The sequence below is a fragment of the Catharus ustulatus genome, chromosome 15 (genome assembly GCF_009819885.2).
Source record: "Catharus ustulatus isolate bCatUst1 chromosome 15, bCatUst1.pri.v2, whole genome shotgun sequence".
In the NCBI taxonomy this organism is placed as follows: domain Eukaryota; kingdom Metazoa; phylum Chordata; class Aves; order Passeriformes; family Turdidae; genus Catharus; species Catharus ustulatus.
Window position 1 is genome coordinate 7,822,517 of NC_046235.1, and position 60,948 is coordinate 7,883,464.

At 38.2% G+C, this 60,948-nt stretch overlaps 1 protein-coding gene across 1 annotated transcript; it reads left to right on the top strand.

Moving 5' to 3' along the window:
* Positions 1-11,936: 11,936 nt before the first annotated feature.
* ATP10B (ATPase phospholipid transporting 10B (putative)) lies at positions 11,937-59,201 on the top strand. The gene is made up of 21 exons (XM_033073511.1): positions 11,937-12,439; positions 23,383-23,587; positions 27,723-27,808; positions 32,183-32,289; positions 35,759-35,890; positions 38,266-38,393; positions 39,525-39,777; positions 40,699-40,934; positions 44,199-44,378; positions 44,923-45,508; positions 46,053-46,159; positions 46,791-46,917; positions 48,391-48,575; positions 51,777-52,089; positions 53,227-53,303; positions 53,848-53,973; positions 55,035-55,235; positions 55,814-55,894; positions 56,002-56,106; positions 56,536-56,723; positions 58,703-59,201. Exons 1-21 carry the CDS (start codon positions 11,937-11,939, stop codon positions 59,199-59,201), a joined length of 4,425 nt encoding a protein of 1,474 aa, XP_032929402.1.
* Positions 59,202-60,948: the final 1,747 nt, after the last annotated feature.

The following is a 60,948-nucleotide window of genomic DNA, read 5'->3' on the forward strand; positions in this document are numbered from 1 at the left end:
TCTGTGCTTCCTTTTTCCCAGGATATGGGTGGAGATGGCTTCTTACAGTGTTATGCTGGTGGCCAGGATTGTGTCTACCCTGGAGGTTGCTTTGCTCAAGCTGAGTTACTGTAGTTAGGCTTAATTGATATTAAGGAGGCCTTACTGCAGTCTGTTACTCCACTACTCCCAGAATGTACTGAGTCCAAAATTCTTTAATACTTTTTAAATCCTTAAAGATGGACTTTTTTCAGCCATGGAGAGATGGCAAGAATTGTAGAACCCTGATTGTGCTGGTTGCTGCTGTTTTCTCTGTTTATTAGTGTCTTAAGTGTTTTTATATATAAGGCAGGTTCCCCAGATGCAGAATACTGTCAAGACATTTTCACTTCGACATTACCTGTAAATCAAGAAGGTCTCAAATAACACAAGTCCCTCTAAGGCTTTATTCCATTATTCCAAAATTTTTATTTTATTTCCTAATTGAAAGCAGCAGCAACTTTTCTTTTTGTTGCCCCATATGGATGATGCAGTATCCATTCAAAAGAGCAGCAGTGAGCTGGAGATTTATGTCATGTCAGCTGAATGAGTAAGAGGCATTGTAGCATATCCATCTTTTCATTTCCTTATCTGGGTTTCTTTTTCTGATAACCAGGTTATGAAAAGAATGGAGATGAAGTATTCTAGAGCTCAGGAAAGAGTTAGGTCTGGAATATTTTTACTTTTTCTCTATGAATTACCCTTTTTCTATAAGCAAAGAAAGAATTGTATTTTTGCATGTATTTAAGACCTTACATGGAGGCTTTTTCCAAAGATCAGTGGTATAGGCTGTATATGCAGTTTTGTTTATGCCAATGTATGTTCATGTGGCATAGAATTTTTTTAAATATTGTTTAAAGTGAACTACAAGAGATTCTGTATTATGTCTCTCATGTTTCTTGGAAAAGAGAACATACAGAAAACATCTGTATTTAGGACAGTCCCTTAATGTGAATCCTCAAAACAATATCCATGCCAAGATGTGTAGTTCTGACTATTTCTTAAAATGGCCTCACTTCTCAGTCTCACTTTTGTACTGGCCTGAGCCTGCAATCTTCTGTCTGCAACTATGTTTACTTATTTGAAAATATTTATGTACATAAAATATTTTTAGGAATTCACTGCTAAAGTCTGGCAGTAAGAAAAACCAGAGGAATAGTCATGAAAACCACAGCCCTGGCTGCTGTTTCCATCTGATGTCTCCAAGTAACACCATGCCATTTTGGACTTTGTAAGGGCTCTATGCAAGTATCATTTTCCAATGTCTCCTCAGCTGAAAACACAAGCTGGGAAAATGTAATTCCTGCTTTGAAAGGTGGCAGAAGCTGCTTCTGCCTACACTTGTGAAAAGTACAGTGGGCCCAAATGTAATGATAGCCCACTATAGTTCTTGGGCTTGCTGGCAGCAGCGACATTCATTGTAGCGAGCGAGACAATTTTAGTCCAATTCTCTATTTAAATTAGTACATAATGTGGGAAACCAGAGCAAGCTCCTTATTCACAGAATGAAGTTAATATAGCATCTATAGCATTACTGTTTGCAAGCTGGAAACTTCCTTCTTGAGTAATATTTGATAATCATCCTTGTCTGCATGACCTGTATGTTAGCATATGCTGAAAGCACATCTATTTTGAAACCAGTCTTAATAACACAGCTGCAGCCCTGCAGAAGGGAGAGCTGCCTGAACATGCCTCTGCACTGCTCAGCTAAAACAAAGTTCTGCATCAAGCACTGAAATCTGCTCTGGGCTCAGGAAAGAGCCTTATAATTAACCTATTACTGCAAGATTTTTTTATTTATTCCCCAAGGAAAGAGCATCTAGGTAAGACATGAAAAACGTGTCAATCTAATACAGTAATAGAACAGTGAAGCTCTGTGGCCTAATGACATATTGGATTTATGAAAAGCTCTTTTCTATTTATCCCCCACAAACACAAACTTGGACTCAAAACCATTATATAATGGTTAATCCATAATACATTTCTCCTGTCAGTTGAACGACAACAGTCTGCACTGATTTTTGAATTTAATAGTTTCTTGAGTTCTTTTTTCATTCTAGCAACATTTTTAAAGCTGCAAGTATTTTAGCTCTACTATAAAATTCTGCAGGATAATTTTAGGCTGTGGTCTGTATCCTGCTAATCAATGCAACTTCATTTTTCATTCTCCTCAATCTCATTTCCTTTCTCCATTAGTCTTAACTACATGATACTTTCTCTGACCTGTTACTGAGGAAGAATTTCTATATAGTGTCACCAAAAAGTGAAAGAGCTTTCTAGCAGATAATTGCAAAGCAGATTAAGAAGCTTGTGGCCAAAATTTCTATAATACTCAGTTCACTTGGTAATATTTGTCTCCCTGGTCAAACCTCCCCCAGAAAGGCTCTTTTGAATGGATGCTGCATCATCCATATGGGGCAACAAAAAGAAATGTTGCTGCTGCTTTCAATTAGGAAATAAAACAAAAATTTTGGAATAATGGAATAAAGCCTTAGAGGGACTTGTGTTATTTGAGACCTTCTTGATTTACAGGTAATGTCGAAGTGAAAATATCAGGTCAAATCATGGAATCATTTACTTAGTTATAATTCTTGATAATGCACACTCCTGAAAGCAAGTACTACCACTGCACTTTCTCACTGATTTTCAAAAATAAGCTCTACCGTATCTGAAATTTTGCCTTGAAGTTCTAAAACACTAGCTTTTGACAACAAGGTGCAGATTTTGTCTTTCTTTGATAGCTCTGAAAATGCTTGTTTTGTATCTCTACCTTCTGAATTTGTTTTTACATATGCTTAAGAGCAGGGTTGCTTTTTTATTTAATATGGATCCCTTTAAAAAACAGCACATGAGACATGATTGTGTAAAACTTTTTTTTTGCATATGCAGGAGAGACAGGACTCCTTTCTCCAACCTTTTAAGTCTGGGATGCAGAGATCTGGAGCTGAGCCTGCTGTTTGGCAGGAATGAGGTGACATCAAAAGAGACAAAATTGTTTTCTTATTGCTGACTTTCTGGTGAGCTTTTTCCTACAGTTAACAATACCTTTTTTCTATACAAGTGACTTAAAAAAAGAGAGAGCATTTCAAAAAATACTTGTAAATTATATGTCCCAACCTCTCCTTCCTTGCTAATAGTATCAGCATAACTCTCTAATGCAGTCTGTTTCTATCATATAAGAGGGAAGTTTTCTCTAGTATTGGATGAGATGCAACAGCCACAGGGAGAATGCTAATTATATAGGCTAGCTATGAAAAATTGAGAAGGACTCTTTCCAGTATCGATACAAGGATGAAAAAGGAAACACCATCAGTGCTCTATTGTAGCAGCCCTTTTCCTATAAAGGGAAGTATTTCCCTAATACTTTTGCTGGCTTACAATTATAGTACTCACAACTGGAAGAAAAAGCATTTGAGGATAAAAATGCCAAATTGTGTCTACTGCATTCTAGGGTGTATAGTGCCATCTTCCTTCTAGTTTCTTTCTTGTTAAGTTCTTAAAAAGAAAGTTCGCAAGTTGCACAAAAATGCTTACAACTTCCCTTTATAATATGACATATATAAAATAATTTAAAAATAAACATAGGCCTGCCTGAGAAGGCTTGTGATGGGTAAGTATAAGGTAGTTCATCTGTGATATGCAGATCCATCTGTACATGTTATAATCCACATTTGGAAAGCACTTGCCACCGTGATTCCCTTTGTCTCTGCCAAGCCAGTGTGCCTTTCAGCTCTTCTAACAAAAGGAATAAATAATTATCCTGTTTATCTCTTTTTTTCAAACATGTTCATGTGCCCTGGATACTTATGTGATGGATACAGGCAAGGGCTGTCTGCGAAAGTTTATCACAGAAATCTAGCACAATCTTATCAATGATGGACGTTTCATGCATTGATTAAATACAGGAAGAAGAAAATAAAAGCGACTTTCAAAACATGAATGGTGGCCTTGGTTTTTGTAAGGTGGAGTTAACAGCTGTTTATTGCAATGAATAAATTTCTGTTGTGTTTATTCCATATGTCAAATCCCCCTTAGGAGACAAGCTTTTCAATAGCTTTCCACAAACAGGAATTTTTCAGAATACCATTACAAAACCATTAGGCAAAAAGTGTCTCTTCCAAGAAAAGCATGATGCACTCTTTTTAGTTAATAGAAGATGGATATTTTAATCCATATGTAAATAGCAAAGAAAAATTGTTTGCTTACATTGTTCCTCTGAACAGCCAGATGACACAAGTTACCAAATGACACCCCAGACTCTACAGAAAGAGTATGCCAGTGATCCTTTTGTTGCAAATAAATTCTCTTTTTTCAATAGCTGCCTGATGACATTGTGAATGATACCATTTAAATTTACAGCATATTGTTCACTTCATCTTTCTATAAAATATCAGAGATCTTGAAAACTTTCTGGGACACACTTTTTTCCATGGCTTTTTGGGAGAGGTGCAAAGATTTCCACACTTTCTTTACTGCTTCGGATTTCAGATGTTTTGATGCAGCTTGTGAAATAACGTGAATAATGCATCTACCCTCCTGCGCTAAAACCATCTAACACATTTATCATCTCACATTTTAGTTTAACTGAGTGTCTAGCTGACATATTTCTGTATGAGTAAGTCACCTTTGCTATAAATAGATAGCAGTTAATCACTTCTATGTTGGTTATCTGGTTCATTCCAAATGCAGAAGATCAGTAATTGAGATACTTAGATATGTTTTAGCTTTTTGCCCATCTCTCGAGACTGTAGTACCTCCACTGGAAGAAGCACAGAGAAGAGTGACAAAAAACTGGACTGCGGGGAGGAGTGCTTTTTCTAAAAGGAAGAATAAAAGAGGTAATGATCTATCATAATTTTATATAATGAATATATATCTGTGGGGTGAGAAATTTTGAGGGACATTTACACAAGGCGGGAGGAGACTTGTCCTAGGCTAGATTGCACTGTTTTCTCCTAGAAAATCACGTGGGAGTTACAGATGGGAAAACTATGTCTGCCCTGTTGGAAACTGCCCACAGTGTGGTAATAGAATAGAAAGAAAGAAGGTAAATAGTTTCTTGAAATTGAAACGTTTTATGTTTTCAATTTGGGAATGATGGTAATAGTATTAATTGACTGAAACTTTACAAAAGACTGGACAATGAGACACTAAAAGCTTATGGTGCATGATTATATAGCAATAGAGCGGAAATTATCATGGATGTTCCCCTGCATGGTTTACCTGAAGTGGCTGCCTCCTACTTATAAACTTTTGTGAGTTTAAGAACATAGATGACTTCTTTTTGTCCTCTCCTCTCCACTCAGACATTTGTTGTCCATATATTTCTCATCCTGTTGCACAGGGGCAGGGTGACTGAGCATAAATGCAATGTTCTGCAGCCCTGTCTGCTGTTTCTGATCTTGTCCCGTAGAAATCCCAGTCAGAAATCAAATGGCAGCTTACTGATTCCTTTTGAAGGCAGTATTTCAGAAGAGGCTGACGAAGGGGAGCTCAGGAAAGGCTGCAATAGTTCTGAATGTGCCAGCACCAAAAAAAGCACTTGTTGTAATCACTATGCTGAAGTGGAATAGTACGGCCACTGCGGACAGCCGTAACAGGACTGGGCCAGCCAGGAAGTCTGTGACATAATATATAGAGAGACAGGAATGATGGGATTGCCAAAAAACAAAGCACTTTTAATTTAAAAAGAAACTGCGTGGTACTAGGGCAACCTCTAAAGCCCTCAAAACCCAGAAAGCACCGAGGTATATAGATGGGGTGGAGGGCATAGGATCCAATCAATAACGAGGAGAAGGAACAAAACCATGTATGTAGCTGTCAGCCTGCCAATCATATAACAAAACTAAGAACAACACCATATTTGTAACAGACTAGTTTACAGATTAGTTCCCATGAAACAACTCTTTTCTCTATTCTCTCACCACCCTGTCTACCTCAATTTCCAGAGAACAGATTCCAAATCTAATGGTGTTGGAAAAGTCTCCATCACCTTAATAATTTTCTTTCAGGATATGAATTGTGGTGCTGAAGCTTCACTAACCAGATGAAAGCAAGCCGGCTACTTTTGTAAAAGTATATTGAAAAAATCCACGCTTCATGCATTCTTTCAATGATGTGAAAATATGAATCAAATAAGTGTGCAAAATATTCTAGGATTGCAGAAAATTGATTTTATGAAGCTCTTTCAGAAACAGTTGGGACAGACACAATAAATATATTGCCAAAGAAGTACAATACTTTTTGTAGATTTCCTGCTATACAGAAGATGACCTAACATATCAAACTTCCAGCAAGTTTGAATACTCTTGTTAGAAGTTGTCTGAATTATAGACAATTGTCATTTTACAGAAGGATGGATCTTTGAGTTCTTTGTTCTTTCCTGTTAGGTCATCTACTAACACTGATGGCATTTAGTGTCCTTTATGTCTTTAGTGATCGGAAATAAGAAGTTTGGTTTGCATCTGCTACTTTTTCACTCTCAGCACTGAAGTTCACAGATCAAGAAAGCCATTATCTTGCTGCTTCGATTATGCATGCAGTTATGTAATTCCCCCCACAGAGCCCTTGCTTAGTTCTGTGTGGTTTTTGAGGACATCTCTACATTTCCTGCAACACATTCACTTGCTTGATGGCAGCAACTGGCCTTTCTCTTCATTGATATGGCACTGGTTTGACTGCCTTTCAATGACAAACAGGAGGAGGGCTGATTTCCAAACTGAATAAAACTAAGTTTCTAAAAGTTATTTAAAATACTAAAATTATTTCATTAATTCATTTATACAGTAAGAAACTTGTTAAAAAGGAGTGCAGAGAGACCCTCTCTTGAATGTCAAGCAGGTTTGTCTAATTGTGATTTGTGAAGCTTTAGAAAGAGTTTCCCAGTGTAAGTTGTGGAAGACACGGTTCTATTAGTGTAAAACTGCCTTAATTAATCTTGTCTGCTTTTATTTTTAGCAATATGCCTGAAAATATTGCTTTTTTCATTTATAAAGGAATTTCAACCCATCTTGATGTATCTCAGACATAGAATGAGATGCTCTGATGGGTAGCATGTAACTCTGTCACTTGCAACTTACGTGAAGATATAGATATAGATATAGCTAGATAGATATAGATATATATAGATGATAGATATAGATATATAGATATAGATATAGATATAGATATAGATATAGATATAGATATAGATATAGATATAGATATAGATATAGATATAGATATAGATATAGATAGATATAGATATAGATATAGATATAGATATAGATATAGATAGAGATAGAGATAGAGATAGAGATAGAGATAGAGATAGAGATAGATATAGATAGATAGAGATAGATATAGATGATATAGATCGATATAGATATAGATATAGATATAGATATAGATGATATAGATATAGATATAGATATAGATATAGATATAGATATAGATATAGATGTATGTATAATGTGGTTAAAGTACAATATGCAGTACAATATGTGTCTAGGTCACTTGTCTATCCACTGTTGAGATACTGATTTAAGATGAAATCAGCTGGGGAGCTAATTGCTGAGAAAAAGAACAAAATGGCAAAATTTTCCAGGTGTCCAGCCTTCAACCTAGAAAATATGAGCTGCATAATTTCACTTCAGTGTTTTCACTGAGTGATCACTGGGGTTTTTTTTGTAACCACCAACAATGGAATTTTTGCCTTTTCATTATAAAATCCTTCATCACCACTGTTTAAAGATTATATGGTAATGACATGGCTCTAAGTTAGTATATGTTGAATATAACTTTGATTTCAGTCAAATATTCATTTGCACACTGGCAGAGTAGTTTTCTTTTCTTCCAGGACACAAACATGCACATATTTTTTAATATAATTAAGGGGATTTTTTTCTAAATAAAATTGCGTACTCTATATTTCCCCCAGTCTAAATTAGGTGTTTTGTTCAGTGGAACCTTGAGGCTGCACAAGGACAGTGCCTTTTATTTTTGGTTTGCTTTTGCACATTTAGTGCCTTGTCATTGTACGGCAGCTTCCAGTTCTCAAACTCACACTGTTTGTGGGAGATTTTGCTGTGTTCAGATTGAACATAACAGCACCTACTCTTACACGGCTGAACCAGAGCATCTGGCACGCTGGATCACACCTGCAATTGTGAATGTGTGAACAAATCAGGAGACAATTTTACAATGATAATAGGATTAGTGTTGGGAGGTTTAATTACTTTATCCCTCCAACCCATAAAACATCCATTCATTTACTGCTCGCTGGCATTTTCCTTTCAAATAAGATTTCTTTGAAGACTGGAAAATTTACCTATGTGTAAATGTGATTAAGCTGATGCTGCAGTTCTTTATTATCTGAGCAATTAAGATTCAACACCTGAACCACTGTAAGTAGGAATGAACAGGAAAAGTATTGTAAGAAAGTCAGACATTTTAAGAAAAATGCCTGAATAGATTCGGTGGCACTTCATAATTTGAAAAATAGGATACAAGAGTCATGATGGAAAACCTGATGTTCAGTACTGTTAAACTTGCTTTATCTCTGTCAATTTGCTGTTATAAGACACGGAAACTAGATTTTAGAATTTTATTGTCCCCAGAGATAGAAATAGATTTTCTTGTATTGAAGATTTTGTTGTGTCTTTTATTCTGTGCATTCTCTGCAGAAGTTCTGAGATTGAAGAACATGCAATGCACTGAGCAGGAGAATTGTTTTTGTGTTAAACCTCTGCTTGCAAAACATGAAGACAGTTTTCCACCATAATGGAATTGGATTTCAGCACTTGTCATGCATTTGTCTTTCAGCCTGACATCCCTGCTGTGAATGGCTTTGTCTATGAACTCAGCTTTGTACTGTTGGCAGCGACTGGGAGCTCATAGTCCCTCCCAGGCTCTATCAAAATCAACACCACTGCTGTTTTATGTCAGAGACAAACCAAAACTCAGTCTAAACAATAGGAGGATTGTGTTGCCTGACAATGGGAGACAGTGGAAAGACTGGAAACAGTCTTCTACATTTTATTCTAGAAACAGGATAAAGACCACAAAATATACATTCCATTTTTTTGCCCAAAAATATTTTGGGACAGATTCACAGGTAAAAAATTCATTCAATGATCAGTGAGATTCAAGAACTCTCTCTGAAACTGTGATATTTGAGTGTGATGAAGTTGCTACCATACTAAAATTTAGGTGATGATAATTTGTAACAAAATGGCAGTCAGTTGACACTGAAATGGTGGATTAAAGCAAGCACAGGGAGTGCTTAACCATTGCTGTGACCAGTTTTTTTCATTGAATGCTGCAACAGTTCTCTTTCTAAAAAAAGATCAAGTTTTTATTTAAAAATCCTTCTGGTTTTGTGTTGCACAAACCTCTGGTTTTTAGAACACAAAAATTAATTCATGTGATGTGTTGAGACACCTATGAAATTCTGTGGATTTCAGCAGCTCAATTTTGATACATTTTTAATGTCACAAAGTGACTGTCTACCAAGGAAGAAATAACATATATGTATGTACAAGTGCAAGGTCAGGTTTCTTTCTGAGTGCTGGTTTAAAATTATGCAACCCCCAGCATAAAGAATCAAGTCAAAAAGAAGCTCAGAGAACCATCATAATAATAAAGAGAAATGCAAGTTGTATATCCATCTCTAGCTTTGAAATTTTGATTCTGTATACTAGATTGCCCCATTCCTAATTCAATCTGCCATTTGCAGAATCCCTCATGGATTCCTGATGGGAACATTTCTGTAATTCATTGGTTAGTTTTTTTAAGATTTGTTTGGCTTTTGTTTAATGTTGTGCTTATTTTCAAGACTGAAGAGCTGAGGAGCCATTAAAGACCTTGGAGAGCCCAGAGACAAATAGTGTTTCTTACATGCGACAAAACTGTAGCTAGCTATAACATTATGAAAACGTATGTCACAGGCTCTTCTAAAGAAAAAACTAGCATCTTGGTTAAGCAGCTGATTAATTCATTATGGAGAAAGGAAAAGGAGGGTAGGGGAGTGAAATTATTAATGTTTCTTTAACACAGAATGAGGGTTGTTCATTAAGGAAAGGATATATTATAATTTCTGGCTACTTTTAATTTATTTTATGCCTTTTCAGGCTGAGTAATCTTTGTTTTTTCTTTCTGGTGGTTCTGAACTGGTTCCCACAAGTGGAAGTCTTCCACAGGGCGGTTGTGGTGCTGCCTCTGGCTATGGTGATGCTTGCCACCATGATTAAGGATGCTGTTGAAGACTTCAGAAAATACCAGTATGATAAGAAAATAAGCTTCATAGAGAGGTATACGACTAAATAAACTTCACTGAGACCAGGATATACGACAAGTAAGTAAACTAAATCTATTATTTGTTTCCTTGCTTCTGTTGTGGTAGAAACTGCTCATCTGATTTTACAATAACTGCTTCACTGACCTTTCAGAATACTGTAAGTTTGGAAAAAGCATTACAAAATAATTTTTCTACCTTCAAAAATACCTTATTCATCTCACTTAAATCATCTTAATATCATTGAGGCTTTGTTTCACACCACAACAGTGTGTGCTGATATATACAGGTTTTCATTCCAAGTTTTCAGAGCAGCTTGCCAACACACAACATCCTCTCTTGATAGCAGAAGGATCTGGAGAACAAATGGAACTTACTCAAGTCTGGAACAGAAAACTGGGGCTGTACAGAAAACTGGAACAACGCCTTTCAGAGGTTTCACATGAAAACCAGTAATACAGAAATTAATGATCAACTACATTCAAGGTGAATCATAATCAAGAGATGAAAAAACTTCTAGGACTTCCAGTAACCAGAGAGATCAATATAACCTGGCTTGGCTTTGGAGCTGGTGCAACACCAGCAGGAAGCTGTTTGCTCAATTCTGACTCAGAAGGAAGAAATATTTTCACTGCAATTCTTATTGCAACATTTCGATTTCATCAGAGTTTCTTGCCCAAGTACTAACTTGAGTCTGGTTAACTTGTCACTACATCATGAGGCAAATAGGAGTTTTCATTTTAAATAATTAATTTAAATCTTTTTGTGCTTTCCTTTTTTCACCTGCCCTTAAGCCCAGGCCACACAGAAAAGAACTGCTATGGTTTGCATACATGTCATTAGCTCTTCTGGAAATTACCCCTCATCTGTGCTGACATACTTATGTGTCAGAGAAAGAAGGATCAAAAGGGAAAGGGTATCTGGGTGGGAGAGGAAGGTTTGGGGTCTATCGGGGAGAAGGATCAGGATGAGGGACAATCCAGGTACATTGCACTTCACTTGCTTATGTCTATGTATGATCCTTCTGACTACAAAATCATAGGTTTACTTAGCTTGAGAAAATGGGGGTTGGCTGGTTGTTTAATAGTAATCCATGTTATGGTCATGAAAACAAACAACAGATAGAGCATATAAAAGACAAATACTGTCTGTACTGAGGCTTGTAGTAATCTTTTGTTGACATCTGGGACGCAGAGCTCTGCCCATTACCTTTGAGCTTCCTGGCAACTCCCAAGGTTATAAAGTGATTCTGAAACTCCTGGAGTGACCTGGGAAAATTGTGTGTATATTCACAGCTTTACCACTGCTCTGTGTTAAAGCAGACACACTTCATGAGAGCAGAGAGTTACTGACAGGGAGATGGTCTAAACAGGGCCTCCAGGCATCTGCTGACAGGAAGAACAAAACATTCAGGATGCTTTTGGCATACGTGAGGTGCAGCTGCCCCAGCAGGCTGTAGGACCTGGTGCAGCTGAGTCAGGATGATCGCTGTCCCTGCGTAGGTGGAACTTGGAGTGGAAGAGGCAGCTCTGGGCTTTGGACATCTCAACTCTTCTCTCCACCATTTAGGAGTTCATTTGGACTATGTAACTCTTCTAACTTTGTTGGTTTTCAACTTGAAACTACTTTTTGAAAGAAAAGCAAGATGTCAAGGAAAATTGTTCCAGGCTGCTTCTCTACAAAGGTATGGAAAAAACATTTTTTCAAGGAAACCTGCTGCCCATGTGGTGCTCCAGAGACAGAAATCCAAAATGAGGAGCTGGAGAAGAGAGGAATAGTAAGGAAAAGAAAGAAGAAAACTGAAAATAAACGAGTGATCATCTCCAATTTGCCCTTTGGAAGCAAGAGGTGGAAGGAAAATCCAAACAGACACTATGACTCCAATGAAATTAAGACCACAAAATACACCATCTTAACTTTCCTCCCTAAAAATATCTATGAGCAGTTTCACCGCTTTGCCAATATTTATTTTGTGTTCATTGCACTGCTGAATTTTGTGCCAGTGGTGAATGCATTCCAGCCAGAGGTGTCTCTGATCCCAATTTGTGTTATAATGGCCATTACAGCCATTAAAGATGCTTGGGAGGACTTTCGGCGATATAAATTAGACAAAGAAATCAATCATATGGGATGCTACATTTACAGCAGGTAAGATTTGTATTGCTTTTATTACCAAAAACACTGGTTCAAGAGCTTTCATCAATGATGAGGCTTCTTGTTTAAAAAAAATTAATAAATAACTGCTGAAAAATCACATTCACTAGGTGAAAAAGGGAAAATTCATGGCCACTGTATATCACCAGGAATTTGTTCTCATACAGGGAAAGGTTTTCTTAAAAAAAAATTTTTAAGCATTTTTGTACTGGGAAATTAAGTTTGAGTTTCATTACATTGGTGTGTCTATCAGCCACTTAGACATGCAATGCACAGAAAATAGGTGCTTAAAGAGCTATAAGCAGCTGAATTTCTAAGATATTTTCAACAGGGTTTAATTCTATCAAAATAAGGTAGCACAGAACAAGATCTGTCATGGGACTTGTTTGCATTCTTAGATGCCAAGAAATTACTTGAAAACTTGGGCCTTTGAATTACATTTTATTTTACTCTTTATTGTTGACTGGCTTTTAGGTATCTTTTCTTTCTTGGGCAGTATGTAAAATGAACTTGTAAAACACAGTCTAGAAATGAAAGATAGTAATATATGCCTCTGTTTAGTCATCTCTAAATGAATCAACTGCATGTGTCTGCGCTCACTTCATAGTGTTTCACTTCTTGATTTTAGGACATTCAGAAGATTGAAAATTATGTTTTATTGTATCAAAACTGTTCTCTCAGCAAAGTAGCAAATTACTTCTCCCTGATAAAATATCACATTTGGGAGTCAGAAATGCAAAACTTTCCATCTCCGTGAATGTGTCTGTCATCCCTCTAATCAACACTGCTTTATAAAACATGTGGTTCATGAGTAAGATCTTACAGAACTCTGGCTTTTATTACATGGGGCTGTCATTTCTGTTTGTTTCTCCTGCATGTGTTTGTCAGTTTTTTATTTTTATGTTCTGCTGGTTAAACAGGAAAGCAATAGGCTTGCTCGTTTAGGGGCTAAACTTAGGCCCACATATAGATAATGATTTTAAAAAGCAGACATTAAAAAAACTGCTCTCCTCTCCTTGTCAGCTTTTAAATAAAAGCTGGCATTTTACAATTTTTTTAATATTGTGGATTTAAGATCTCTTCCGTGGTGAAGAAAGTCAATAATTGTAGTTCTTTGGGTAGGGTGGCAAACTGCCTTTTCTGCCTATTTTTGAAATTTCATTCTGGTTGAATGTTCTAGCTTTTCCAGTGTTGCTTAGCCTATAAGGCAATGGATTATTTGTTAATACTTGTTAAAGCCAGTATGGGACAGAATATGTGGGGCAATAGGTGCAAATTAATAAATCTGCAGAGGGATCTTACTTATTTCCTTTTACACACAAAAACCATGTCAGTTTAGATCTGAAAGCCTTTTACCATGGGAACATGAGAAGTAGGGAATACAATAGAAGTTGTTTTGTATAAGGGAAAAACATCCACCGTGGAATTACAACATATATTCAGATCCAGATTCAAGATTGTTATGAAGAAACATGAGACAGACCTGCATTAAAATTGATAATTCCATCCCATTAAAAAGATTTTGATCTATGAACCAGTCTTGTCTACGATCTTGTCTTTCACCAGTTTTATGGCCCAAAAGGGTGGTGTAAGAGAAAGGAAAATGAGAAGGGCTTCAGACTACAACATTCATTCTGTGTGGAAAAATAGTGGATAATAACAATTGCCATCAGATCATTCACTACAGCTTATTATATTATGAATAATTTCAATCAGGCTTCTCTAGTGCTTTGGGAAGCTGATATTTCTTGTTCTTCTTGCTAGCTGTAAAGTCATGGAATAGCATGATGTCTTCAAATTTTCTTCCATATATATTTTCTTCCATGAATAATGAAAACAGGTAATTGTCTTAACATAAGCGAAAGCCTTTTTGGGGTAGTGCAAATTTTGTTAGTCTTGTGGCAGCAATAAGTTGTTTCTAATAGAACAACTGATCTTCCATCCTAGATGAAATATTATGTTTTAAGAGGTAATCTTGAAGTGTATGTTGTCTTTATGTCTCTGGTGCCTGTTCCAAAAGAAATACAAAGGCAAACCAAACTTTCCTAGATACTGAATGTTCTCCAAAACTTTCTTGAAGACCAGGGGAAATGCAGTAACTTGCCTTCTTTCAACATGGAGCAGGGGAAATTGAAATTAAATAGGCTGGCCTGTAAACATATTTATTCTAATTTCCTTTTCACAGAGATCAGCTGAAATGGGAAATCTAGTCTGCTGGTCAAATTAAAAAAAAAAGGCACTTTCAGTAGTGTATTTAAAGAATGTTTAATTGAAAAAATGAGAAACAATTAATATGCATTAAAGTGTCCTGGGGAGATGCAATAACCTAGATGTTTGATCGAGGAGTTTGTACTTTTGGAACTGAAACTTTGGAATCATACTCTGTAGACAAAATGCTGTGCTGTTGGAACAAATCATGCAACACCAAAAGGAGAAAACAAAAACTTGAATTGCAGATGGCACAGACCGATGTTTAAATGCCTGCTTTCTCGTGGTGTTCTTTAAAATATACTTTGTCTACTTTAAAATTCTTCAAGTAAGGCAGACTTCCATTACTACAAAATGCCAAAGCATTTTCTATGATATGACTTTACTATCCCTCTTTAACTGCATTTAAATTTCTCAAGTCACCTGATTTCATGGGACCATAATTAGTTAGACTCCATTCATAACAGTTAATTATAATCTTCAGATATGTCGGATTTTTATCATATTCATTTTGTTGCATCCAGATGTGGGTGAGGGTCTCTGATGATGCAGAGTGCCCAGGCAAGTGCAAAGACAAGCAGCTTTATTGCAAAAACCAGGCCTTTTAAAGCAGTTAAGCCTTTATAAATTACATAGTTTTAAAGTGTAGCAAACATAATTCAGCAAACCACCATACACCACAATGTGAGCACGCAGTAGTTATATAACTTGTTTTCTACCTCTAACTCAGCTGAGTCACTTTCCCGCGGTCGTTTTCTACTTAGCCAAAGTAGCAGGCCTGAGATATGATTTTGAAAGGCCCTTATTTTATAAGGCTTTACCTATATGCAACACCCAGAGATCTTTTAGTCAAGGCTGGCACAGATTGTTCTTTTCACCTTTGATTTTCATCATGATTATTTTTCTCTTAAACTCTCTTCAATTTGTCATTAATTTACTAACAGGGGCCAGCACTGAATCTGGTACACAAACCTGAAAGTGAATGTCAATGTAATAGTTGTCAAAAACTATTATTCAAATTTCTTGAAGTTTGATGATGTTCAAGGAACTAATTGATATGTAGTTATTATATAGCTTGGCTGTGCTATACCCCAAGGGTTATAGCAAATTCTGTAAATACTCCATCGTATCCAGACAGGGTTTTGCATCAATTTCACGATCTTGGAAGATTAAACCTACTTTTTCCTCAGTGTTTTAGCGGACACTAAGATACAAATGCAAGGGCTATGCATAGTTCAGTATGGCACAGCAACAGCCACAAAAACATTAACATTATTTAAGCTATTCATATTTCTTAATTTTAAGAACCTGAATTCAGATATCTGAGACAGAGACTCAGAGAAGCCTTGTTTATATGCCTTGAATCATCCTGTGGACCTTTTGGAGAAGTAGGTAAGCCAACAGGCATCCTAAATGAGGTGGCCTGATTACTCTTTCCATAGAAAGTTCCTCTGTAATGCTTTCAGGCCTTGTGGTTTTCAGATAGTTCCTACAAGTATCCATCTCCTCCTCCTCTGTAAGTCCACTGATGTCTGTGGTACGAAAAATTTAGGCTGGCCTTCACTCTGACTCTTGATTCTTTGTCTGCTTACTGTAAGGTTTTAGAATATTTAAAGATTTTTGCATCATCACTAATTCTGGGTTAGCCCTACTGCAGAGGTATAGAAAGAAGGAAAAAAAAGTTCTCATGACTGTTAAAGGAAATCAGAACTGCCAACAGCTGAAAAACTTAAAGTGGCTAAATCTGGACCCACTGTTTTGAAAGAGAATTAAAATTTTTCAGTTGATTGTGACATTGTAATTCTGTTCTGCAATTTTCTTTCCAACAGCAATGGAGATTTGCTTGCCTACAGGTGACCGTACATACAGGGTACTTTAAGTTTTCTGTGGGAAGCTGGGCAGCAAAGGCAAAGACTGCCTTTCTCTTTGAACCTCCTTTATATGCTCTGTTCAGCTGGACTTCTGAATGGAGGAGAGATCCTACTTCCCGTGGATGTTCCCCATGTCTGGGATAGTGCCTGGGACTGGCCAGGGATGCAGTGACCAGCAGAGGTATGGGGCATCTGGAAGAAAGCAGAGAAAAGGGTAGGGGACATGCGTGAAAACAGGAATTGACCTACTGTCAAATCTCAAAGTTTAAAGAAAAACAGTTTTTCTCTGGGCTCAGAAATATCATATTCAAGTCATTCAGCCCAAGGTGAACCTGAAAATTTGTAAAGTAGAAAGCAGGATGAATCCCAAAGAAAGAGGAAAAATCCCATTCTGCCAAGGGCACAGACAGCAGAAAGATTTCTTTCTAACACTTTAAAGTGTTGGTCAGCAGCACTGAGTTTTCACATGTTAAAGAGCCTTTTCTTCCTGATTTATTATTTTTGTTTTCTGACAGAGCATAACTTCATAGACTAGGAGCCTGCTGAAGGCTTTAGTGGGTTCATTTTATACACAAAAAAAAGGTCTAAAGCCCGTGTCCCACTTGAAACCTCACCACAGGCAAAATTGCAATCAGTTTTCTTGGGCACAGCAATATCAAGGCTTCTACACCTCAGTGGTACCTCTCCTGAACAGTGCAGGAATCTCTTCAGTTGGAGGCTGAAGACCTAAATAAGTTCATTCCTGTGACAGCCACAAAGCATGTACTTGAATTGGTTGTAAGTTACTGTCCCTCTGCCTAACATCATGAATGTGTTGTTCTCTGGCAATGGGCATCCCCTGCTCTTTGATCCCTGTAATTTTTGTCTGTACTTCATGAACTATGGAAATTTTGTACCTAGTTTAGCTGTGGATACCTGAATTAGCAGTGAGTTTGACTGAAGGCACAAACAGTGCCTTCTGCTTGAGGCATTCTTCAACCTCCCAGCGGCCTGAGAAAATGTCCTTAACCAATAGAACACTCGGGTGTGTTAGGTCACCATGACACTGCTTGAAACCAGTTGTACTAATATCATGAAGAAATTAAAACACGTTGTGTGGGATATGATGATTGCACTGTGAAGAGTTATGAGACATGCTGAACTGATTAAAGGCAAACCAACTCTCAGCTGGTCCAGGCAGCACCACTTGAAAGTGGAACAGCAATGAGGTAGTAATCGTTGTCAGTCAGGGTGTATTGCTACAGTGAGGATCCTTGGTCTCTGAGAAAGAAAATCCATAAAATACCACTGGTTGGTGTATTGCTTTAACAGAGCTTTCTTCAAGATCTATTACCTGCCAAGGCATTTAAAGCTGCTTCACAGAAAAAGTGCAATGGCTTAGCAGAAAGCAGCAGGAGCTACTGACCAAATAAAGAGACCTGCAGAATTATGGCCTCATGGCATTAAGATGCATTCTAAATGTCTGAACTTTTAAAATACCGTTAAAACCTTGAGAGTGGCAGGTTTCTACCATGTGACCTCAAGAGCTACATGATCATATAAGGATATGACTATCAAAAAAGCTGATGTAGGCTGTGCTTTCCAAAAATTTCACAAGTTAATTAGAGTCCCTAGAAACAAATTATAATGATTAGGAGACATTAACTGAGTGACCTTGAAATTATCTGTTCATTCCAGCTGGTGCCAGGAAGAATTGTAACAATAGTCTTTTGTTCAAGGCAGTAAAAAAAAAAACAAAAAACCAAAACCAAAAACATTTCCCTAAATACAAGAATCTACAATTTTAAAAATTAACCTAATAAAGTCTAAGCAGCATGCCCTTTATGTCTATTCTATTTTATTTCTTCAAAGGTGAGTTAAAAAAATCCAAAACCATTTATATGAACAAATAAAATATTTATTAAGTTCTGGTACTAACTTAAAGTTTATGTAAGCTTCAATTGGTTACAGAAGTTGAGTATAGGCTTGTATCGTTGACAAAATAAGTTACTTGTTATGATGCTATAGGCAGTTTAAGCCCATAAGAATATAGGATCTGTTATTAGCATTGAGGAATTTGGAATGCCAGTATGATATAAGTGTTGGTACTTTATTACACTTTAGAAAAATTTCGTTCAAGTCATTTTTAAAAGGTGCTTTTACTGTCTTAACATAGTAACTCTCAAATCCTTAACTTTAACTCTTAAATCCTGAGAGTTTGGTGCTGTGGGGAAAGGCTGGGTACAGAACTGGCCACTGCTAAATGACATTGTTCGTGCTGCTGGGCTGACGTGCTCGCACGCAAAACTCCTCCTGCTCTGGGATGGGATTGTGCCAGGAGCCAATGACAAATTCACAAGCACACTATGGCACCTTCCCATGACCGTATCTGCAGCTCAAGAACGTTATCAGCCAATTGTGCTGTACTCTGACCTATGGGCAGTTTTCAGAATCAGTTCCTGTCCTATGTAGTGCCTTCCTTGAGTCCTAAAACCGCTCTTTTCTTTTTCTGTTATGTGGCAGTAGCTCCTAATGGTGAGGTCACGGACATAAAGTGATATTTGAAAATATTTTTGCGGGGTTTGCATGTAAAAGCTGGTATAATCTTCGATAGCATAAAACTGTGCAAGCTATTTTTTTGCAAAAATAGACTGTGAAGGTAAGCAGCTGTGTGATTCAACCTGTTGCCCATGTAGAACCGGGATTCCAGAATACTGGTGTTTATTATAAAATTCGTAGTGCTTAAAGGAGACTATTTTTAAATATAGCATTCTAGCAAATTTGCATACAACAAAATATATATATATGTAGGTTTCTCTACTGATGACATTGCTATCTTTTTCTAGGTGCCATGACCTGGTGAAAATTAGGGGGGGTATAGTGTGGAGCAAACAATATCTTTATTTTGAACTGCAAAGGATCCCAAGATGGAGCTTGCAATAGTTCCAGGGAACAAGATTCACTGGACTAATTGTCTGATAAAATGTTTCTGGATGACAAAGATTTCTGAAAACAATCTAGGAGACACATATGCAGTGGAGTGGACATGAAAAATTACTTTTATTTAATCTTTTCTATATAGCAAAACAATAAATTTTATTTCCTTCCATTCACCATGTATTTTGATCCAGTTTTTGTTTGAAATTTATCTTTATTGAATCCAAGAAAGTGAAATCAAATTGTTGACACAGTCAATAATTTATTCAAGTTTACCCATGATCTCCAAATGCATCAGGAATCCAGATTCCCACCTATTGAAAATCACCATATCTTGTTTATTTTATTGGTTCAATACATTTACCCTTTTTGTATGTTTCTTGTCAGACCATCTTGGGTGTATTAAGTTCCTCTGTTTATTTAGCAACCAGAGTTCGTGCTATTAACTTTAATCAATGAACAGAAAATGGGCAGTGTTCCCAGTTACAGGGAATGCTGTAAGGAAACTGCTTTATCTGAAAAATCTTGTTAGACAACTAGGACAATGCTGCCATGGGGTACACCAGTTTCATCATGAAGTACTTATCTTCCTCTCATCCACTGGCAATTCCCTACAAAGTTGTAGAAAAGCTTTGTACTATTTTAAATATTTTAAATTATTAATCATATAATAGAATAAAATTTTTAATCTTACAGGTCCTGATGAAGAGTTCTATTCAGGAGCATATAATGTATATTCTTTGAATACTCATTGGGATAGAGTGACATTTCATGCAGGTTTGGGATTCTAGCAATCCTTGAACTGTAGTCTTTGTGCTAAGTATGGATTTTCTTCTGATCTGAAAGAGGTCATTTGGCTTTTCTGACTCACTGTCTCCTCTGCAATTAGTGATTGGGTAGAACCTTAAAGCTTTACATGTAATGTAGGTTTCATTTCTTGTGTTATTGAAAAAAAATTTACAAATCCATTATTTTTGTGGATTATTTGGGCTAATCTGGTTTCTTTCAGCTGATGTGGAACACAGAAATATGCTCTGTAAACTTCTGAATTGTGCAAGAGTTGACATACACAGAGGTAGGATTGCCCTGCAAAAGCAACAGTAAACATTATATGCAAAATATAAATGGCATTCAAATGTCTAGGATGGCAAGACATCTACTTCCTCTAAGCTGATCTTGTACTCTTTCATTCATGTTTTAAACAAACAGATTAAGAGGTCCTAGTCAAAAGATGATTGTCACATGAAGGATTGGTACTCACACAGTTGATTTGTTATATTAACTTAGTGTCTGCTTTGTAGAGGATGAAATACTTAGCATGCACTTGCTAAAATACTTTTCAAATAGAAATATAGCTAGATTTTTTTACAATACATAGCAACATATAATTAACTTACAACAAACCTCCGTTCTTCAATTGGTTTTCTTGGGTTGCAATGCAGGATGTAACCAAAAGTATGTTCTATCACCATCTGTTAGAACCAGGTGGGGTAGTGTTCTTTATCTTTTCCATGACCCATCCTCCCTCCAGGGAGGTATCTTCTGTTAATGGGCCATTGAGTCCCACATTTATGCATGAATGATAAAATTATATCCTCCCATTGGGAGATGCCCCACCCAGGGGGAGGAGCCAAGCATTCCCTACCTAGATAAAATCTGAGATTTGGAACATCACAGTCAGCCTTTTCCGCTGGGCTCCCAGAGGAAGACCAGGCCCATCTTCATAACCACTGGCCCTTCAGAGGAAAACTACACCCTTCTCCAGGATCATTGCTTCAACAGAACCACATCTGTCACTCCAGGCTGACTGTAGCCACCCCTTAATCGGACTGCTACCAACACGCTGACCAACAGGGTGTCAGGTTGCATTCTGACTCTGTCAGTGGGTTTTTTTTGTATTACTGAATTTTTATTTTAATTTTTCTAGGAAAGAACTGTTATTCCTATTCCCGTATCTTTGCCTGAGAGCTCCTTAATTTCGAAATTATAATAATTTGGAGGGAGGGGGTTTACATTTTCCATTTCAAGAGAGGCTCCTGCCTTCCTTAGCAGACACCTGTCTTTCAAACCATGACAGTGTTCTTTTATGTCAGTTATTGTGCAAAAGAAAAAGGACATGTGGGTAAGAAGAATAATTAAAAATTCAGGAAAGAAAAATTATTGAAAGATGAAAAAATATTGCTACAACCCTATCATTTAGTAAGTGTTCAAAAAGCAGCAGTAAAGGGATCCAAATAACTAGGTAGGGGGGTTCTTTATTAATGAAAAGTGAATACCACTGGGAAATGGGCAGAATTTAACTTCTTGTATAACCTGTACAGGTAATTGTTAGTTGATGTTGTGTGGATAAGGGCGTAAACCAAGTATGAGGGTTTGCCTGGCAGCATTGTGGCTGGCTCTGCTTTGAAGAAAGACAGGAAAGTAGGTTATCAGGATGCAGCCCTTGGCCTGGCTGTGAAGCGCTGCTTGGATGTATGCTTTGAACTGTAGCAAAACACTTTATCTCTTCTATCACCGCTCCCCTTCTCATGATACAAACACTTCAGTGAAAGATAGTATTCTCCATGCAATAGATGAGGATGATTAAAAAGTTACCCAAAAATAAGACTCTGAGTCATTACAAAAGGACTTTTATTGTCTGAGCATTTTTCCTCTCAAATAGCAAGACATAAGGTAATTTCACGACTATAAGGCGCACCGGATTATAAGGCACACTTCCGGGTGTCAGCAAATTTTCAAGCATTTGCCGATATATAAGGCGCACCGGACTATAAGGTACACTTTGTTTTTGCAGCGAGGATCCGTCGCCGGCTCCCCCCACGCAGTTGCTGGCTGTGGTCCCACCTCCACCCGGAAGCCGTGGCCCTGCAGGCCTGCCTCCACCTGGCTGCCACGCCACCGCGGGTTTCCCCCGCGGCTCGCTGCTCACACTTCCTGGTTGGCAAATTTCCGAACTTTGTCCATATATAAGGTGTACCAGACTATAAGGCGCACTTCTGGGTTCGGGCCAAAATTTTAGTCAAAAGGGTGCGCCTTATAGTCGTGAAATTACTGTAATTCATTTATTTGTACTGAAAAAATTATTTCCCCTCAAGGAATTAGAGGAACTAAGCAATTGTTGCAGTTCATTTTTCCCATTAACTAATTTTAAAGTTTATTGTGTAGTTTCTGGTCTGCTTAGATATTAAGGGCTGTTGAAGGATTAATTACTGAAAATGCAATGTCAAAAAAAGGCTGCTATTTGCTGAATTTAGCTCCTTGATGAAATAGTAATTTCTTTTCCTTGGACCCCATAGGCTGTTTCTCTTTTACTTTTTTTTAAATATTTTGTATTAATTTAGAAGCTCTTTGTTTCTCACTTTAACTTTGCCATTAAACTTGGCCTCTGGCTGTATTTTATTTTTGCTTAATACTAAGGAATCATTTGTCAGCTCTTCTACCTTTTGAAGTTTTTTCTGCACACTAAGCTCAAGATTTGTAACTGCATCTTGTGAATTACAAACCAGAAAGACCTGAAGCAAGTGTGGCTGAGGTATCAGTTGGCTTCTTTCAGGATCCATATGCTGATGTTGGAAAGTATCTAGGAAACAGTCACAGCCAAAAACAATAATCTAAATTTCTTCAATAAGATACTTGAAAATGCCTCTGTTAGTCTGAATTGCCTTCTACATTTTGCTGTGCAGATTATAGGACTAGTGTTAGAATGAAAGAGAACTGCTGTAAATTTTTTAATCCATGTAAAGATTTATTTTGAATGTGACATATGGTGAAGTGGTGCTATGGACATGTCTGAATCATTAATTTCTAGCTTCTGTGCTGTGTCCTTTTAAAAAAAGGCAGTGTGCCCCCATCTCCTATTTTCTCTTTTTGAATCCCCAAGACCCAGCAGTCCTGCCTTCCTAATGTTACTCATCACTCATTATATGCTTTTAATATAAACAGGGAGGAACATGCTTATGTGGAGAAGTGCTGGAAAGATGTCAGAGTGGGAGACTTTGTGCAGCTGCAGTGTAACGAGATCATCCCAGCAGATATCCTGCTGCTCTACTCCTCTGATCAGAACGGGATCTGCCACCTGGAGACTGCCAACCTTGATGGGGAGACCAACCTCAAACAGCGCCAGGTTGTGATGGGGTTCAGCAGCCAGGTCAGTCTGTGAAAATGCAGCCCATGGGCACACTTGTCTCCAGCTATGGCTATTGTGCCACAACAAAGCTACTACACCTAGGGATTTATTTCAGCATGGCAATTTGAAGAAAGCTTGTGATCCCACTGCCAAAGCATCCGTGGGTTTCCTTATGGATTCTGTCTCCGTTGTGGCTGACACACCACACTCACTTCATAGACTGGCGGAGGTGTGGTAGTTCAATTGGGAGCTAAGGCACACTGGGTTGGAAAAATTTAAAGAATGGAATCCTGTGTAGGAGTACATTGAGCAGTTTAAAACTTGAGGTAAATTAATTTTTTCAATAAAAAAAGTTATATGTTTGACATCAGTTTCTGATTGATTTTGAATTCTTAAAATCACCGTTTCTTTTTCATAGACAGTATTGATTTCTTTTTACAATTTAGTGCTGTATTCGTGTGGCTCATGTTGGATAAACCTGAAGTAAACTAGAAAATATGACTTAGAGAGAGTTTTTACATTGTCAAGTATCTTTAAAAACACAGCAGGACAGTTTTTCAAATAACTCAGAGCAAGTTTAAGGAGTGGTAGCATGTGAGGAGGAGAACTTTGTTCCATTGGAATCACTCCAGCAGACAAGAAATAAAACCTCATAGATAATTCTAGGAATTACATTAATTTATTTGGCAATTAGTACCAATACCACTAGGAAGATCTTTTGGGGTTACTGATGTGTGGGACACAGCTGCCAGGAGCAACCAGACATTAAATAAAAGCACACCACTTCCGTGGCCAGTTGAGATCGAGTGTAATACTACAGTGTTATTTGCTTGTTGTTTAAATGGAAATCACTTTGCAAAGACAATTAAAGGCTTTATCATATTGTGGATGCCATAGCACATAGCACATAGCACAGGCCTTTTCCAGTGCCTTCTAGTGACAATTAGGAAGAGATTTTGTTCCTGAGAACACTGGAAATTTCAATACGTAGAGAATTAGCAGAAAAACAGTGAACTGGTGTCTTGGGGTGACTTTATGATGCTTGTATCACCAGATCATCTGTTGGTGTTGAATATTGAGTTCTGCAGCTTTAAGACTGGTTCCAGGAGTGAGCAGGAAGAGAAAGAGGTGCAGAGTTTGTTATCAGACTGCTCTTGCTCCCCCGCATCCTTCACACAGACTGTGTTGTCTGCAGTGGATGGCGGGAGAGAACTTCTCTTTGCTTTTAGGTAGTTTTTCTGGCTAGCTGAGGCAAAAAAGAGTCCCCTCGACTGGTTTTTTTTCCCTTTTTCTTGAACTTGTTCGAACCTTGTCTGGACTGAACACTCAGGGGAGCACTGAGAGCTCCACCTGTGGCCACCAGGCCTGGCCTGGGCCGTGGCATTTCCCAGCACCAGAGGGACTGAGAGCAGACTGAGCCAAGATGCAACCCATGAAAGGGACTCTTCTGAGTGTGTCACCTCTTCAGAGCAGCGAGAGGTTTTGTTGTTTGGTATTGTTCATTTTTGTGCTGTGTTTTGTCAGTTAAATAAACAGGGTTTTTTTCCACTGCTCTCTGAAAAAATATTTCCTCCTGAACCAGCTGAGGACCTCCATTCAGAGATTTCCTCTCAAATTTGCCCTAAACCAGGACAACTGGCTACTTAACATTTTTTAAATGCTGCATTTTTGTCACGTAGTTCTAATTTACATGTTAGGTTTTCTATCTATTTTTCCATTAAGAGGAGAACAGGGTGCTCTACCCTTACACAAAATGCAAACTTTTGCTGCAGTTGTTTGTAATGTGAGGAGGTCTTCCATTATATCAGAAAATATCCATGTGCTAAATTATGCTCCAGACTGCCCATTAATGGTGATTTTCTTTAGACTTTGAGTTGTTATTGAGATAAAATGTATGCCTAGGAATGTCTATAGTTAAGAACTCCTGTTACATTAACAGAGTGGAATGCAGTTCTGGTCATGGTGACAGCCAGTGCTCAGGAAGGTCAGAGCTGACAAAACCACCTGTATCACCCTGCTATTGTGGTGTGTTTGCATAAACAGTTGGATTAGAAAAACCCAGTATATGTAGTATCGCACATGCAGGTTTTATTGCGCCAACTTCTTCCTTGTTCTTTGAGCTTTGCTTAGTCCTGTGATTTATGTACTGCATAAAACCACCTCAGATGTTAATTCTGTCTATAAAGTGACTCTTTATAGGAGGAAATACATATGAACTGGGAGTTCTTCATTTTAAGATGCAAGAAAGGTGGAGAGAGACTATTTCCAAGAGCATGGAAGGACAGGACAAGGAGAATGGCTTCAAACTGAGAGAGAGGAGGTTTAGATGAGATATTAGGAAGAAATTCTTCCCTTTGACGAGGGTGATGCCCTGGTACAGGTTGTCCAGAGCAGTTTTGGATGCCCTATCCCAGGAAGTGTCCAAGGCCAGGTTAAACTGGGCTCTGAATCAACCTGGTCTAGTGGAAGGTGTCCCTGCCCATGGGAGGGTTTTTAAAAGATGATCGTTAAGGTCCTTTCCAACCCAAACCATTCTGTGATTCTGTGATATGCTTAGGAATACTGAATACAACTCTCTGTAAAAGACTGAGAGAAACGATTTTTTTTTTCCTTTTATGACATTTTCTAACTTGAATTTTCAAACATAAAATTCTTGTCATCAAATGAGAAAAAAATCTGAGACAAGAAACATTCTTCTGTACTCCTTTCTATCTAGAAGCCTAATAGTTTTCTTTTTTAGCAATGAACATTCCAGATGACTTTTTTAGCTTCCTGTTCTCCTATTGTACAAATACTTCCAGCAAAACCAAATATGAACTGATTTTCCTGTTGAGTTCATGAAGTTGAACAAGATTCAGCAGAGGTGAAAATTCTCTCTTAACAGACATTCTAAAAGTATTCAGCCAGATGGGTCAGAAGGTATGAAAAATGCCCTTATATTCCTGAAGCTTTTATATTTTCTCCACCAATTTGTTATCATATTCTCTACTTTTTTGTACTTATACATATGTATATGTTAGAAAAAAGAATATATGTATCATTTATGAAAAGAATAAAAAGAGAGAGAAAATAATGTAAAAATTAAAGCACAGTGCTTGCTTTAGAAAAAGTTAGGGAGGCCCAGTAGCAGATTTGATTTCCAGATTTACTAACAGAAGATTTTGTATTAAATTAGCTCCAGTTCTTTTAAAAATTCTGTGGCACAGCAATAATTATTATCTTTCACATGTCTCATATTCCATTTCTCTTAGATTAGATTTTCTTAATCAAAAATCAAAGTTCTCTGAGTTTTTCAGTTAAGACTAAATCACCACTTGACAGGTCAATTACCTCTCATTCTGTCTGCTTTCTGCACTGCTTCATGCAGCCCAAACCCCAAGCTGTTTCCCTGAACACTGGGGAACTCCAGTAAAATTGAATGACTCAGTTCAACTCCAAACTCTGAGTGAGCCCTTAGCCTGAAAAGCTTTGTTTCATTTTGTCTCTCCTGGCAGTGTTGTTTTATTCTACTGCCTTCCCTCTTCTGGATTTTTTCGTCCATTTTAGGGTTGGGTGGTGGAAGTTTTATGCTGTTAGTCCTGCTTTTCATTTTCTTTGATTACAATACATTCATTCAAATAAGTGGTCTCTTTATGATTATACCATCCTGGACAGTAACACAAATCTTCTAGCATAATCAAAATTCTTGTTAAATCCTGAAATTATTTTCATTTGACCTTGCTCTTGGTTGACTACTGTTTTTCTTTTATAAGTAATCTGAATATTTCATAGAACCATAGAATTCCAAAATGCTCTGGGCAGCCTGTGCCAGGTCTTCACCACCCTCACAGGGAAGAATTTCTTCCTAATATTTAATCTAAGTCCACTATCTTTGTTTTACTCACTTTAAATGAAAACAGATGTTTTCACTAATTGGCATCTGTGATGCCTTGTCCAATACACAGCATCTTTTTCATTTAACCAGTTGTTATTCCAAGAGGAGGAAATATTCAGCCCTTCTGAAGCTTTGCTTCAGGCTGAATGAGCTAAAAAGTCTGTCTCTCCTTCTAGGGCAAGTGCTCCAGCTCTGGTGATCTAAATTAAGCTTTTCTTAGTGTTTAGCATTTCAAATACTCATTGGATTTGACACTCATTCTCGGTGTGTTTTCTCTTGTAGGATACCATGTATGAACCAGAATTTTTCCAAAACACCATCATCTGCGAAATGCCAAACAATGATCTCAATAAATTCAAAGGTTATATGTAAGTACTTGTTCTTCATAAATACATTTTGGATCTGTGCTTTGATGTTACTCTTGAAGGAACTGGATGGAAGTAACATATTTTGAGAAAATTGATAGTTGTCACTATTACGTATTCCTAGATTCAGAAGTCAATATAAAATGTAGACTTGGACTCCATTTTGTGGCAAGGTAGAACCAAGGCTTGGCATTACATTTGCAGTTGTTTCATACAAACTATTTTCACAAAGCTTCAGCTCTCCTCAAAACTTAGACATAAGCTCATTTACATTTGATCTGATGATTGTAGGTGTAGAAGAAGGAATTACAGGCAACCTCACCCCTGATAAGTCACAGTTGTACTAATACCAAAGAGGAACAGTCTTGCCCTTAATGGGTCCTAGCTGTGACTAATAACGATAAGCATGATAAAAGAGATGGATTGGGCAGTTAGGGGTACCTTGGTGGAAGAGGATCTGGAGGAGGCAGAGGAGCCCTGAGGAAGGAGGAACGATCCAGAAAGACACAAAGAAGAATGAAACAAGAGAGGGAGTTGCTGCAATAAAAGATCTCTATGTGTTCAGTCTGGGCATAATGGAGTTGGAGCCTGCAGTCAGAGTCTGCAAACCAATACTTGCAGTCATAGCCCAGGAGGAAATAGCCAGCAGTCAGACTCTGCAGTTGGACCCTACAATAGTAGGGTTGGACCCTACAATAGTCAAAGTCAGGATGGCTAATCAGTAAAAAAGAATAAACCAGTACCCTTTTCATGTAGTTGAATGAGAGTCTGTTGTGTCTTGGCTCATTTCTACCCCTGAGGAGAGGTCTGCTGAAACAGATGACTAGACTAACCTAAGCTAGATTTTAGATAAATCCCTCCAATTGTTTAAAGGTATCCAGTTGCATGGCTCTAATTTCTTCACAATTACAGCCACAGGGGGAAAGTATCCAAGACCTAATAAACAATCCAGAGTTTTGTCTTATTAGCAAGGTAGAAAAAGCAAACATACATGCAAAATACTATTGAACCAGTTCACTAGACTACCAAAAAAGTAGTTTTTGGTTTTTGGTTTTTTTGTCTTTCTCCATTGAATAATTCTGGCACAGCCGTAACAGCAAATTCAGCGGATTTAACCCCATTTATGAATTATGAGGCAAATTTCTATGTCATGGCTCATGTCTTAAAATTCTCTTACCCTCCCAACACAAACCAGCCTTTCCCAAGCACCTCTTCAGCTTATTCCTACGGCAGAGAATTGTCCAAAATGTCTACTGCCCCAGACCAAATGCCTGCCTCATTATTATGCAAATAATTTAACCACATGAATGTGCCCGTATCTTCATCCATGCCCTAGCTCTGTAAAGTTTACAGTAGCTAAACTAGGAGTTAATGGCTCTGCAAGAAGCAGTGAGAATGTACCTGGAGGAGCTGCAAATGGCTGACTCTCTGACAGAGTAAACCAGACAGTTCTCTCCCATTAGCCCAGACTGTATCTAATCTGGTTTTGAGGCTGTGCTCTGTAAGAATGGTGCCTCTAATAGCAATACTATTTCTCCTCTGCTGCAATATCTTACAAGGAAAAAGAAGTCAAGTTTGTATTGATTGCTGACTGTGGTTGTTGGCTTCAGGGACCACTGGGTTTAATCTAAATTGAAGAAATCCCTCCAATTAGCAAAGAGCACTGAGATTATAGAAATGCAGGAGATATGTCACAAGAAACACACTCACAAGTACACACCCTAAGGACCCAGGACAGGCTTCAAAATATTCAACTCTCAACTGAAAGTCTGCAACAGAAATCTCTTTGGTGAATGCTTACTATCCGACTTTCTTGATGGAACATAGAATTAGCTGCCTTTCTCTCCTCTCTTCAGGGATAGAAGAAAAAATATCTTGGGGAAAATTACTTGCTGAGAGGTAGTAGAGTTTCTGTCTTTGGTCTACTGAGATTCAAGTTATTTTGTAAATACAAATTACTTGGAGCAGGCTATCTTTTTCTCCAAGAGCCCTTAATAAATTATTGAGGCTCTATTGCTTTGCTATAAAATAGCAGGAGTACTCTGTTAAAAATGATAAGAAATAACTTAGTGACATCCATCTGACATGTCAGAAAATTCTGTTCAAGGGGCTGCAAGAAGGCTTCTATTAAATGAGTTCCCCAAGGCTCAATTTAGAGTCCATGAAAAAAAGATTTCTATCATTGTTTTTAAAATTCCACCAGCTGTAAGTTGTTGGTACCTACACCTTTTCCCTTGTCTAGTTTATGTAATTGTGTGCAGCTGCACTTAGACGTAGGACTGTACTTAGCTCTGATATAACACCTAGCTTTGCCCTTCATCTGAGAGATGAGACTATTTGCTAGTAAATGAAATGCAAAATACCAAATAGAAAGTAGTAAGAGATGATTATTCTAGGAAAAACAAGTCTTTTCCCCTACCCTGATCTTTACATAATAAAACAACATAAAATATCTGAAATAGAATCAGCTTTGGTAAAGATCTCACGGGGAGCCTATCAGTGTAAAATAAAAGCTGTGGGTTGGGGTAGGTGTGTGTCATTAATTTTCAGAGGCAAGTTGCCTGCTGGATGGAGCACTGACTTATGGTTTTCACCAGTTCTGCAAGCTGAAGGATCTGGTATGTGATGGGGCATCTGTAGTCAGAATGAAAAGTCTTCTATCCAGGATGAGAATAAGGAAATGGTTTTGCATTAGATGGCATTTAGAAAGGGGCATCCACAGAAGTTTTCTCCGTGAGAACTTCCTCTGTGAGTTGATGGACCAATTGGAGGCTGGTTTGGTTGTTGACAGCCTGGGAAACCATTTGGAGGGTTCGGTCTGCCTCCTGTGAATTCACATTTTGAAGTGAGCAAACCAGGGAATGGTCTCTTTTCCAGCAGGAGTGCAGGTAACAGGGCCTGGGTCTGGCCCCCCTGTTTGGGAAGCTGGCGTGTCCTGGCAGAAAGGAGGGGTGGCCACGGGCAGTGGGTGCTGCAGCTGAGCCCCAGGGGGGCTGATTGAGATCCTAGCTGTACCCACTCCCACCACCACCCTTTCCAGCGCGGGCCAGCCTCTCCCAGTATGGCCTGAGTGTCCTGAGATCCTGGCACAGCTCCAGCATGGCCTGGCCACAGCTGTTGAATCCTCCATGTGAGATTTTAAACACTCCCATGCTCAGATAAGACTTGCAGACCTTCAATCCTCCCTTGAGTGAAAGGAAAAAGAACAGAGAGGATACACCAAAGTCAGTGAAGCAGGAGTCAAGTTCCAGATGGAAGGAGAATGAGGAGATGCCGTGAATTTAGGCTGAAATTTATTTTGTAAGCTATAGGAATGGACTGTACTACACTAAAAATTCCTATAAACCATTAAGAAAGACATGGGAGATTAGAATTGATAGATCATTGAGCAAAAGCCCCTGTGTTGAGGATCCTTTGCCTTGAGGGAGGAAGGGGATCTCTGTTCCTGGGGATGAAGCGTGAACAGAGAGAAAGAGAGATAAAGAGAACTTTTGAACAGTTCATTCTTAAAAAGTAAATACCCCATGAGTTTAACATGGCCCATAAGCACAGCTTTGGGAAAGCTGTGAAGATGGGAGGAGTTCATGGAAAGTGAAGCCAAGAGAGAATTGTTTTTTCTTCTTGTGGATACTCCTTTCCCTAGAGTGAACTGAAAAAGATCATTTAAGTTGGTAACTGACTGAAGTGTTTCTCTATGTTGTTAAGGAGAAGGTGGTGTGGGAAAGGGGAGGAGGGGTGGTCTGAAGGTTTTATCCTGAATTTATTATCTCTTTACGTTGTTAATGAAGTTTTTCTTTACACCCCTTAAGTTTTTAGACCTAGTTTGCTTTTGCTCCTAATCCTATCTCCCAGCAGAAAATGAGTATATTGAAATTGGCAAATCTAAACTACTACACTAATTGATGTTTCTGCCTGGTTTCGAACTGAAACCAAGATAGCTCCTCAGCCTGAAGACTGCTTGAGAGAACTGAGATTCACAAAGACCTTTGGTGGCTGACAGAGTGAGCGAGGCTCTTGCAGGGTTTAGATGTATTCATCCGAACCTCTGCTCATCTTTCTAAAATAAATTTGCTTGTGAGAAGTTGCAATATGACTCTTGTTTTCTTTCATAAGGTGTTGAATCTGCCAGATAAGGTTCTAAGTGAAAGCCAAACTTACTTTGTATTGGCATCATGATGCATGCTGTGCAAATGGTCTTTAAAAGAAAGACTCAGACTTCTCTATAACTTTTTGCTGCAATCTTCCTTGAAACTGAGCAAAACAGGGCCTACAAAATTGCTTGATTTCAACTTGAAACAGATGTAATCACAAAAATTTTCTTTCGCACTCCATTAAAACAGAAAAATTAATTGCTCTATTTGATTATATTTCTTCTAGGGTGCAGCCAAATGATGAAAAGGTAGGTTTCAACATTGAAAACCTCTTGCTTCGTGGATGTACAATCAGAAATACTGAGGTCGCAGTAGGAATTGTTATATATGCAGGTAAGACTTTTTATTTGGGTAAACTGGGAGTTTCCCTGTAAATATATTTTTAAAAATAAGTGTAGTCTATTGCAACATCATTTGACATATTGTTTTAAAAACTGGTAGTGCACAGAAAAAGTATATAACTTTTTTTTAAGTGAAGCTATTACTTACCCATCTCCAAAGCCAACAAGTCTTGCACTTGGTCTCTGGCAAGTGGCAGTATCCTTGTGCATGTCAAATATCTTGTAAAAATATTCAGACAAGTGAATTGCTCAGGTGTATTTAACCCTCAGCTCTGGCTATACTTCTCATTCCATCTGTCATAAAATCTATTCAGCTGCCCTAAGGGAGGTCTCATTGGCTCCTCAGGGTAGAAACTGGAGCAGTGGAAGATCTAATTAGAAAAAACGTCATCTCTGAATCTCATTCATCCATTCAGTTTGTGCCAGTGCCAGCATGCAAGAGGCAGTGGGGCAGCAGCTGGACGTCACAGAAAAAGAAGCAGCAGTATAGGTTTATGCTGGCATAAACATATTGTGTCTGTGCAACCATGAACTTCATGCAGGAGACACATGGACAAAGAGAGATAGTGTTGGTGCCCAGACCAAATGCAGCAGTGTCAGGTTCAGCAGTGGGTCAATTCATCTGTTTCTCGGCATCTTTTACCTTTGGAGTGTTACCAGTGCTTTTACTCAGTAAGTGTGATTTATCATTGGATTTGCTAGCTGTGCCCTCTTTGGGATCATATATTGTATTCAGCTACCCTCTTCTTTGTAGATTAAATAAAAGGCAGTTCAAACACAAAAATTAATCCCATTAGCTATTATTATCTTTCCAGTAGAGTTATATTAACTGTTTTGTGTCTAATCAGCATCAAGGGGTTCAGGGTTGAGTCACCTAAGAGAAAGTCACACCTTTGCAAGAGTTATTTATCTTAGATTAATCTCCACAGCCCAGAACAATTTACCTGTCAATGACTATCTATTTCACTGCTACACAACTGGACTCTGAATGTCTGTAGCTCCCATATGTTTCCAAGGTAGCTTTGCAGGTCTTTCATTGCCTGTTTCTGTGAACGCCACATGCAAGGGTGGTACCCACCAGGCAGAGGATGAAAGCCAGAGTCAAACTCAGCAACCTTTTGTTTTTGAAGTAGCTACTATATAAAAATCCCTATAGGGATCATTCCTGATATAATTGAAGTAATTTATCTTCCTTTCTGCTGCTGCAGTTCCTAATTTTCTTCTGTTTAGCTCAGATTTCCCAGTGTGTTCCTTTGACCACTAGCACAGATCCTAATGTGGATCTCCGTTTATGTTGCCTAAGCTGCCAGTAGCAAAGGTTAGAGTTTTAGCTATTCCTAAGCCATGGTGGTTTTCATATGACTAGGTCTTCAAATCAATTTCCTGCAGAGTCCTTATTGTTAATGTCAGCATAAAAGGGGGTTTTTTTAATCCTAAAATTAGACTGACTTCAGTCAGTATCAGCTTCATTTCTAGGATTCTTTGACATTGATTATACTCTAGCTTTTAGTCGTGGTCTGTGACCTTTTCTGATCAAGATCAGTCACATAATAAGGTAGCACACTTTCCATTTTTATGACTCTATTACTCCTCAAACTTTCTTCTAATGGAAGCCTTTGTGAGGAGTACAGTCATCTCTTACTGAGATTGCTTCAGTTCCCATCTGACCCGTGGCTACCCAAATTGTTCTACACAAAGCAATTGCACTAAAACACAAAAACCTCATTACAGAGTGACAGCCAATATAGTTTTCTCATTGTGATTGGCACAGCAGTAAGAATTATATGTTTTTCATATACTAAAGTACCAGAAGGAAGTTTTAGATGAGCCCATCAGCATCTAGAAATAGACAAGGTACCGTTGGGGTGGTAGGTGAGGTGCAGTGTTTCACAGCATAGGAAAATGTGAGGATTAGAGGAGAAAAAAGCAATGTATTCCTCATTTCTGATTTGCTTACAAAGTGATAACTGTGTTACAAAAGTGTTCTTTTCCTGATGATCACCTGAAGTGGAAAGGAATGGTAGGACTGATATTTGGAAAGAAGCTCATCATGATTTCTTCCTGAAATAAATCTGACACTTCCTTGAGGGTTTTCTGGGAGGTATTAGAGAGCTTTGGCTTGTTTTTATTTCAATACAAAGCATTCCATTATGCCTGAAATAAAAGAAAAGTGAGGAATAAGATCCTCACAGCTGCTGGAGCAACAGAAATGCAAGCAGAAGTACCCTCCCCTTCAGTGCAGCTTGGTGGTTAAAAGATTTTGTTCATCAAAGAGAAGGCTCAGGGTTTGTTCCCAGTTCTACCTGTATGAGAGTGAACGCACATTTACTGCTTGACAAGCTATACACTGCATACCTACCTAAGTGGAACAAGAGGGTTTGTACTTATATGTGAGTTGAAAAGGCAGGAGCACTGGTAGTATAAACTGGTCCCACTGACACAGCTCTAGGTTGTGTAAATAATTATATATTTGTTAGAATAGTATGCCAGGAGCCCCAGCTCTTGAGTGAGTGTCCTGAACATAAGGCTAGAGAGTAATTTTCTCTCTAGCTCTCTTCTTAATTAATAACTGCTGATGTAAACCTGGAATTAATCCAGCAGGTGTGATTGAACTGCACCTAACTTCCAGTTTTTTGGGTTAAATAATTTCTCAAGAGAAGGCTAGAAGGTAGCTTGGAAAACAGTCCTTATCACACACATCATGCACGTACAAATGAAAGTTAAATACAAATCTGTGCGGTCTGTATTTTCAGGGGAAAGGACTACAGAAATAAACATAAAATATACCAATATAACAACAGATGGTGTCCAGATATCCCAGTTGTGGAGCCACAGTTTAGACAACATTAATGTAATTGAAAAAGTAATTTCTGCTTTTTGACTTCTTGCAGTACTCCTCTTTTTTCATTATTAGTATAGCAGCTCAATTCTAACTCACTAAATTTAAGGATTGGGTTGTTTTTTTTTTTATTTCTCATCCTACTGTTTTGTCAGCACTTTACAACCAAATTGTGAAAAGCTAAATATTATTGGTTTTCACTGACTTGCTGAATTTTATTTAACATACAAAATTTATCTAGTGGCTTTTGAATTGCTGATGAAAAATATTCAAATGTAGGTTTCAGGAATCTGTACAGCACCTAAACAATTTGTTCATAAAATGCAAAAATATAATACAATTGGTTTTTTTCTTCTCATGGATATTTGGCTTTTGATAATTTATGGAAACCTGCTGTGATTGGGACAGAAAAGTGTGTATGACAGCTGAAACCTGTGATATAATGGAGATTTTTGGTAAACCTCAATATTTAGATTCTGATGTAGTCAAATAGGAAGATGGACACAAAAAGTTCTCAATGTCAACGTTAGTCATCCTGCTCTCATTTGGGGAGAGATACATTTTAAAAAACCAAAATACAAAATATTACATAAGCATGATAATATTCATTTGTGTTTTGAAGGTCATGAAACGAAGGCCATGCTAAATAACAGCGGTTCTCGTTACAAGCGCAGCAGAATAGAGCAGCGGATTAATATGGATATTTTCATATTTGTGGGACTCCTGTTTGTGATGTGCCTTGTTGGAGCTGTAGGTATGAAGCACTGATAAAAATCTTTTTCCTAAATGGTGATTAAAATTGATGTTACAGACATGAGTGAGATCTACAGCTGAATGCTCTTGAGGTCTTTAGGCTCCTTGGTCTTTCCAATAGGCGAGTTAAAACAGTGAATCTGAGCCATTCAGATGAAGACAACATAAATGGCTATAAATGTTTCAGATAAGAGTCATCCCCACCATGGCACAATACATGTAAAGCGAGAGAAAGCCATCCTGTGATTGCATTGTAGGAATCAATATTTGTCAGCTGAGATCTTCTTTCCTTCCCAAGTGCTTCCTGAGGGGGTGTTTGCTCCATGTGCTTAAGAGCAAAAGTAAAATGATTTTGCTTTACGTTCATTTCAGTCACGTCTTCCTCTAATATGTTTGGGAGTGACACTAAACAGAAACACATAATTTAGAACCCATGAGCTGCTCATAAATAATTCATTCAGTTAGCATCCTCCATGACTTCATTCCTTCTCAAAAGCCCCTTTACATCAGGCTGTGAAATGGAATAATTGCTTACATTGGAATAGCCTGCATTTTTCTGAGGTCCTTGCAGGTAAGCATATATGACTTAGTGTAATTTAGTAACTGGGTTTTTTTAACTGACTGGAGTTTACTGGATGGGTAATCTCAAAGAGATTATCTTCACTGCGTGTAAGCACCTGCTTGCCTCCAAGCTCTGATTGCAATCTGTCCCAGGCAGGCCAGAATGAGTAGGATCTCATAATTTGGAGCAAAGGACCAAATTTTGAGTCTACTGACTTTTGAATGGGGCAATGCTTTAAAGAGATAACAGGGGCTCCCATGACCCCTTTTTCTTTTAATGGTTTTTGTTTCAGTGACAATTTGCTTAATACTACTGCTCTAATTAAGTGACAGTCAAATCAAGTTTTCCTGTGCCTGCACTGGAGGTATGTGATGTGGCACACCAGTCATCAAATGTAATACCATGGGAAGTAAGGACCATCCAAAACAGATGAATAATTGAACTGACTTACTTCTAGTATTACTGCTTCATGTTGCAGTGGGCCTTTTTGGCCACAAAATGGGATTTCAGTTTCACAGCTGAGCTCTGTGTGAGGGAGAGATTTTATTTTCCTTGTTCCCTGGCTGCTGTCATGTGGATTTAGAGACTTGCCTTTTCTGGTGTGTAGGGGCTCTTGAGTAATGAAGTCCTTCAATTTAAGGTTAAAAGAAGTCTCAGAGGAAAAAATCAGCATTTAAAAAATAATTTATCTGCTCAGGTTAAAAAAATTCATAGTCTAAGTGAAACATGTAGAAGAGTAAAGTCCAATTTCTTTCATCCATTCAAAATGTCCAGAGGCTCTACCATGCTCTTGCAACCTTGTCATGCTCATTCAACCTTGTCTGAATGTAGGTTTCTAGGAAAAAGTATCACTGGTGGATCAGTTATCAGAATCATTCTTGCACACAGTGATAAATTGGGATAAGAAGTGGCTTGTAGAGCAGAGTTGTCCATGTTCAGATGTGACTCTGGTCTGACGCAGCCAAAGAGCATTGCTCAAATAATTTTAATGTTTTAGTAGGCAGATGCTGCAAAACAATTGCTTGGTTAACTGGTGCTAATGGAAGTTTTGAGCTGGATATGTGAAGTGGACTGATGGAGGCTTTGGCATCTGGACAAAAGATGCAGTGAGGAAAACTAAGTTGTTTGGCTCTGTGGGAAGATGTTGCTCCTTGACATAAGTTTATTTCAATAAGGACAATATGGAAAGTGGCAAAACAATTTTTACAGGATGTTGTCAAGTCCTGGAACAGAGGCTTTGTTGTAGCAGTGCAATGATATCTACTTGTATTTAAAACACTGAGGAAGAAGCTGTTTGAGATATGATTTACTTGAAGGAATGTAAAGATGAGTTGCCCAGACTGAATTTAGGGGGTTTGTCAACTCTTAACTAAAACAGATTGAAATCAAGAAAGGTCAGGGAGAATAAGAAATAGTTTGTCTGTTTACAAAGGTTCTAAGGTTTATTTCTGTGAGAGGAGAGTCTTCAGCCCTGAGGATTTTTCTGGTGGGTGATGGTCTTCCAGTGGGAAAATGCAGAATGAGAAAAGATCTGTGCAAAGCTAAGAGGTATGGGAAACACCTGATGAAGCAGAGGTAAATGAAAATATCCCTGAATATTTATTTCTCACTAGCATATCAATTATGTGCATGTACTACAGAGCTCTGCAGGTACGTCGCATTCTCCAAGAGATTTGCAGCATTGCTTGGGGAGCATTTTTTTGGAAATGCTCTCTCTGTTTTATTAGCAGAGCAGTCCATACCTGCACATTTCAGAAGCTTTGTCACTCACTTCACTGCTCAGCCGATTTCAATCTTGTATCTCATTCCTACAGGGAATGGCATTTGGACAGGAAACTTTCGGGAGCATCCACCTTATGATGTCCCAGATAACAATGGCAATTTTGTGTCTCCCATTCTTGCCGGTTTCTACATGTTCCTGACAATGATAATCCTGTTGCAGGTAAAAGAAAAAAAGCCTCTTGGTTACCTCCAAGGAAGAAACTACTCAAAATTGAGTATAATCACTAATGAACAATTAATATCAATTAATAGCTGTGCAGTGCCTTCTCAATCCTATTTGAAAAATTGCTGGAAGTGTTTCAAATCATCCAAGTGTGAAATAATGTTGGTTTTTTTCTTTCTAAGTGCAGATTTTTTTCTTGCTCTTGAAACCCCACAAGGATATACATAGGAAACACATGTATAAGAACTTTAACTAATAATAGCAGATGCAATAAAGAAGATATTTACATCCAAATTTCAGCTTTTTTAGTTCTGCTTGTATCCAGAATTCCAGAATAAGAAAGCCACTTAACAGCTTAGAAAAATAATGAAACAAAAATTGCCAATTTTCCAGTGGGGAATAATAACTAGATATGGTGCATCTGGTATAGGAAAGAGGCGAAATTAGAGGTAGGATAATCATATACATGAATGTGATTAAGCCTAATTGGGAAAGAATATTTTATTGGGTGAGGAAAAAAATTACATTTAATTTTCAGATTTCTTGATGTCAGTGCTGAGATCTAAATGGACAGAATTTCTTTAATATGGACAAATCTGAATATAACTTTCAGAGCTGCTCAGAGATTCCTTGGGGGATTATTCTTCATTACTGAAACAGAATATTTGTACATCTTAAAATGGGAAATTCATCCTTTCCCTTTGTTATTTCAGGGCAAGGAAAACTTGTGAGTGGGAAGTGTTGTATGCAAAGTAGTGGTTTGTGAAACTCTTCTGCACTAAGAGTTAGTGTGTGCTAGTCCATCCTTTCAGAACTTTAGGAGGGTAAGGGCAAGCATGATCCTGTGTCCAGAAAACGTGCTTTGTAAGGGTATCCCTGGAAAGACCCACCTTTGAATTTAGTACTCTAGGAATTTAGTCTTAAGTTTGCCACTTATTATCCCTGTTTCTTTATTGCTGTTGTGTGCAGGATTTTTTTCACCCCTGAGTTACTATTCATCAGTCCTACAATATGTCCCTAGGAAGAACTCTTTCTCTGGAAATCATTAGTATACCTGTGCCAGGACATTTCTGGTAGAAAGCAGAGAAATTTTTCTCACCCATCATGAGAATTTAAATTCTCTTTCAGATTTTAATCCCCATATCCCTTTATGTATCAATTGAGCTGGTCAAGCTGGGCCAAGTCTTCTTAATTCACAATGACATTGACCTGTATGATGAAGCAGCAGATTTGCCCATCCAATGCCGTGCCCTCACTATTACTGAAGACCTTGGACAAATCCAGTATATCTTCTCAGACAAAACTGGGACACTAACAGAAAACAAAATGGTATTCCGACGCTGTACTGTTGATGGAATTGAGTTTTCCCATCAGGAAAATGGTGAGAGACACTTTTTTTATACTTATTTTTTTTTTGTCTGAACAACTAAATGCTATTAATTTAAATATTAATACCTAAACATACTGAGCCCTCTGATTGAATGTAGAGTTTTCTGAAATAGTCACTATTTTGTGAAGGACTGCTGTTACAGAAATTCACAAAAGTAAAGGCATTTTCTTATAGTATTCATAAGTCAGATGGGAAAGGTTTTCCAGATCCCTCTGCAGGCACTTCCAGGATTTGCCCTGCATTCAAAGAGCACACAGAGAGAACGTTTTCTCTTTAATTTCTAAATAAACACCAGCAAACCTTTTATAAGCTCACAAACTGATATTAGTTAATATTTAAACTCAGTGGGTCCAAAAGTAATTATTTTCATGAATATGTAAATGTGCACTTGTGTGTGATATGAAAAATACAGGTACTCTTTTCCTGGAGTGGATCCTGACTGCAGTCCAGATCTGAAGGATCTTGGCACCCAGTGCTCTGCATTCACGGTGTTGACTCAGGCCCCATCTTCATCATTATTTTTGTGCTCTGTGTAGTGGAAAGGATCCTGTTAAGCTGGGAAGCAGCTGCCAAGAAGATGTTTGTGTTCTGTGACTGAAAACATTAAATTTGTGAATTACCATAATTCAGTCTCCTGTTCCAACTGCAAAAAGCAGCTGAAGAGACAGAACATTAAGAGAAGCCCATAAAAATGACTGATCACTTTGAAAACACATTTTTATTTTCTTGCAATAATAACAGTGACAATTCCCAGAAACTGCTATGGACAGTGAATTTTTTCTGGCGATGGCTTTTGAAACCCTTTGGGTTTGTTTTAATTTGTTACAGGTTTTTTAACTGATCAAGGAATTCCTTCCAAACAGTTTTATAAAAAGCCAGGATCAGAGATAAGGTTTCAGTTTTCCTTTACAGACAGGCGACTGAAAACACAGAAGGAGTTGGATTTAGACAATGAGGATTTTGCAAAACTTCAGCATTTCACTCTTCCTCCCATGAATCTTGAGAGATCAGCCACTTATAAGCACAGTACCATGAGACCTTTGAGGAGGTGCCAGAGCGACCGGGCGCATTTTCAGGGGCACAGAAGGAACAGGTCAGTCGGTCGACGTGACAGCAACCAGTCTCAAGTGGCATTCAGCAGCCCCATTGTGAGTACAGCAGACCGAGCTAACACCTTCTAAGTTACCCCTTCTATTGCATTTTGTGATGGAAACCCAGTAGGTAGAGAGGAGAAATCCAAGCTTTGTTGGAGTTAAGAGAGGGGAGGGGGAGACAAAGAATCAGAGTCCTCAATTGGAACATGCAGGCTGCAGTCAGGGAGGAGCAGAATCTGTTGCAATTTAGATCTGAAACTTTCCAAAGTCGCACACAGTGTAATTAAATCACTGTTCTACTCTTCTTGAAATTTTTTTAACTGACATTTCAGACAAGGCTATTGTGAACACTAAGAATTAGAATTCCAATTAAAATGAAAGGCCTGGGAAACCCATCCAAATCTTGATTTAAAAAAAAAAGACTAATAAATGCAGAATTCTCAGAACTTTATTTGCTGCAGCTGTTATAAGATTCTGCTTACCTTATTCAATCCTTACCTTATTCAATCCTGCTGTCATGTAGTAAGTACCATATGGCATATGGAAGTTCTGTAAGTTGTTTTGCTAGTATTTTCCAGCCCAAACCTCATGAGTCGCTGAGAACATCTCTGTGGATTCTTGAGAACTCATGAGTCATGACTTCTGAGAACTTCTTATGGGTCATGTTATTGAAAGATGATAAAGAAATTTCTTGCCAATACACTTTCCAATTACATTCTTTTACTGCCAGGCCTTTTCTTTTTCTTCTATAAATAAATATTTTTTTAATTCACTGTGAAGCAATATCTGAGGAACTAGTATCAAATGACTCTTTGGTAGAAGAAGATTAAGCTGCTGTTGTCGAAATAAACAGCCCTAGCTGCTCATAGATGTCACTCTATGTAGATAAATTGTTTTAACACCCTATGACAATTGTGAAATTGTTGTAAAAATAGAGACATTTAGATATTGCACAGAGCCTGTCCTGTATGACTTTAAATGAGACATAGTAGTATCCTTCTTTGCCACCAGAGCCAATTCCCTATTAATAAAATGGGAATACTAATTTTTTTTTGGTCTCTATCACTCCTGCGCTTTGGAACTTACATCACCTCATCTGATGCATTTTTACTCTTCTACAAATCTGCTGGTATACAGAGTGTGTTTGTAGACCTGTGTGTATGTCAGCAGACAGAGGTTTGTAAGAAAAATCCATCTTACAACAATGAAACACAATAGAAAATTAACATTTAATCTCTCTACCTTTAGGTGTTCTTATGAATTAAGAGTGACAGTACATTTCCTTCTAGATTTAATAGTTCCAATAAGTAGTACTATTGCCCCATGGTCAGCAGGTTTTCATGCCATCAAGTAGAAGAAATGCTATCAACTTAATGAAGAAAGCTTAAAACTGAATGGCACTGGCCATTTTATATCAGCATTTTCACTAACAAAATTGTTAACATTGAAAAGGTGGCAAATTTAAGTGATCATCATCATTAGTGCTGTTTTATTCAGTTTTCTTTTTTGCTTGGTTAGGTATGTTTAGGCTGAAAATTCAGGTCAGTGCTGTTTTCACTTAATCTAAAAAAAGATAAGAAATATTTTTCTGATAAATACTGATTTTTGGTGGGTTTTTTGTTTTTAAAACCTTTCTCTGAGGCTACAATTTTCAATTTTTCCAGAGGAAGCTTTTGAGTTCAGAAAGTTGTTGCTGAAGTGCTGTGAAATGCCCAGTAGTGAATTATTCTTTTTGACAAGAACTTGCAGCAGACATTGAGGATATAGATGAAAAAGAAATTGAGTGGGATGATGACAGATAGAAAAGGCTGAGATACACATGAAATAATTTGGTGTTTGTGATGTTTTTTCTAATTGTGGTAATGCATGAAGAAATTGGATGAAAAATTGTGCAAGGTGTTGGTGAGATTCTAATCTTTCATGTTTCAAATTTAGTAGAATTCCCAATATAACTATTTGACATACCTGTTTGGACAGTTTTATCTGCACATGTGTTCTTCATTGGAATTGTCCTGTTAAGCTGTTTGGGGTTGTTCTATGTACAACATGTAGTATTGATGTAGTCCTGTCACCCACAGAGCTACTGCAGTGCAATACTGTGAAAGGGTTTCATAAAAGCAGCAGCTTTAACTTTTCTGCCTCTGGTTCTTTTTAGGATATCTGAGAAGATAACTAAGAAAATCAGGCTTTTTCTTGGCATGTTTTTGTTTGTTAAAGGACTCCATCAATACTGCAAACATGTCCCTGTATATCAAGTAAAAACACATTAAAATACTGAGCCAGAAGAGCTTTCTGCAGCAGGGAAAGTGCACTGCATTATTCCAGCTTTGGATTTCAGTTGAACTGCAAAATGAGCAGTAGATTTATTTGCAATTATTAGGACTATTTAAGAACTGCTTCTCACTTTAGCATGCAGGAGATAGAATGTAGCATTCAGCACAGCATAGCCAAAAAGGCGCTTGGGTGACTTCTTTTGCATGTTTACAGAACTTGGGAAAACTGTGTGAGATTGAATGAGGTGAGTGTAATAGCTGAGATGAACTAGAAAGCCACTAGATGACTTTGGCACTTCCTTAAAGAAGGCGTGCAAAACTGTAGGCTCATGGGAAGACATCTTTTAAATTTTGAATTCCTTGTCAAATATGGCCCTGAATTTAAGCCAAACTAGGTTCTGCTAACATGAAATTTCTATTAAAAGTAATACTCCCATAGCTCTATATCAGTTAAATTGTGGGAAAGTGGCATTGTTAAGTAGTTTGGCTTGCAAGTTTAGGTTATATTACAAAAAGAGTGGTAGTAAAATTACAGAAACATTTCAGGAACAAATAACTATACATTCATTTATTTCTTCATTGCAAAAACTGAAGAAGAAAAGTTTGAGACCACTTTTCTTTCTGGGTGCAAAATTAAACTGCTCTGGAAACAAAAAGTAGTACTTCTGTAACTAAACCATAAGCACAAAACATGCTCTGTTGAAATAACTATCAAATTCCACACTGAACTGGGAAACCCCAAGTATACATTCTTCTGGAATCCCCTTTAATTCAGGAGTCAGCAGTTTCAAAGTTAAGGGATACAGATTTTTCTGATTTTTAGTAGATCTCAAAAGAAATAAAATTCTGAGATCATCTTCTTTTTGGAGATGTATTTTCTTCTAATTATGCAGTTGCAGCTTTTTGAAAGATACCCTTTTTTCCTAGATGTTAAGTTCCAAAGGCATTTTCTAGGTATAAATTCAAGAAGTCCGTGAAGTTGCCAGTTAGTCCTTGAGGACAATGGTAAACGAAAATAATCCTCACTAAGTAATTTCTCTTCCAGGAAAAGGATGTGACTCCTGATAGCAGGCTGCTAAGGCGAGTGCGAGAAGCTGCCCTCCAGACTGAAAGTTTGTCTCCTTTTCTACATACGAAGACTTCCACATCCTTTACTGACTTTTTTCTTGCTCTTGCCATTTGCAATACAGTTCTGGTTTCCACAGCTACTGAGCCAAGACAAAGGGTAATCTAACTTTAAATACATGAGGAAAATGGATCATGCTTCCATTTAACATTGTAGTGTCCAGTGAAAACTGAATGGGGGAAAATGGTTTGAGAGTTTTCCTCTAGTTCCTTTACATTTTCTGTAATATCTACTGCTTCCCTGCCTGTGTATCCCTTCCTAGCTTGTCTTTTTATGTTTATGTATAGCTAAGGCTACCACAGGATCTCTCTACATTTTCTTTTAGATTTTGTATTATATAGGCTATAAGTTTGTTGAACACACTGGATTTTCTCTGCTCTGCCAGGCAATTGACAGAACTACAAGCGCTTCATTACATCTTTTTGCTTCAGAGGTAGAGATACAAATCACCATCAAATTTGGATGCCATACTTAAGACTTCCCTGTTGAATCCTTCCACCACAGTTAAATGGCAGGAGAGGGGAAAAGGGAAGTTTCAGTTATTATTACTGTCATTTAGATGCAGAAAAGTAGAGAGATTTTGAGAAGGCTGTTCAAGTTCACATTTATTTATTTTTAACCTTCATTTTTTTCATATTTCTAGGTCACAATCCCACCACCGATAAAACCTTCAGGAATCACCCTGGAGAAAATTCATCAGATATTTCAAAGGCTAAAATTAGCAAGCCTTAGTCAATCTTTTTCATCATCTCAGTCTAGTTCACACCTTGGTGCCAGTTTCAGTGCAAAGAACACTGAGGAGCCTCTTGCTGTGCTGGAGAGTTGTGACAATGAAACCAGCTCTTCTGCCAGGAGTAGGGGCCAGGAGCTCCAGGACACGGGCAGCACAGATATTGATGCTGCTTCCTTGGATGCAGTTTTTGGGTCTGCAACTAATAGGTCTCTGCCAACAGACCTTTGTTACGAGGCTGAGAGCCCAGATGAGGCAGCTCTTGTCTATGCTGCCCGGGCCTACGGCTTCATTCTTGTGTCCCGGACGCCTGAACAAGTCACCGTGCAGCTGCCACAGGGCACACTCCTGACCTTTGATATCCTCTACACTTTGGGATTTGACACAGTCCGGAAAAGAATGTCTGTAGTGGTGAGACACCCTCTAACCAAGGAGATTGTTGTCTACACAAAAGGCGCTGACTCTGTAATGATGGACCTGTTGGACAACTCTGCCAAAGGTAATTAGCCAGGGAGCTATTTCTGTCGTCTCTTAACAAAGAACTTTGCAGTACTCTTTTCTGCATTAAATGTTATATGTGGGTATTAGAAATATAAAAAATAAGCTTTGTGTAGTATTATCCTTGCAGATAAGAATGGAGGTATTTATTTAATCTCAGAAGTACTTAGAATATGGAATGGGATAATTAAAATTCACTGATACTACTAACTCATGTGGATTGTGTACTCTTCAATAATACTGTCATAAGGGCCTGACAATTTTTTTTCAGGTTGTCAGCAGGAGTGCTATAATATTAAAACTTAAATTATTTGAACTTAAAAATTTAAAGTATAAAACAAAACCACAAGTAATGTTATCTTAAAGGAAACAATATTTTTAGCAAGATTTCAACTTCTGCACAGGCAACACTTTTGAGCTTTTAAAGAACTTGATATTATAATGAAATCCACTTTTCTGTAATGCCCACTCTTTTTCGATCTTAGGCCATTAGATTGAGAATTATCTGCGCTTAAAATATGAAATCTTTTCCTTGTGTTTCACAGATGACATTAGTGCAGAGAAGAGACAGAAAAGAATAAAAGAGAGAACACAGAAGCATCTGGACTACTATGCCCGTGATGGACTGCGAACTCTGTGCATAGCTAAGAAGGTGGGACAGCACCAGGTTCTGTACATGTCAATTGAATTGCTAGAAAAATACAGTGGTTATAATCCCACTTCAGACAACCAACCAGATATATAGCCCATCTTTTTGGTTCCTCTGCTTGCCTTGTCTGGAGTCTTTTTCTCCTCTTTTTCCTCAGTGTGACCAAATGATGGATTTTTAGTCAGTCTCAAAACATTTATTTCTGTTTCTTGTATAGTAACTCTAGTTGACCTACTCTACAGTGCTTCCAAGCAAGAAGCAAAGAGGCCAACCTTTTTTGCTTGGCATTCAGCTTTCAAAAATCTTGCTCTCAGCCTGAGTTAGTGTCATACTTTCATACAGAAGTTGTCCATCTGCAAGAAATAGATCATATTTAAGCTCTGGAGAAATGCAGATCAGCCCTTAGAAACTGTGTGCTCTCAGCTGAGCATGAGTTCCTCCACATCATATTTTTGAGTCTCAGCTGTAGGTCATTTGTACAAACTACTTGTTCTTGCAGTTTTCTCTTGGAAAAGTCTGCGTTATCTTTAAAGATGACAGTTCTTTACCAGTTTGGGTAGGATGTGATCCAGAATGTTGGCATTCCTCTCTCATTTAAATTTCAAATGACCACTGTTTAAATTGTGTTATGCAGGTCCTGAATGAAGATGACTTTCAAAGATGGGCCAATTTTCGTCAGGAGGCAGAAGCTGCGATTGACAACAGAGAGGAGCTGTTAATAGAGACAGCACAGCATCTGGAGACCAAATTCACCCTACTGGGTAGCTAAAAATAAGAATTGTCGTTGCATGAAATATCATTTGCTCTCCTGTGATATTCTTGTCAATAAGACAAACAACAGCTTATCGTAATTTATATCTGAAAGACTTCCTCTGTGGTTTGGAAATCTCCAAGCTAGGGAGATAAAACCCAGTGACAGTGTTATACAAGTTCTCATGCATTTTGGGCAGCAGTAACTTTGAAAAAGTGTACTGAAACTATTGTGTGCCCCAAGCAAAGAACATGCACATCAGCTGTTACTGTGGCTCAGCTGACACAGTAGATAATGAACTTCCCACAATTCAGTTGTGCATCCATATCCTTAGATAAACCCATAAAATACTATAAATGAACTTCAGTTTTGTGTGTGAATTCTGGTAATTGAACTGTACTATAAAATTCAGTAACTTAAACATAGATGCTTTGCTACTGAGTTCCTGCTGTTGTTGCATTGTTGTGCATGCTTTGTTAAAATATGTTTAGTATTAAAACTTACATTGACTGACATTTCTGCATCATTCATCACCATCATATCTAACAATGTATTCTGTTAAATTATGGAGCACTTCAGTGCTTTCTGTTCGATTTTGCTTGAAACATTTTGTTCTTTATGACTTTGATTTTTGGAGTTGTCTCAGTCTCATTTTTCTCTGACTACATACAATTTGTGCCCATGTTTTGTTGAATTTCTGCTATTGCAAGCAATAGCTTGCATTATGGCTTCTCACAATCTCCACAGTGATATAAAAAATTACAGTAATAGTGGTAAATTCCATAAGTATAAGAGGTAATGTAGATCTTGTCGGAATCTGTTACCTTTGCTAATTACTAAGGCTCTGTGTGCTTTCACACTTCTAATTATTTAATTTTTTAGAAAGTGTTCCCTTAGCCTAAATTAATATCTAGCTTTAATGTACCACAGTTACAGCATCTTCAAACTGACCTCTAGTGGAAGGGATAAGGAGAATTCAGATGGTGATCTCCCAACACCATCAGGATGAGTGTTGGCATCTGCTTCTAAGTTTGTGCACGTTCAAAAGGAAAACGTACTGTACTGTTTCTTCTGCCTTTGATGGCTGAAGCATCTGACTTGACAATAGGGACAGCATTCATTTAAGCAGTCAAAGTTCATCTTTTCTGGTTGCTTTGAAGGGACTTAATTCAGTATTTTTAAAATGCATGTGGTGTAATTCCTCTGCTAGCACATTGTCTTTTTGGAGTATTAGGAAGAAATGAAATGCATTGTTCTTGCAATGAGCAAAATGAAGAGACAGAACGTGATTGTTGACACATTCAGACCTTAATCCAAATGCAAATCATGTGCCTGCATGTTTATTTGTTGGACAAAACCTTGGTTCAAATCTCAATAAGTTCAGCACTGTGATTGGAAAGCAAAGAATTTTTTTTAAACAAGAAAATAGCAACTTGATTTCCAAGAAAAAGAAAATTGTCTCTTCTTTTCCTGTTTTGCCCAGGAGCAACAGGGATTGAAGATCGCCTGCAAGATGGAGTACCTGACACTATTGCGTCTCTCCAAGAAGCTGGGATGAAAATTTGGGTGTTGACAGGAGACAAACAGGAGACAGCAGTTAACATTGCATACTCCTGTAAACTTCTGAACCAAAGGGACACTGTCTTCACCATTAACACTGAAAACAAGGTGAGTAAAGGAGGACAAAATGCACAGAATTTGCTATCTTACCCTTTTTTTGTGTCTTGCAATTTGTCATTCCTTTGCTTTAGACCTCACTCAACAAAGAACAGTCAAAAAGCCCCTAACAGTATTAGGCCAGAAACTGTAGACAACACATAACGAGATGAATTGAAATATAAGACACTAGGGTTTCATTCAATTAGAATATGTTGATTTTTCCAAATGAGAATATTGTTTTTAAAAATTATCTGCATTGCTAGGTATTACCTGAATTATTATCTTTAGGAAGAAATTAATATGCAATTTAAGTCCCTAATTCCTTAATAACATGGATATCTGGATTTCCACCTTACAATGGAAATTTCAGTTTAACCCTAAGTGATATGTTAGAAGACATTTGGAAATTTCTGTATGAGTCAGCCAAGAAAAAGTATGAAGGTGTAGATTTAAGTAAATTCAGAACTTTCTAATTGCATGTTCCCTAGTAGGATTAGTCTTAATCAGAAATTTATTAACAGAAAATTTAATCCAGTATATCTTTGTTTAAGCAGGGGCCAGTTAAAAACATATTCACTTTCTTGACATTCCATGGTGGCAAACACAGTGGCTGATGTGTTCAAAAAATTCCCTCAATTTCCATGGGCAGCAAGAAGGGCCAGCTGTAGGCAAAGGGAACATAGTCCAAAATAAGGAAAATCACTTTTAGGGCAGGTCTTGTCAGTTCTTGTGAGTCACTAAAACACAGTGAGCAATCTGTAGTGCAGTCTATGGCTCTTCCTGACATCTGAACAGAAGAGAGAAAATAGAGTCCTAACTTCCAAAGAGGGAAATGCCATTATGGATGGTGAAAGTAAAAGGCTTAAGACAAGCCAACTTGGCTTTTGTTGGATGTGGAGCAACATAAGCAACCTACCAGGAAAATCATGCCTTAATGTCAGAAAGTGAATTGGCCATCACAATGCACAGCTTCACACCTCATCCCTGCAGGCATCTGGGTGGGACAGGTTGCCTAGTAGATGGATTATGGGGATACCATGTCCAGACATTATGGTTAAACCAGATCCATTTGCTAAGGAAGGCCCTGACCATTTCTAAACACATTTTGATGCCCTTTTTGCATTTTCTGCCTGGTGGCCTCTTACATTCCATAGAGACCTGGAAGCCCCTGAGGTGCCTTCAGAGCAGTTGCTGCCTTTTCCCTGCTCTTTTTTTTGCAGCATCTCTGATGGCCCTCACCCAGCAGGAACAAGAGGCACAGTGATTTCAGCTCTTCCAAGGTCTGGCATAAGGCTCTGGAGGGCAGGCAGGGCTTCCTTGTGTGACCAGACTTGTCACTCGTCTGAGTTGTCTCAGCCTTTCTCCCCAGGGAGCCAGGGTTACCAATACAAGCTTGCTTTTCTCAATAAAGCTACTGTGAGGGTTAAGTAAATATTGTTAAAATATTTTTTTCCTTATGGTAGGCAATTGCATGGAGTAGTGAGATTACTTACTTTATAACAGTTTTTGTTTGCAGGTAGTAGCTCTCCAAATGAGGAAAAAAGTCTTATGCAAATTTTAATGGATTTTAATGTTGTGGAAATAGAGAAACACACAAAGTTTATTTGGAATGTGGCATGAAAAAAATTCCAATGCGTAATTTCATTTGAAATGCGTATCTGCTTTAACAGAAAGCATAATGAATACATTTAGGATGGAAATCAGAAGGTGGTTCCTGCCAGAGCAGTGATGCTACAGGCAGGACCACCCTGGCTCCCAGAAATGCTGGCATGGGCACTTACCACAGCAGCCCTGGATCCAGGTTCAGAAGCAACCTGCATACACATGGGGACTTGTGGGACTCCCCATGGTTCAGGGACACTGAAGTTTCTCCATAATAACATTTAGTTCCCTCACTTTCAAAATTAAACCAAAGACAAACTTCTGAAAGAGGCTCCCAATGGCAGCAATGAGGAACACAAGTAATACAAAGCATTTAACCTGTTAGCTTTGCCAAACTTATGTCTTGAAGTGGCATCAGCGTGAAGGGCCTCTCCTTACCCTTGAGCCCAGCAGATTACTCAAACACTGAAAGTGAAATATCTTCCAAGATGATGCAACATGATTAGGTAGCTTGGTGGATTTGTTTTAAAAGGGAAGTCAAGGCAAACCAGGAATTTCCACTACTGTTTTTGGTTTGTTCGCAGAAAGACGATGCTTCTTTGATATTTTTTAGGGGTTTTATGTGTGCAGGCTAGGTACAGGTTTTTATTAGATGTCAGAGGTATATTTGATTTCAGAACCTCCCACTTAAGTGTAATTTAAATCTTGCAAACATCCTACACATGTACCTTATGCTACATAAAGTGAAAATAACATTATAGAAATGAATCATCACTCAAGCTGGCAGAAAAAGGAGTGATTAGCTCCTCTGATATTCCAGGGCCATGCCACAGAAGGAGGACTTTGAGTACTAAGAGGGAGCAAAATAACTTTGATATCATTTTAGATTTTCTCTGATAGTGGTGGCCATTTTAGGAGATCTGGATGGGAGAGGTAAGAGTTTTCCCCTTCAATCTGTTTCTGTCTAGTACCAAGTCAATTCCAGTTGTTGGCATCTAAAAGGGGGCATTTGACCTAACGTGAAGCAGATTTGCTAAGGCAGAAGGACTTTATGTTTGAGGCACAGTGCTGGAGAATACGAAGTTTTATTTCTGTTCCTAATTGTGACACATGTCTGATATGTGACTTAGAAAAGGCCAAACTGTGAAAGTTACTGGATAATTTTGAATATCTGGACCTCTTGTTTCTCTTACCACAGTTTATTTTTCATGGAAGCCAATGATGCAATATCTCACATCATTCATATCAGAACTATATTTTCAATCTCCTTAAAAGAAAATATTGTCTTTTTAATTTCTGAACTGTCAGCATAAATGCACCTATGCCTTTCTGATGTAAAGATTTTTATATTTTCTTTTAAAATAATTTCTTTCCTCAGTTAACTGGCTGATTAAATGTGCAGTGTTTTCATTGAGGGATTGGATGGTGTCATATTAAAATAATCTCCAATCAGATGAATCAGTGCATTTTTCAGTAAATCTCCTCTAATGTTTATCTGACAGGCTTAAACCCACTGGCATGATTATGTAAACATACATTTGGCAAGGCACTGTGCTGTAAAGGGAGATGGAGATAACTATTTCTAGAACCATGTCTGTTTTCTCACAGGAAACTTGTGAGTCTCTCTTGAATTTAACCCTGGAAGAGGTGAAGAAGAATTATGAGAACAACAAACCGCAGAGGAAATTCTTTTGCATCATCCCAACATCTTTCTCAGTCTCTGATGCCCCCGGCCCCGAGTTTGGGCTGGTGATTGATGGACGGACGCTGAACATCATCTTCCAGGGAGGGCTGGAGGAGAAGTTCTTGGAGCTGACGCAGCATTGCCGTGCCGTGCTCTGCTGCCGCTCCACTCCTCTGCAGAAGAGCATGGTGGTCAAACTCATCCGGAGGCAGCTGAACGTGATGACCCTGTCCATAGGTATATCCACTCTGGATCTCACAGGAGATAGGTTCTTTCTTTAAGAGAAATGTGTGGAATGTATTGTACAGGGCAGACTTTTGTGCCTCAGATAGATGCAGTAAGCAAACAGCATTGCTTTATTTTTCCTGATCAAAACCTGTGTAAAATTCCTCCTTTGGCTTTCACTAAGCAAATGTGCCCCTTTTAAATAAGATGAAGGCACTCCAAATTCAGAATCTCCCAGCAGTCCCTTTCATTCACATCAGTACAAACACATATACATATTACCTCAAAAATGTCCTTGTTTTGGGCCTGGAAATCACTCAAGATTAGCCACTATCATTTCATAAAGCCCTTTCCTGTCAGATTTTCCCAGCTGGTGAAAATGGAATTATCTCCAGAATTGTATTAAGCACTGACTCATTTGCCTTTTACCTCCAAATAATGTGAAATGCTTTGAGTTTTTACCACACTTTTGGTAAGTGATGCCACTAAAACCCTTGATGAGTTGATTTAGGTGACTCCAAACTAAAACAATGCGCCTCTGTGGACAAAACAAATAGAAGAGTCTATCGTATTTTTGAAATATTAGTTTGCCTTACAGTTCAAACTATAAGCTTTCAGCCTTCTGCTTCATTTACTTTACCAGCTAACCTAATTTACAATCTCCACATTGCAAGTGGTAAGCGTGGCTGTTCTTTCCCTGGAAACTTGGTTACATTTAATTTAACATATTGCTACAAGCTGAAATGAGAAAAGTAGTTCTTGAAACTGGCTTGTTTACATTGTCACCTGCAGTTAACTTTGTCGTAGATTCAGAGAATTCAGTGAAATAGGGTGTTGCAAAGCATGTTCCTGAGCATATGGATTTGCCCAAGCAGAAACACAAAATGATGCTGAGGTAAATGGTGTTGGGGTTTGCTGTGTTGCCACTCAGCCAGTCCCAATCCTGGATTTTGCCGTGGTTGAGCCAGGTCTCCTGGGAAGGAGAGAGACCAAGACCAGAGCCTTGATGTCTTGCATCATTTCTCCTGATCAACACACATGGTAGTACAGAATATTTGAAATAATCATCATAGCTGAGATTATTTCCTTCTTCTGATGGAGGCACTGTTGCTTTCACTGTTATTATTCCATCCTGTCTTCCCACTCTAGGGGATGGTGCAAACGACGTAAGTATGATTCAAGCAGCTGATGTTGGAATTGGAATATCTGGCCAAGAAGGCATGCAGGTATCCTCTCAGTTTCTTTCCTCTTTTGTCAGGTAGTCTCTTGAGGCTTAATAAGTTTCATAATAGCCCTACACTCTCAAGTGTCATCTTAAAAATGCAAGTTGGCATCGTAAATTAATATGCAGCTTGTAATTATGGATCCAGCCCAAAAAGAAAGGCATTTTGTGCCAAAAATTATCAAGTGAGGACAAACCTGTGTTTGCTCATAAGAATGGAAAATTAGCTGATTTCTACCCAGTGTTAGGTGAGCATCTGGTTTCTGTATCTCAGCTGCTGCATTTCCAGGTTTCCAGGTTTTATGGATTCTCTTCCACTGTCTTCTGCCCTGAACCCTTTCCCACACATCCCCCTTCCTTATTCTCCTTAAATGGAGAGTTTTGCAGAGATAGAAAGTTCCAAATATATTCTTGAGGGCTAGTTTGTTGGTTTGTTTCTTCTACAATATTCAATAGTAGGAAATTATTTCGATGTCTATGTTCAAATTTCATTACATAGCATGTGAAAAGGATGTATTATAAATGACATTCTATTCTTTTTCCCAAAGGCTGTGATGGCCAGTGACTTTGCAATATCCCGATTTAAGCATCTCAAGAAGCTCCTTCTTGTCCACGGACATTGGTGCTATGCTCGCCTGGCAAAGATGGTGATTTACTTTTTCTACAAAAATGTGGTAAGATGATTAAAATTGTGAAATTTTCATCCTAGTAAAGGTTAATTCTAGGTCTGGGAGTTTTCTTGGTTGGTTGTTTTTGGTTTTTGCAGGTTATACTCTTACTTTTTATGAACCTACAGTTCGTGTTTCTTCACTTTGCAAATGTATAGTGGGCCCCTTCCTTCTTAGCAAGATGCTGCATAGAGCATTGAGGAAAATACAGGCTCTAAATATATTTTGAAATAGAATTACTCCAGAGTGAAAAAGGACTCAAGGTTTAGCAACTTCATATGGTAACACAAGAAAATTTATTAATAATATCCATGAGCCTCAAAATAAAATTTGCATAAGGGAGATCAGATTATTAGCACTCAAATGTGGATGAGTGTGTGCTAAGAACTGCATGCCTGTGAAACCTCTGAATTTTTATAGGAACCACTTGCAAGTAATGATGCAGTTATAGCTGTCATTTGTATTAAAAATGTAATGCATATGCAAATGAGCTATGCGTTTAAGTATGATACAAAGTGTGGAAAAAATGAAGTAATTCAGTTTCTGCAAGACTGGGCAAACAAGTCTATTTGACATGAAATAGACTGAGCATAAAAGGTTTTTTATTTAGAATTCAAAGTATTTTTTTTTGTGGTTTTTAACAATTTTCAATAAGAATTACTTCTTATCACTGTTAAAATTTGTAGTGGAAATGAACCCTTTCCTGTATTTGAGTTCAAAGGCTATTTATTTGCAATGTGAAACAGTTCTCCAGACTAGGATGCTGTGGTCCTTGAATCTCCCCTGTAGCATTAGGGAGCAGCATACCTTTGATTCCACATGGACAACTAGATTCTGAAAGGATTCTAAAATCTGGTGCTCATAGCTGTGAACAGTTTACTTAATTATTCCCTGGTATGTTCTTAAAGAATTATAATGGCTTTTAAAAAGCTGTATCACAGTGGATTGCCTTATAGAATGAAATGCAGTACCTTTAACCAAAATTCTATCCTCTTAGGAGACTCTTAATAACTAGTATCTCACATAAACACAGGTGGAACTATGTGTTTGTATTTGCTTCTCCCTAGTGCTATGTCAACCTGCTCTTCTGGTACCAGTTCTTCTGTGGGTTCTCAGGCAGCACCATGATAGATAACTGGCAGATGATTTTTTTCAACCTCTTCTTCACCTCACTGCCCCCTCTTCTCTTTGGAGTCCTTGATAAAGATGTTTCTGCAGAAACACTCCTACGTCTGCCTGAGCTGTACAAGAGTGGACAAAATTCAGAGGTATGACATGATATAACTGCTTGATAATCCAAAGGAGTACAGGTTTTTTTGCTTAGAAATGAAGAAAGGAATAAAAGAGTTTAGACTGACTTGGACCATTGAAACATCAGGAGCCCAATCTTCTATCTCTCCAGTACTGCATTCTTCTCCATGGGAGCTGTGATACCATAGGTCACTAGATAAGTATAAATATGACAAATTAAAATGGCACAAAATAAGTGTTTCATTAGAAGAAAGGAATTTTGACCAATTTTATAACTCTAGAAAGCTTGGATAAAGAATTTGAGGAATAAGATCCCTTGTGAAGGGATGCAACATGGCCAAAATACAGCCTTTAAGATTCTTGGTTGACTTGGTAGTATTCCTAAGGTCTGTCTGGGCTTAACACAGATAAAATGCCTGTTTAGAGATAAGCCTTTGGTTTAATCAGCTGCTCAGGAGGCATTTACTCATAGAAGGAGACCAGTTAGCAATAATTAGTAGTCTGAATAGAAGAAAAACAGACAGCAATTGTGTTTGCAGGACAGGCTAGAGACGTATATCCCATCATAATGACTGTTATCTATAAACCCTTACAGATATACAACTTATCAACTTTTATTATTACAATGTTGGATGCCTTCTATCAAAGCCTCGTTTGCTTCTTTGTCCCCTATGTGGTAAGTAACAGGCTTATTAATATTCTCACTCTCCTGTCCTCCTTAGAAGTAGTAAACTCAGTTCTGAATAGTCAGGGCTAACCACAGCTTCTCTGCCTGTTTTGTAGATGTACAAAGACTCTGATATAGATGTGTTTTCCTTTGGAAACCCCATCAACACCATCTCCCTCCTGACCATTCTCTTCCACCTGGCTCTAGAAATGAAAACATGGGTATGTGTTTGACTGGTCCTGTTCACAGCACTGTTTTTTTTGTGAACATTGCATCTTGTGTAGGCATAGAATTCTCTTTGAGTCATTTACCTGAATTCTGGGTCACAAAAAGTAACAGGTGCACTAAGATTTCACAAAGTGCCAGAATTTGTTATTAACCCCAGTTTAACACCTTCATGTCCACAGTGATAGAATTTGTTTCTACCATGCCTTTGGACAGGACAGTACAAAATATTTGCATATCTCAATGTATGAGGAAGTGTTATTTGGAGAACAGTATTCACTGCTGTTTTCTAAATTAATTTCTGGCTATTTCTCCTACTGTAGATTTCAGTAAAATGCTCTGTTAGATGCATTCTTTCCAACTCTCCCTGTCTCCTCCTGTCTTACACCCAGTCAGGGTCTCACAGGCATCCCTTGTGCTTGCAGACCATGCTGCATCTGGTGACGATGATCTGCAGTGTGGCTTTATACGTCATCTTCTCAGTAATCTACAACGCTACCTGCCTGCTCTGCAACTCTCCCACCAACCCTTACTGGATTATGGAGAGACAGCTCAAAGACCCTGTCTTCTATCTACTGTGCCTTATTACCCCTGTCATCGCTCTCTTACCAAGGTTTGAATATTTTCCTCTCAGTTTTCCTGTTGTGGGTTTGTAGACATGTGAGTGAAGAAACAATAATGTAAATATGTAAAGTGTCAGACACGTGCTGCATAGGGATAGTTGATCAGCATGGAAGTCAGATGCCTGAGTTCAAACTTCCAGTTCATTAACTGTTAATTTATTCAGTTATACAACCCTTGATCAGTCACTATATATCTTTTATTTTTCCCATCAGGAAAACTCACAGTTAAGGTCCTTGCTGCCTCAGCAAGTTACTGAGGTTAAGAGTTATATATTCATATCTTCAAATCTGGAAAACTGCTGTTCTTTCATTTAGGTACCCCAGATTATTTTCTGCACAGTCCTTCATCTGCAGAATATCCAAGACCCATTTCTACTACAAATGAGCTTGCCAGCAGATCACAGCAGTGGTGAAACCACTCTTTGCTAAAATGCACTAAATTTAAGTTCCATTCTGTGGTCCATTGCACTGTGCTGCTCGCTCCCTATCGCCTCACTTGGTGTCTTGAGGTTCTGGTTTCTTCTAACAGGTTTCTTAAAAATAATTGCTCTCCTGGGTTCTACCCCTCAGTACTGCCTTTTGTTTGAGCGGCAGCACTCAGGGGGAGGCTTGGCCTGTGCCCTGCCTGCTCCGGGCTTTTCCTGGAGCACCATCTGGCAGTGCTCTGCACATCTGCACCTCAAAACTGCCTCTGCACAGGCACACAAACTACACAGCATTAAGTACGAAAGCCCTGAAGTCTGAGAAGAAGAAAGGGGTCTGAATTTCATGTTTATTCATTGTCAAGAGAAGAGCCACTATGTTTCTTGGAGTTTACCTGCATATGAACCTGATTATTTTCTCAGCTGTGGAAGGCAGACTGTGCTCTGCCAGGACACCTGCAGAGACCCAAGAGGTAACTGAGACTCACACCCTGCAGAGACCCAACAGGAAATTGGGCCTGACACCCCGCAGGGCTGTGGGAAGGGCAGGAGCAAGTGAGAGCAGTTTACAGGACGGGAGGCACAGTTTCCCATCCCTTCTCTGTCCTCCTGTCTGGTTTACCTGAAAACTTGCACACAAAATACAGAAAACGAGCTGAGGGGGAAGACACAGGACATTGTGATACACAGCAGATCTACACAGAAAGCCTTGGGCTTTCCCATGCTCTTAACTTCCCGACCAGACCTGAGATTCTGTTGGGATTGACCAGTCTGAGCACAGGCACAGCAGATAAGCTTCATCCACTCCTGCTTGTGCGAGCCCAAGAAATCCATTGCCTTAAAAGCCCTTTCTGTACTGAGTGTCCCTTGTTAGCCTTTTTAGTCTTGTAATTCTTGTTTATACATGCATTAGCAGCAGGATGTAAGGATAGCACCTTTCTAAATGCAGTTTCACAGAGTACCCAGGTTTGTTTCAAAATACGTGTTGAAGCCACCTATGTAAAGGTCAAATTCTAATTTAAAAGTGCTTTGAAAGAGACTGATTTTCACACAAAGCTGACATAACATGGAGAGAGAATGTACACTGTCTCACAGCACGCAATATTTAGTTACATGAGTTCTCTATCCTGCAAAGGGCAGGTAGGACACTTTTGTTGCTGCTTTCTGAAAAAATCCAAAAGCTGAGGTTTTTAACTTCTGGTTTTCTCTTATCTAACAAATTAAGATGTCTTCTTTAACCCGTTTTAGTCAAATATTGTATCTCTTGAGAATTTTTTCTATTCACTGTTCAGCAAACAAGTAGTTATAAATACTAAAAAAAAAGATTGTATATATATATATATATAGTTGACTCTATACAGGTCAAGCTAAATATATAGTAACATGCTCTGTTGAGATCTAGGAGTCAACTTTCATCTGCCAAGTACAAGGTGTCTACCAGAAGTCTGTAGAGCAATGGAAAATTAGTATCTGTATTTGGGATATGTGATGTGGTTTATGCAATAAGCCAACTGGTAAAAAAATCCATTCCCTTCCTCCTTCATCAGGTTCTTGATTTCTTCTCTACGAGGAACCTTTGGAGCATCTCTTATTCTGAAAGCACAGCAAATAGATAAACTTCCTAAGGGGCAACAGGATCTTGAAATCCAGAAACTAAGATCAAGAAAAGAAGCTACTTCTGGTGCACCTGTGGCATCACCTGCATCTAATGATGACCTCGACCAAAGCATCAGCCACTTATGTGTGTCGCCATTTCTACATCCAGCAGCAGCCCTGTCTCACAGGGACACAGAAGATCAGGGAGTTTCTGCCTCTGGTCCTCTCAGCAGAAAGATACATGAGGAAGGCTATTACTTCTTTAATAGATGGGCAGAGGAAGAATCTGCTGCTACCGATTCTTCAGCAGGGCCTTTCTTTGGCCATCATCCTCTTGTACCCAGCAGGGAAACAGTTCCTGGGCAGGATGGTGGCAAACTGACTAAAGATTATGCCAACAGATTTAATTTCGGAAGTCACCGGCGGTCAGTGAGTTCAGTGACACTCTGAAGAAACATTCAGAAATGGAACCCACAGCCCATGTGGAGAAGGACTCAACAGGGAAAATAAAAATATTTATGCTTAGCCATTTTGCTCACTAGAAATGGAGAGAGAGATGACTGGAGTAGTGCAATAGCAACTCCAATATGCAACATTAGCTGAATGCATCAATGTCTGGGTTTATCATTACACGAGTTTTTGATCTTCCTGGTTTGGTCATGTTACAGGAACGTTACATGAGCATAATGTAGTTGCTGAGAATTGCACAATTACTTTCTTTCAACAAATTTTCATATCATATTAATAGGGACTACTTGAAGTTTCAATGTTGTTATTATTATGCTATTGAGTTAATAGAGAGAGAATCCATTCTTTATTAAACCAAATCTTAAAGCAATGCATCCCACTCTAGATTTTTACTATCAAAATCTTAAAAAGAGCTTAGTAACTTAATTATAATTCTGGATGAAAAATTATAGCCTGCAAATACTAAAGGTTCTTGCAGAATAACAGCAATGGAGAGACATTAGATAATGTTCCAGGTTTTAATATATGTACTTTACATATACAACATTATCAGCTCTGCAGCCTGTTTTCCCTTCTTAAGAGTAAGCTTAGGATTTTTATGCAGATTTGACCTGATATTGTTAAGAAAAGGACAAATGAGTTCATAAAGCTGAAGAATATAAATAGTGAACTTACTGCCAAGACCACTTTGTGGTAAGTGGAGTCTACTTCTTCATACCTACAAAAGTAGACAGGTATAACAAGTTGCATTCAAGGACATATGTCCTAGAATTCTAAAACTGTCCCTGATTTTTCCTCTAGAAATTCAGTTTCTTATTTCAATTCCCTATATTGTTATGTGGTGCTGCTGATTCAATCAAATATGAATCATGCTTCTCCACAAAGTTGGTCACATTCATTAGTTGATGGATCTCAATAATGGAGATTTTGACAAGCCATATATGAAGGTCACTAATCACATTGTAGTAAGTACATGGTGTAAAATGACCAATGCATAATACGTTAACCCTTTTTGGTATCTTAGGGCAAAATAATGCAGAGAAAACAGTAACATGTCACCATCATAACTACTTATTGCAATGCAATGAAAGGTGACTTTGGTATTTCTTATAGAAATGTTGACTAGGAAGACCATTTCCCAAGCCTTTCTTCACAATGTGGGATGAAATCTTACCTTGTTTAAAATTTAAAACATCTGTACTTTTGTAAATCTACCACTGGTTCTGATTTAATAGATTTTTAGCCTTTTTTTATACATGCTGTGTTTAGCTGTTTACTACCTATGACAACATGTGATCTTTCTAATAACCTATTTAGCAAATGCTAGTTTAACTTCTGTATGTTATAATTACTGTAGCTGGAGTCTTCAAGTTCTTACTTTGAAACAGCTCAGGTAACATGAGTAGCATATCTCCCACTGGGATTTCTGGCAGCCAGAGCAAAATCATATGTAAGAACTCCTTTTGTTAGAGTATTAGTTGTCAGTAGTTAAACAATTCAGTAAGAGATTTTTTTGCTCAATGAACAAAATGAAGGAAATTACTATAGATTAGATTATTGTTATTGGAGGGTGAGATTGCTCAAATGTTTTCTCACTAGCTGGGAATGAACCTGGGGCAGCAAGACTAAAGATCAATTATTTACCATTCACAGCTGGTTTTTTTTTTACATTAAATGGTCCATTTCCTTTGAACTTAAAGAAGGTGTCAATTCCTTACTGTCTTACTAC

What these genes read in the sequence shown, in the direction of transcription:
- ATP10B (XM_033073511.1), top strand. Translation starts at nt 11,937, where the DNA reads ATGTCAAGGAAAATTGTTCCAGGCTGCTTCTCTACAAAGGTATGGAAA. An exon ending in GTTGGACAACTCTGCCAAAG is followed by an intron (nt 45,509 to 46,052) that starts GTAATTAGCCAG and finishes TGTGTTTCACAG; the next exon opens with ATGACATTAGTGCAGAGAAG. An exon ending in GTCATCGCTCTCTTACCAAG is followed by an intron (nt 56,724 to 58,702) that starts GTTTGAATATTT and finishes CTCCTTCATCAG; the next exon opens with GTTCTTGATTTCTTCTCTAC.